We start from the raw sequence: 72,089 nt of genomic DNA, 5'->3' as shown, positions 1-72,089 counted from the left end.
GTGTGGGTAAAAAAAATTCAGTTGTATGGGACTATTTTGATAAAATTAAAGGCCTTCCGGTTGGTAAAGAGAAAGCTAAGTGTCGATTATGTCGTGTAACAATTGGATGTTATTCACGAAACGGGACATCTACAATGTTGAGTCATTTGAAAACCGTATGTCCTAAATCACCACTTAGGAACAATCTTGATAAATTACAAAAGTCATTGCAATTTGAAAAGATAACAAAGGAACTAAGCACCGTTAAAACTCACTCCTTCAATCAAGAGAGGTTAAGGAAAAAAGTAGCCTTAATGTGTATAAAAGACAATCAACCTTTTAGGATTGTAGAACACGAAGGGTTTAGGGAGTTATTAAATGAAGCGGAACCAAGATTTAAGATTCCAAGTAGATGGACCGTTGCTAGGGATTGTCTTAAAATATATGGGGAAGAGTTAGTAAACTTAATAAAGAGTTTGGCTTTTCAAAGAGTTTCTTTCACAACGGATACTTGGACATCCGTACAAAACATTAATTATATGTGCCTTACGGCTCATTGGATTAATGATGATTGGAAGATGTGTAAAAGAATTCTAAACTTTCCTCAAATTGGAAGTCATAAAGGGGTTGCAATCGGGAAGATGTTACTTGATTTATTTGCACAATGGGGGATAGATCGTATATTCACCATCACTTTAGATAATGCATCTTCCAACGATAAAGCAATCTCACATTTAAAGAAATTTCTTAGAGGACCGGAGGCTATATTAGAGAATAAATTTCTCCATATGCGATGTTGTGCTCACATTTTGAATTTAATAGTCAAGGATGGTTTGAAAGAACAACACGTTTTAATTGCTAGAATTCGAAATGCAACTAGAAATGTTAGGTCTTCTCCGGCAAGGCTTGAAAAGTTTAGAAAATGTGTAGAAAGAGAGAAGATAAAATGTGATAAGATGGTGTGCCTTGATGTTGATACTAGGTGGAATTCAACTTACACAATGTTGGAGGTTGCAGTAAAATATGAGGGAGCTTTTATAAGAATGGTTGTTGAAGACAACGACTATGAAGATTTCTTTAAGGGGAATGATCTTGAGGTTGTCGGTGAAAGTTCAAAGAAGAAGAAGAAAAAAGTTGTAAAAGGTGCTCCCCTTCATGATGATTTTGGTAATGTCAATCGTTTCATCAAATTCTTATAAATTTTTTATGATGTTACCTTAAAATTATCGGGTTCCAAGTATTGCACTTCCAATCTCTTTTTTATTGAGCTTGTAAAGGTTCAAGAGGCCATTATAAGATTATGTTCAAGTGAAGATATATTGATGAGAGATATGGCTAAAAGAATGAAGGATAAATACGACAAGTATTGGGACAATATGGATTTACAAATTTCTTATTGTATGTGGCGGTTGTGTTAGATCCGAGATATAAAATGAGTTACATAGATTTTTGCTTTGCCAAAATTTATGGGAAAGGATCTACTAAAAATGTTCTAATGCGTGAAAAAGTATTGAAGTCATTGCAAGAACTTTTTGACTATTACATGAACTCGAAAGGCCATGCAAATTCTTCATCTACGCCAAAAACAAATCAACCGGATTTCTCATGGTAAGATGATTTTGAAAAGTATATGGAAGATTACGACGAAGGAGGGATGGGAAAATCGGAACTTGATGTTTACTTGGTTGATGCAAGGGAAAGAAAAGGTGAGGACTTTGACATATTAACATGGTGGAAGATGAATTCCACGAGATTCCCGATACTTTCGGAAATAGCTAAGCATGTGTTGGGTATGCCGGTTTCTTCCGTTGCCTCGGAAGCCGCTTTTAGCACCGGTGGAAGAACTATCGATGCCTATCGAAGTTCCCTTTCACCAAAGACGGCTGAAGCGTTAGTTTGTAGTCAAGACTGGCTAAGAAGTTCTGAGCGTGTCACTGACCTTAGAGCAGAACCGGAGGAGTATTTGCAACATGAGAAACTGGAAAATGGTACTTCTGTCTTTAGTCTGTTTCTATTTCTTTGGCATGCAATTTTCTGTTTCTGTCCAGTACTTCAGTCTGTTTTTGACTTTCTGTTCCAGTCTGTTACTTCTTTGCTTCTTTATTTTACTATTTTATTTCCTGTTGACATGATGTCTGTTATCTGCAATCTGTTCTACCTAGAATAATTATTTTACTCTGCAATCTTTATTTTACTATGGTATTTCCTGTGCAAAGAAAAAAAGACAGAATGTTTGCTTGACTGTGTTCATAATTAATCCGCTGTTCATTTTTTTGGTCTGCTGTTTTTTGCACATTGTCCTCTATTTTCTATTTTCTGATCTCTATTTTCTAATTTACAGAAGAGATAAAAGTTGTTGCACACTCGTTTAACTACCTGGACGTCAATGACTAGATCAGGTAAATTTCTGCATATTTTTCTACTATAGTTTTAGCCTTTCAGATATCTTTTGTTCTGGTGAAATTAAGCATGTTGCTCCCTAGCCAAACTAGGGTGTCTCAAACATATATGATGATACTTGTAGATTACAGCGTAAGACAACTGAAAATGTGTCTGATAATTGAACTAAGTGGCGTATCTTGTAAAAATTAATTGTGTGGAAGTTTTCTTTTGTAGAGTTTAAGTCTAACACACCTGAAACGATTTTGAGTTTTTATTTTAACTCTCAGTTTTATAAACTATGTTGATCTTTAACTGTTTTCCTCATGGCATGTGTAAGAATAATTAGTTTATCATGGGTCATATAAGGTCATGGTCTGAAACCAAGTTTCTATAACCAGAAATTGATTTACGAAAGAAACCATCTGATAGTGAGAACTGAGAACTGCAGGATGTCAATGGTACGATTATTTATTTATTTATTTTTGTATAAATATGATACAGGTGGACAAACTAGAATCAGCCATCTCAGATACCTCAGAGCACTACTACACCATCTCAAACTTTCCAGATAATTGCATTCCTATTACTTTTGGACTTTGGTCACTGGTTCAGTGGTTTTGCATGCAGCACTTCAATCTTCTTCTGTCAAGAACCCATTTAAAGTTTATGTTTAATTTTCTTTAATCACGGATTAACGTAGGATTATTGTAATTTGTTATGACTTTATGTTCTTATTTTCAAATAAATGTACTTTCTACTTTGTATTTAATTTGTCAATTTGTACTTCATATTTAATTTGTCAATTTTATTAGAGGCGGTTTATAACCAAAACCGATCCGATAAAATCCGAACCCAGATTTTTAAAACCGAAACCGAACCGATGACTTGGTTGCGGTTTTAAATTTCAAAAACCGAGGGTATGAGGTTTCGGTTTCGGTTTTATCCAAAACCCGCCTCGATCCGACCCGCGCTCCCCCTAGTTGTAGGCGCAAAGCTGATCTACTACTGTAAACATAGCGATCTGGGTGGCCACATAAGGCTCTTCTCCTATGGTCACCGGGAGCCAAATTATCCCTTTCACCCCGATCGAGTTTCCCGTGAACCCGTACAGGTGTCCCCCTGTTGAGGTTAACTCTCTATCCAGCAATCCTAACTTCTTGTAGGCATCATAAGTTAAAACGTCAGCTGAGCTCCCGGTATCCACCATTGCCCGGTGAACATTCACTGTCCCAATCTTCATTTTTATGACCAGGGCATCTGTATGAGGGTAATGCACCCACTTGGCATCAGCCTTTCTTTCGAAGAGCTCGGGGGACCTCTGGCTCAGATGGTTGACGTTTGTGAGGGGCTTGTCCTTTGCTTCTCGGGCATACCTCTCCATCGCCTTCCGGCTGTCTCCGCCAATGTGAGACCCGCCTAGAATGATATGAATGCTTCCGGCTCGAGGTATCCTCTCTCTATCTTTTGGGGGTGGAGGAGGGACGGTATGATAATCAGTTTTGTGCCTTCGAACCTCCTTTACGACCCATTCCGTCAGCTTCCCTTGCCTTATCAGCGTCTCGATTTCATCCTTCAATTGTCTATAATCGGCTGTATCGTGCCCCGTGGCCTCATGGAATGCGCAATACTTCGAAGTATCCCTCTTGTTATAGTCTGTGAGAGGGGTTGCCTTTCTGAATACCCCCTTCCCAGCATAGGTATCATATATGTGGTCAATAGAGGCTACTAGAGGGGTGTGTGTCTGCCATTTGCTTGTATAAGGTCTCCCTAAATCTTTGTTTATCTCCTTACCTCGGGCAGACTTTTTGGGGCTTAAACTACGCCGATACGTCTTTCTCCTCTCGTCAGGGCTCGAAGACCGGTCTCTTTTATCTCGATAATTCTCGCTGATTTTTAGCTCTCTCATCGACTTCTATACCCTCTCAAAGGGTTCAGCTTGCTCATAGAACTCGGCCAAGGTTCTCGGTTCACTCGCTTGGAGGCTCTTCCAGAATTTCGACCCTTCTTTCAATCCTGCAATCAAGAAATTCTTGATAGTCTCCTCACTGGATCCCCTCACCTTGGGACTTCGACGTTGAACCGGCGAAAGTATTCTGCCAGGGGCTCCCCCTTCCTTTGCTTGATGTTGGCTAACGTGGCCACATGAGGTGAGTAGTGGAGGGTGGATTGAAATTGTCTGACGAATAAGTCCTCCAATTGCCGCCACGTCCTTATGCTAGCCGGTCCCAACTTGGAGAACCATTGTTGGGCACTACCTCTGCGTGATGCCGCGAAGAGTCTGCAGCGGGTCATCTCTGGTACCTGATAGACTTCCATCTCAGTGTTAAATTGTATAAGGTATTCCGTCGGGTCGGCTTCGCCGTTGAATAGAAGGTCGGGGTTGTGCCTAATACCCGAGGTAAGGGAGATGATCGGATAACAGCCGTAAACGGAGAGGGGGCAGCTGAGGCCGGGGGCCCTCTCTTCTCTCGCTCCATCTCATCTAAGATCCTTCTCAGGTCCCTTACTCTAACAACTTCTCCTTCTCTGTCACCTCCCACGTTACTCGAATGGTGTGAGCCCTGAGGCCACTCGTGGCGTCCCCCTCCTCCGTCTCGCACTTGCGACACCTCTTCACGATTGTCTCTGTGCCTATGTCGCTCCTCCCTCCTGGGCGAGATGTGTTAACGTCTTTCCGAAGGGGTCGCTGCCTGCTCTCTTTTCGAGCCTTTCTGATCTACGGGCTCTTTTTCTTCTCGCTCTTTCTTGAAATTCTCTAACTTAAGCCTAAGGTCGTGCTCGCTTAGCTTTTTACCCACACGGTCTACCACGCTAGTCGACCTTGCCTCAGATGAAGCTGTCTTCTGCCCCGATCTCTTAAAGATCTGGCTGCCCCGCTCATCATGACCTTGGGGTATATCTTCCTCTTCATGCGATGCTTCTTTCTTCTGCTTGGTCTCAGTTGCCGCGTCATCAAAATCGTGGATCAACCTCTTTTGAAGACCTTTACCCTTCCAGCTATGCTGAGAGACCTTGAGGCGGAGAGCCTTACGCTTGGCGTTCTGGACCGAGCTTCTCTCTACCCTTGACATCCGGGCATTGATCTGATTCATCTGATCAGCTAGCCCTTCGAGATACGTCATGACCGCCTTCCCATCCACGGTTGCAATTGGTGGAGGTGGCGCATGATTCTCTGGGGGCGTGTGCTCGCCCTCGTTCTAGTCCTTCTTCTTGCCCTCGCTTCCTGGTGTCGCCGCTTGTTTGCCCTCTTTGGTCATCTCTTCTCCCTAAGATAAAATCCCCCTCCTTCTAGCGCCAATTGTTATAGGAAGAATTTCGTATAACAGAGTTGTGGAGGTTGATAGGCGGAATAAGGATAGAAGACGGTGTTTGAATGCGGAGGAAGGTTATGTATGGTGGTGGCTGAGCTTGTATGTTGACTCCTTAAGAAAGAATAGGGTTTATTATTCTCTATCAAGTATCGACTCATATCTCATACAAGTGCCTACGTACCATATTTATAGGGATCAAGCCTCACGTAGTTCTTGGGGAACAAGTCACATAGGCTAGGGTTATGACTCTTTAGTCCGTGCAGCCCAAGCCCATGATAGAGTTAGGCCTTCAGCCAATTAGTCACGTAAATCTCAACCGACCTCACACGCTTCCTACAATCTCGCGGCATCTCCGCAATCCTTCCCGTGATTGTAGGAATTCCCGTGTCGGCCCCGAAATATACGAGCAACTCAGTCATCTATGAGTTACTTTCCATGTCGAACACAAAGTCCTCTAATGCGGGCTGGCCTAGCGGCCTCGGCCCACACCGCCTTCCTTTTTAATCAATAAATACAATATTATCTTCGATTTCATAAGATGTGGCCTCATGGGCCCAGCCCGCGTGTGGGCAACCGAGCCCAACTCGAGTAATGTCACCTGAGCCCATCTCTTGTGAAATCACCTGAGCCCACCTCGCGTGTAGACACCATATGACAAGTGTGAGCCCAACTCGCATATCATGAGCCCAACTCGCATATCACGAGCCCAGCCCGCATGTGCTGGCCCAGGTCATATTATTCCATGATTCTAGCCCACATATAAGAGTCCAGCTATTCAATGCACCCATGGGGACCTGTTTAGGGCCCATGACCGAAAGCGGGCATAACAATCATCAACGGATTTCGTAGGAATATTAACACCGTCTTTGATAGTCATTCAAAATTTGACATATTGGGATTTAGCATAAATTATGAATCGTGTTTTTAAAGTAACAAAGTTGGTGTCGTCGAATTGGGGAAGTCTCGAATTAGAGAGACCTTCACCACATCCAACAGTACTCAAATACGCCATCAAAGATCTACTTTTTGTTGCATAAATTGGCTCAAAATAGCTAGAGGGGGGGGGTTTGATAGCTTATAACCTTTTTAAATTTTAGAACTTGGCGTATTCAAATTTTCTTTACCGTTTAAAATTTCGTTACTTGTAAACAAGTAACTCGAGTGAAAGATAAAACAGTAAAGTTATAGAGTGCTAGACAATCGATTTTATTCTGGTTCGGGGTGGCTGACTACACAAACGGAGTTCACTCACCCCTACTCCAGTCCCCGAGCTCCTCCCCGGACTCGAGATTTTCTCTACTATAAAGAAACTCCTTTATAGAAGGCGGAGAAACCTTTACAACACTGTGTATTTATCTTGGATCTTAACTACCTGCTAATTTCTCAAAATATAATAGCAAAAATTACTAGAATAATCTTGGAACGTAACTCCCCGTTACTTCCTCACAATCTAATTAGAACCCTTGCAAACTTGTATTGGAGCGTAACTTTCCGCTACCTCCTCAAAACTATGCAACCATTTGCGTAGACTTCGTATCTACACCCTTTGCCAGTCTTGGTTCTTAGATCGGGTCTTGGATCTTTCTTCTTCTTCACGGTGAGTAGACACCCAACTCCCCATCGACGTGTTTAAAACTTGGGACTTAGAGCGAGAATCACCTCACTTCTCTTTACCTCATGCCAAAAGATATAATACAAGTACTACGACTCTATAAAATCCCTTAGATTGCGTTTGCAAACGCGAATTTCATTTCAAATAGTGGAATTTAGTTCTAGGAATTGAATTCAGGAATTTCAAATTCAAATATTACGTTTTGTAAGTATAATAATTTCAAATTCTGGATTTTAAATTTCAATGGTGTTTGATAATGACTAGAATTTCATTTGAAAATTTAATTTAATAATTCATCAAAAATTACTTAAAATAAATTTTAAATACATAATATGGTCTTCATAACATTCATCTATGCTATCGTTGGCCAACTTCAGAAGATCAAGAATCAACGGAATATTACGAGATAATAAATTATTATTATTAATACATAGTTTGCTACTTTTTCTCCTCTAGACATTGAATCCAACCTATTTACATGGATCATTATAATTCCTTAAGATTACATGATTCGGAGGACACTAAATTTCATCTTGTAATCTCATTTTTATAACCATTGTAGGAGCTGGCACATGAGTAAGAGCAACCATCAACTATCATAATCAAAATGCCTAAGTCCATATGCTAGTAATCAATGTCGGCTCGTTAACTTCTGCATCCAGACCCTTGAAATTTTGAGCCGCATCACCAATACCACAATTTACGACAATCTTCTTAACTTTAGGAACCAATGTTAAATCAGATTTCAGAATTCATAAGATAATCAATAAAAGCAAGTATATTCTCATCTATAAAAAGAAAATAAACTGACAGAGAATCATATTTCACACGACCGACAATTAATAAGATAATTATCATTCTAATATATTTCTTTTAACTATGATTCAGGTTCCAAATGATTTTGGATGTGCATTGGGCATAGTTCGGCTGATCGTGTATGGAGTCTATTGCTGAAACAAGGGCCGAAGCATGAAAATTATAGATGAATCACCTTTGGCATTGTTAAGGAAAGAACCAAGATTATTAGCAGGGTGTGACATAATAGCATTTAAAAATAAGTGTAATCATATTCACTAAATATAAGTCTCTTGGGAGACTGCTTGTTTTTAATTTAATGAGGTTTGGTGTCTTCCATTCAAGTTCATTTGTCAATTTGCATGATTAAAAATTGTATAGCCAGAGCATTTCAATTATCACAAAACACCATGTTAACTTAAATCACTAATACGTAATAAACTTAATTACAATGAAGGAACATTTAATCAAATCAACACAAATATAAGTCACAAACAGGTCAGGATACGTATTTTATAATTACAACGACGGATGCACCCAGACTAAAGTTACTACATCACTGCAAATTCAAATAATTCGTTCAATTTAATTTTCTCGTAATACCCACATACCATTGTGTATAATAAACCACGTCAAAACTATCAACCACGTCGGAATTATGTCCTATTTTTTAACCAGAAAATAATGAGACACTTATTAAATCTATTTCAATACGACCACGGTAAAAACCATAGCATCTTTTGATATATATATATATATATATATCAATACATTAGAAGCCGGACTAATTCAAATACAACAATGCAGCTCAACATAGGCATATATAAACTATACATAAAACTCAACCTCTCTGATCTTACTCGACCTCTGCGATCTAACTAACACAATATACACTCAATTTTGGATAACTTAAAATCCTAATCAAAGCAGCTCAAAACAAACATATAGTTATCGATTTCAACTATTTTCTAACGAAATCCTAAAATTCAATCAGAAGTTCAGATCTTTATATCAATATCAGCAAATTAACAAAGAGAAAATCAAAGATTAATTAATGAAAACTAAATAAACACAGTACAAATCAACAAATTAATCAAATAATGACAGATCTAATAATCAAAAATTAACATAGCTAAGTCGCTAAAGATTGTACCTTTAGAAGGAAGATATGAATATAGCCCAGGGTGATGAGATAAAAGAGAGAGACGAAAACTCCGGGGGGGCGAGAGAGAGAGAGAGAGAGAGCGCTCGGTACGAAAGCTAGGTTAAGAATTGGGTAAATGTAATTTGATTTAAAATGACAATTATAAATTTGTAATTTGAAATTCTCATATCTGGGCTTATGTTTAAGTGGTTGGGATTTGACCCAAATCCAAATTCAAATTATTTATCTATCCAAACAAGATATTTGAATCAAATCCAAAATTTCAAATGAAATGCTTACAAATCAACTTCAACTCAGAAACAAAAGGAACCGTTTAGTAAATATTCAACATGGAAGCTTTCATTTATATCTCTATATGAGATTTATACAAAGTGCTTCTAACTCGGAATATAAACTTTTTAATTACTTTAACTCAACAAGGAGGTTATTTTTTTTATGTCGTATATCGACTTATACAAAATTGCCTCAACTTGAAATTTAAGTAAATCGGAGTTGTATTTTATTCCAAATAAAGATCTACGGAACACTAATAACTAATTTAGGAGAGAGTAGATGATGTAGAAACTCTCCTAAATATGTTTACAAATTATGTGTACTAATAAGATTTAATTAGTTTAGCACAAATACATAAAATTGTAAATTAACAGAATATTTGTGCAAAATATCAAACAATTAAGCACTAACACAAATATTAACTACCTTATGACTCTTGACCTTCCAAAGACTCAAACCCCTCTTATATTAAAAAGTAGGTTACAAGAGATACGAGTTAGGATCGAAGCCGAAAACACACCAAAACGAACCCGAAAAGTGACCAGAAAGTGGACGAAAAATTGGTCGGAGTAAGGACTATAATAACAAACTTTTGGAGGGTTCTTGGGACAAGTGGTATTTAAGTTGTCTAAGTCAGTGTTACAAGTGTTACAAGCTTGCTTTCTACAACTTTAGAGAGGTTTGCTACTGCAAAAGAGAGAGTTTAGAATCGTAAAAACTCCAGAATTTTTCTTGCTCAAGATGGCTTGGTGAATGCATGTGAGGAGGGGTGTATATATAGGCTAAAAATGTGAGTAAAAATGAAAACAAACTTTTTTAAATCAAGAAAAATTATTTGTTGACCTTTGACACATCCAAGAGCTGATATACCACTGATTTTGTCATATAAAAATGTTCCCACTTATTCCATATTTAAACATCTCAAATTAAAGCGAATAAATACGCAAAAGACAAATAAAAATTTATTTACCCATTAAATTGAAAAATTGCTTAAAAAATTATGAAACTTGGGGATCCTCTTGAAATATTCCCAGAGGATCACGGTAAAAATTTCACCTTGAAATCATTTCGCCATCTATGACTTTTAAGCGACCGATAAATTAGTTACGTACGAATTTTAGGGGTCCCGAAAAAATGTCATGAAAAATTACGAAATTCCTACAAATGTTATACAAATATTAGATGTAACTATATTTATATCAAATCCCAGGTTTCAAGTCAAAAAGATATTTGGAAGTATTGTTCAGATTTTTCGAATTTTCAAACAAAAGTTTTGACTTGATATATAGATCCAAACATATTATTTTTTTAATAATAAAGAATACGAGGTCCAAGTAATAATTACGTTCAAATTTATATTGATTTTATCTGGATGAGTAATCATATTAGAGTTTTTCGGAATAAAACATGCATTTAATTTGTTGGCACGACTTTTAACAAAATAATTTGATATTTATATTCAAATAAATATATTAAATAAAACTTGTAAAAGCGGTGTTTTGAAAAATTCTCAATTTTCGTGCGTTTAGTCGTTGCCTTTTTCTTTCTTTGACATATTCAACTTAGTTTACAATATATCATCAAGTTGCTATATCTATCACAAATTATGTCAGTTAAGTTTCGTCGAAAAATATTTTAGGGATACAAATTCGGATAGACTGACATTGACTTGATTTTCGAAAAATGCCACAAATATAAACCCATGAGAGGATTATCATAGGTTTTAGTAAACATCCTAGATTAACTAATTTAATTTCACACTTAATTGCTTTATACAAAATAATCAACACCTACGCAAAAGATTTCATCTCACATGTTGGTAGGTATAATGGCCTCGGGATAAAAAAATAATATACATTATTCATCCGAATTTAAACAAAATTATACTACTGATACGGGTTAAAAGAAAAACTAAATATAATTAGTTGGATATGCGTTATCGGGGTAAAACAAAATTATAAATACTACTAACGTGGTTAAAAGAATTATACGATTAAACTCGACTAAAATAAAATTAGATTTGAAAGATAATTTATTAGTCGATATAATGACATCGTGCAAAAGGGAAATGATGTAAATAAACATTCATGCTAAAACAAAATAATATCCCACCTGAAGTAAAATAATACTATAAAGAAACTATATATAAATAATTAAATTTGTTTAATATAATGAGTTTATTTAATTATGGGTTTTTAATATCAACAATATATATGCTATTTAAAATAAATTAAAAAATAATTATTTAAAATAAGTGTGCATGATATATATAATAAAGTTAAATCGAAATCCTACCTTCACGGACCCTTCAACCGTGCACTCATATTAAACCATCTAAAACTTAACAACACAGAACAACATGTATTTTTATCCGGGCTTACACAAATTTTTTTTATAATTAATTCAGATTTAAATATTTTAAATTAAAATAAATTTGAATATAATTACAATTGAAGCAAACTAAACAAGACAATAAAAAAATTAAAATAATCAGTATAACTTTTAATTAAAATATAATTTTTTTTATAAATAATCAATAAATATCAATAAAATTATATTTTTCAATCATTAATATTACTTTTCTAAACACCACTTATTGCAAAAATATTACTAACTTATACATGTGTGTGTATATTTATAAATATTATCAAATTATATATATTTGAAATTTTATATAAATAAATTTTATTTTAAATTAAATTCAAAAAATTATATATAATAGAAAACAATTCGTGCATCGCATAAATTTTAAAATATTGTTAACAATAAACACGCATAACTCGTTTTTTTTTTAATTTTTTTTTTTATCGCACATATTATTGGTTAGTAAACTTTGGTGTCTTAGAAAAAAAGAAGTAAACTTTGGTGTTAATAGTTTAAGCCAACTCCCTTTCTTAATGGACATATTTAGCCAGTGAGTTTGGTAGGTACACAGAGATTCAGTGGGTCAAAGAATGATTAGTCTGCTCATTTTACTTGGCACTAGGCTTTCTTTTATATCCCTCACTTATGCGCGCACTCCACATGTTATGTGAGTAATTCACACTACATTCTCGGAAACAAACTAAACTGGTATTACCAAACATCGAGGCATAGCAGTTGTTTCAAGTCCGATGAGTCTCCTAAAACCACTCCTCCAGATCTACTTCTTCTTCATTATCATCTGCCTCTTCATCTTTCATCTTCTCCCTACAACTCAAGGTATCAACATTTCACACACACAGATCACTTGTGTTTCTTATATTTAATACTTCACTAATTCACTGTGCATGGATGTGGACGTGGACCAGGTGCCAAACATTCATCAGCCCAAAACGGACTCATACATAAACATGGCCCAAAACCAAAGCTGTTTGTGTTCGGAGACTCCTATGCAGATACAGGTAACATAAGAAAATCATTGTCTAGTTCTTGGAAGCAGCCATATGGTCTCACTTTTCCAGGCAAACCCGCCGGAAGATTCTCCGACGGCCGCGTACTCACCGATTACATTGGTAAGTTATACAAGTCTTTTATTTGTATTATTAATCAAGTGCAGTACATACACTTTACCTTTATAAAAAAATAAAACCAATTATGATGCAAAAGTTGTTGATGTGGGTCATTCACTTGGTTTGGACACATTTCGATACTATCATTATTCACTTTGCTTTTTTGGCATTCCCCAGCATGCATTGTCAGCCTTTTCTTTTTCTTGTTTAACACATTCACACCCTGTATGATACAAGTATCTTTCTCTTCATCATCTCTTAGTTTTGTTTAGTTTTAAGATTAGGCATCCTTAAACTAATCTAATGTTTCAGTGCCAGCTTGCTTCTCTGTTTAGTTCTACTTTACTACTTTCTACTTTGAACTGATAAAATGTGTCTTTAGATTATTTTGCGGCACCGGTCCACCACAATTAGATTCCATGATTATAATATTAATGCCCTCCATTACTACCGATTTTCTAAAAAATGGTAGGCGGAAAGCGTAGCTTATAGTGATTAATCGGAAGGGTGAACGCACCTTCTTCTAAGTGATTAATGGGATAATATGGATTAGTTTACTGTTGGAGTCATATGTCAGAAACTGTACGTTATGCATTGACCATTAATCTTTTGGTCAGAATATTTACTACATTTTCTAGGCCTTTGAAAGATGAAACAATACGTTATACATATTAATAGTACTGACATAGAGCAGTTGGGTTCATTTATGTCAACACTGGTCACTCCGGAGGTTTTCAAATAATAACTGTTTTAAACAATTGAGTACAAAACAATTTATAGTAAGCATACTCTCCAGTTTCTTTTTCTTGTTTTACCTTAATTCTATCTCTTTCTTTTGAATATTTAGAGCACTGGCTTCTCTATTCCTTTCCCCAACCCTATATTTTGAGAAAGTGATGAATTTTAGGTGAAAAACAAGGCTCCATCCGGTTCCCTATTTGATGGAAAGTTTTGCAGACTGTGAAATGAGTCCCCGAATTTGATGACTTATTGTTGAATCCACATTTCTTATTTTAATGACATCTATGTGTAGATGAGGAGGGAAAAATGATAAAATAATATTTCTAGTAGTTAGAGCAACTCCAAGTGCTACTCTATCCTCCCTCCTAAGTCATATTTTAACAAAACTAACACAAAAATCATCTTCAACACTCTCCTTGTGCCGCCCTACAAATTTAAGATCTTCAAAACCTTCCTCTTTATTGTGGAGCATATAATACTTCCTCAATCAATTTTATATTAATATGTAGTACTTTCCCTCTAAAATCTGATCAGCCCTTTCATTACTTGTAGCATAGCTTAGTGTACATATAACTACTTTTAAAACAATTAGAGCTTAACTGAGGAGGATTGTTGGAGTTGGGTCATGATAAATGACTTAGGAGTCGATATAATAGTAGTTTATTTAGGAGTTTGTTAAGCAACTCTCGGAGTTGCTCTTAAGATTTTAAAGGAAGCGAGAGAAAGAAGTAATAAAATAATATATGGAGACAAAAATGGGGTTTGGGATGTAGTACATTTTTAAATGATAAATAAATTATTGGGAGAAACTCACAAACTTACTATTTTTAGTAAGATTATGAGGATGAGGATGGGGGGAGTCACTTCATTTGTGCTAGCTATGTAGAATCGTATAGAGAGGATAGAAATTCCTAATAGTAAATGTCATGTTAATAAACTAATGAGTTTTGTTAAATATGGTATCCCAATTCCCAACCTTTAACTAGTTTAGAATTAGGGCTATCATATAAGTGAAACTGCAACATATTTTTTCTACTTCATTGCAGGATAAGTGAAAACCAAAAGTGTTTTAAAGCTGTTTTATAGTAGCAAATATATTGACCAAAATTTTTCTCCCGATTATCACTAACTTTTGGAAGCTGAATTTTCTATTGATTTATAAATTATACTTCCTTCGTTCCTATTTATATGTTTTTTTACTATGACTCGGTCAGATTGATCGAAGTTTGGCCGTAATTTTTTTAGAATTTTGTAATCGTTAAGCAATAACCATACATTATCATGTCCAAGTTTCTAAAATATCGAAACATCAATTATTTGTAAATTACAGGCATAATTCAGTCAATTACACCCCTAGTCAAAAAGGGCATTTATATAGGAACCAATGAAGTAACAGAGTCACAGTTTGAAACTTATAGATGTACCACAAAATATTAGATATTCTTAAAAAGTTTACCACATCTTATGATAGCCAAGTCTATGGGAATCAAGTCTCCTACACCTTACCAGTGGAAAGATTTTGCAAAAAAACGTCTGCACTATGGGATGAACTTTGCGTATGGAGGGACAGGTGTGTTTGACACGAACGTTTTGTTGCCAAACATGACCACCCAAATTGATTTTATGGAGAAACTTATGCTCGGTGATTCAGTCTATGTCAAGGCTGATCTTCAATCATCCTTGGTTCTAGTCACCCTCTCTGGGAATGACTATAGTCGTTTCTATACTACAGGTGGTACTGCTCAGGTAATTTTTTTTTTTACATTTTCATTGTTCTTCTGTATATAGTCTTTTTTAGAGAAAATCCAATGGTTGGCATCCTCGAAGGGATTCCAACTTTGCCACATCGAGAAAAATTAATGTTTTTATCCAATGAGTTGCTCTTAGATTGCTTTTTTCTTTTTATTATCTTTTAATAAATAGTACACAACTACTTCTAGTTCCAATAATAGTGTAAAACCTTGATAAATGATTGTTCAAATTGAGGATCAAAATGTTACACAGTTTTATTGGAATATCCCGCAATCCAGTTCTTATAAAAAAAGATCATAGAAATCCTTAAATCTGAATTCACAAATCCTTTGGGATACAAGGACGTTATGTAATCTATAGAATTTCTGGAATAGCATGTAGTACAGTTATTTAATGTATAACCAGGATATTCTTATTAAGTGTATTTCATGGTACTTTGATATATAGGGATTGCAGTCCTTTATTACTCAAGTGGTTAACCAACTAGCACTGAACTTGAAACGTATTGAAACAATGGGTGCGAGGAGAATAGCGGTGACAGGTCTACAACCATTGGGATGTCTCCCTCGTGCCACGGCAGTGTCTGCATTTCAACAATGCAATAAGACTGAGAATACGGCTGTGAATTTCCACAACCTATTGTTGCAACAAGCAGTGGCAAAGTTGAACAATGAAAGTAACAGCAGGAAGCCAGTTTTCACCATTCTTGATCTTTATACATCGTTCACCACAGCACTCAAGAACCAAGGAAATCATCCAGGTGCACATGTTTAAATGATCAATTGCCTAGGCTCAGTTTTCCCCAGCATATTACTGAAATTTGAACACATTTCCAATTCTTTGAAAAATGTCATGAACTTGATAAAGGGAACATAAACAATGCAGGGGATGTGACGTTCCAGACCCCGCTAAAGCCATGTTGTATGGGAACGAGCAGTGAAAATTTCTGTGGAAGCTTGGATGAGAAGGGAGTTAAACTGTACAGTGTGTGTGAGAATCCAGAATCGGCATTCTTCTGGGACACAGCTCATCCGACACAGGCGGGATGGCATGCAGTCTATTATTCGTCCTTGAAAGCCACTCTTGAACAGAGTTTTTAGTTCCTTCTTCGTTCTAAATTTGTGTAATAGTTTACGTTATGATCCGCCAGTATACTATGTGTTAAGCTATTACCTATTCGCAAAACTTTGAGGTGTTAGGAGAAACTTAATTTTGTGTTTTGTATATCGTGATTAAGTGTAAATTGTTATAACATCCCAGCACCCTCTAATTGGAAAGCTCATTTCTGGGACAAAATAAAAAATTATTGGGAACACAAATTTCAGATGCTTAACTTATTTAAGCATTCCCGAAATATTTTACGTGCAATTTATGCTAGCAAGGAATTATTTTAAGTATTCTTTATGATTCGAAATTGTTGGAATACGTATTTTTCTCTAGTGTTTAGAATTTTAACTTAAAAGCATGAATACTGGAAGTGTAAGAAAGTTTAGGCTCGTCGATCAGAAATACTGTCAGCTGAAACACGCAGAGAGGCTGCATAAATGATCAATTAATGACCCATTAACAAAATACTCATAAAATATCCGGGGATATAGGTTCATCTGTTGCTTTCATCTTTTCTTGCATGTTCCTCAATTCTTTACGTTTCAAAATCTTTATCAAAAAATTTATAATATAAAATTTATTTACATCCAATATTTTTTTCAATACATTCAATTTATATATAATATATATATAAAATAGTCTAAAATCCGTGTTATGCACGAATTGTTTTTAATATTATACTTTTTTTTAAATTTAATTTGAAGTAAAAATTTTAAACTCTAAAATTTATTTATTAGAAATTTTTGATAATATGATTTCATAATTATTTTAAATATACATGTGTATAATTTAGTAAAATTTTAGTTTTTAAAGAAATATCACTCATCACAAGATTTATTTTTTTTGAAATTCATATTTGTGTTTACAAAACATAATTATGTTTTAATTAAAAGATAAATTTTAGCTCACATCAATAATAAAAGAATTATCTTTAATTTGGTATACCGAACAAATCTTACTAATTATATTGAAACTTATTTTTGTTTAATCTGTTTAAACCCGAATCAATGATAAAAAGTTTATGTATCAATAATAAAAAATTTATGTTAACCCGAATAAAAGTACATATTATTTTATTTTATCTCGTATAATTATTTTCTTATTTTAACTTGATTTATCATGAATTAATTGTATAATTTTTTTAGCCCGAATGAATAACATGTATTGATTTATATTAGTTTGACTCAATTATACTGACTAAGGAATATTATCTATTTTTATTTTATTAAAATAGTTTTGAATATAACAAAAATTAAAAAAAACATGTAATTATATAAACCCAAACATTTTACAGAAAGAAATCTACAATCAAACTCTTAATATTTTGGCTATTAGAGTCGGATAACGAATTCGGTTGACTTTAATTTTATTTTAACACTAATCAATAATATAAAAAATATCTTTAGTTTGAATTTAATTTTTGTTTTAGCGTAGATCAATAATATATACTTATTTTGTTTAAGACTAGGCCCTTTATATCAACCATCTAATAACATTTAGTTTGTTTTTAGTTTTATTTTAGCTCCGGTTAGATATTATTTAGTTTTAAACCGAATAGATAACATATTTTATTTTATTGTGATGATATTATAGCAACCAACACATTATATTGTCGCCCGGTTTGATAATATTATTTTTAGATAGATCAGTAGTATTTATTATATTATTTTACCCTAAGGTAGCAAATCTTGATTTTAGTCTCAGACCCATTATATCAACCAAATTCAACTAATTGTATCTAGTTTTTTGTTTAATTTCATTTTAGCCCGAAATGAATATTATTATGTTTTAGATCAAATTGATAATCTGTATAATTTTATTTTATTATGATGACATTATATCTGCCAAACGAATTTACTTTCAATTTATTTTATTTTAGCCCGTTTATTTTTTTTAGCCTGATGACATTATATCGACCAAACGAATTTATTTTTAAATTTTAATGAGTCTTTATTATTTTATTTTAATCTGAGACTGCAAATCCAACTAATTGTACGTAACTTATTTTTTTTATTTAGGATTTGATCAATAGTATAATTTTATTTAGTAATATATATTATTTTGTTTAAATGAAAACCATTAGATAGATTACAATTCTATTTGTATTTATATAATTATATTGTGAATAGTAATTTATTACGAGAGTGTTTTATTTTAAACATTACTATAATTACGGTGACCAGACCGACTAACAACCAAACTTTTATTATTTTTAATTTTATTTTAGTTCTGTTTGAATATTATTTTGTTTTAAGCAGAATATATAACATGTTTTGTTTTATTCGGATGACATTATATCGACCAACGTATTATGTTGTAGCCCAGTTTGATAAATTATTTTTTAGATAGACAGGTAGTATTTATTATATTGTTTTATCCTCAGATAGCAAATGTTAGTTTTAGTCTCAACCCGTTATGTCAACCAAATGCAGCTAATTATATTTAGTTTTTTGTTTAATTTTATTTTAGTCCGGAATGAATATTATTATGTTTTAGACCGAATTGATAATATGTATAATTTTATTTTAGTCTGATGACAGTATATCTGCTAAACGAATTTACTTTCAATTTATTTTTTTTTAACTCGTTTATTTCTTGTTTTAGCCTGATGACATTATATCGACCAAACAAATTCGCTTTCAAATTTTTAAGAGTCTTTATTATTTTATTTTAATCCGAGGCTGCAAATTCAACTAATTGTAAGTAATTTATTTTTATTTTTTATTTATGATTGGATCAATAGTATAATTTTATTTAATATTATATATTATTTTATTTAAATTAAAACCATTAGACATATTACATTTCTATTTATATTTATATAATTATAATGTGAATAGTACTCTATTTATGAGAGTGTTTTATTTTAAATATTACTATAATTACGGTCCCTAGACCGACTACTCACCAAACTTTCATCGTTTCGTTTTTAATATAATTGCATAAATAGTATAAAACATAGATAGACTGATTGATAGATAGATATTCAACATATATTAAAAAGAATTGTCCATAATATTATTAGAGAAAGATTTGTTTTATTTGGGAAAAATAAAAAAGACAACATGTTTTACTTAAAAAAGGCAGAGATTAAAAAGAATTGTCTAAAATATTTGTAGAGATGAGTTGTTTTAGTTAGTGAAAATAAAAAAGGCAACGTATTTTTACCTATAAAGGTAATTGTTATGGGTAAAAACTAGATTATAATTATTACGATACCTATTGCTAGGGTTCGAGAGCTCAAGGTCTTTAATGACTGCACTTGTGTTTCGTAGATTAAATCCGCATTCACAAGATGCCTATGTATCTCTGTAAATTTAGATAATGCAGCCAAAAACGTAATTCTGAATGGATGGGTGAGAGCCTTTATATACATATTGGATGTCCTTGAATTGAACCAGGGTTAGGAGACTTGATGAATAAGTCTCCGTTTTAGAGTACATTTTGGAGTCCTAATAGATGGGAATCAGATTCCTTATTGGCTTGGGGTGCCTTGGAGACTACTCAATGAATAATTCTATCCTCTATGGGATATACTTAATGAGGATTTTACCCTATTTATTAATTATGAAATTAATAAATAATCAATATTTTGGGCCTCATTAATCGGCTTCGTTACTGGACCATATCGAGTTTAATTAATTCAACATTAATTATGTTTCTAGGCTAATTTCAGGCCAAATCATTTGCCCCCGAACTTTTGCGAAATTCAGTAAAGATTTTGTAGAAATTAAAGTTTATACCTTTTTGGCTTATCGTTTTTATCGTAAAGTGTGGAGCGACCTACACATTTACAACGATTCTCCCCTTGGGATTCATCCATACGGTCTTCCCTAATTTTCAAGGATTTTTTTTGTTACCTTTTGGCATTTTCCTTGAGTTTTCAGGAATTTTCCAATACTCAGAGGTATTTTCCTTAATTTTCAGGAATTTTCCAATACTCATAGGTATTTTCCTTAATTTTCAGGATTTTCCAATAATCACAAGTATTTTCCTTAATTTTCAGGAATATTTTGTTCAAAAATAATTTTTGAAAATTATTTTCTAATTTTTCTGATTTTTTGGGATTTTTTCCTCTATTTCCCCTATTTTTTGGGATTTTTAAAGCTATTTTTCTCATTTTTGACCATTATCTGATTAATTAAATAATCATAAAATGGGTTGCAGGGTACCAAGCATCCTAGACGTGGATCACCCCCACCAAGGAGACACTTTTTGAACAACGCCTAAGATTCATGTCTCCTAGGCGCTGTTGATTTTCATGCATACATGCATCCTAGGTGTGGGTCACCCCGCCTAGGAGATATTTTGTGTATAACGCCTAGGATTTATGTCTCCTAGGCGTTGTTGGCTCCCATGCACACATGCATCCTAGGCGTGGGTCACCCCGCCTAGGAGACAACCTGTGAACCACGCCTAGGAATCATGCCTCTCTGGCGTGGTTGGTATTCATAGCTTCAATATATCCTAGGCATGGGTCACCCTCGCCTAAGAGATATGGTTTGAACCACGCCTAGGAATTGTGTCTCCTAGACGTGGTTTAACCCCTTCATTCTTTAATAGATCCTAGGTGTTGGTCATCCCCACCTAGGAGACATGGTTTGAACCATGCCTAGGAATAGTGTCTCCTAGACGTGGTTTGATTCCTTCATTCTTCAATAGATCCCAGGAGTTGGTCATCCCCGCCTAAGAGACATGGTTTGAACTACGCCTAGGAATTGTGTCTTTTAGACGTGATTTGACCCCTTCTTTCTTCAATAGATCCTAGGTGTAGGTCCTCCCTGCCTAGGAGACATGGTTTGAACCACGCCTAGGAATTGTGTCTCCTAGACGTGGTTTGGAACCTTGATTTTCCTTGTGAATTTTCACAAATTCCGAGTATATAATTTTTTTCCATTGCTTTTTTTTTGGTAAAGAACATTCTAGATTGTTCTCGAATTTGGTAGCGTATTTCAAATTTTTGAATTTTTTGGGCTTCCCGCCCTTGATGACTAGCATGCCCATTTTTTCAGGCCCAAAGATGGTTGAACTACTGCATGTAGATGACTATATAAAGAGCAAGGTGTGAGTTCATTTCTCACACTTCATTTCAACAAAAAATTCGCTCTATACTTTCTTTTCTCTGCAACTTTTCTCTCATCCTTTTCCGTAGCAAGGCGATTTCCGGTAACCTACACCGCCGTTGTCTTCCACCACTTTCTGGGTTTACTTGAAGATTCTGTTTAAATCTTCATATTCTTCCCCATCTTCAAGGCTTTTCTGAGTTTTCAAGCATTCTTCGCAAGAATTTTTATGGTAGATTCCCACTCCTCCCTTTCTCAACTTCCTCAGGTCGCTCCTCGTCCTTCTAGGGCTAGTCGAGGTAAAAAATCCTCAGTTCATGCTTCCGTAATTTTTCTTAGGGATCTTTTAACAGAATTTGGTCAAGCCTTTCCTAACATGCTACAATTAGATGCATATAACTATCCTTCTAAGTATGATTCTGACAAAATAGGTATTGTAGCTCATTTATTTGGAATTTCTGCTCCGTATAAGGCTGAGGCCCCAGGCCCAAATGATAGGGCTTGTTACCCAAAACCTGGGGCCATTCGTGTATATAAAGAAACTTTTTATGCTGGTTTTAGTCTCCCCCCACACCCCTTCATTTTTCGTATTCTAGCTGAGGCCCGTGTCTGTCCAACTCAACTCACGCCTAATTCTTGGCGCTTTATTCATTGATATATGGCCAAACCTCATAAACATGGTTTTGAGCCCAATGTTTGTGTCTTTCGCTATTTGTTTAAATTTTTAAACGCTCCTGACGCCCAAGGATGAGTCAAAATAGTCCATAGGTCCCTTGCTCGTTCTTGCTTTGTTTCTGGTACCAACCCTGACTCGTATCCTACTTGGAAGAGCGAGTGGTTTTATGTATATCTGGATGTCGAGGAGGGTTGGGACCATTTTTTCAGGCCCAACTTCTCTAAAAGAATAGACGGTTCTTTAAGAGATTTAAAATTGGGGATAGACGAAGATGCGGCCATCAAGACCATAACAGCTGATAACTTGCATCAATGTGCTCTCATCCTTTCATATGGCAATTTGCAAAATTTGGGTCTATGCGACCTGGGTCTTAAGGGTATTTCTTTCCTCTTTTTGACTTTGTTGTTTATTTTCATGCATTATCATTTTTCTAATGTTTTTTGTATTTTTGCAGCTAAGGCAGCTCTGGACTCCATTTTCAAGAAAAAGGAGTCTCGCGCCTCTCGGGGCTCCGCAGTTGAAACTCACCGCGAGAAATGGGTGAGGATTGGTGACGGCCCTTCGATCACCGTTACAGAGGCCATTGCCACCTTTATATCCGAGAGGCTTCTCAGCCTTGATGAGGATACATTCCCTTTCACTGTGACCTGGGGCCTACAGAGAAGGGACACAGTTGTAGAAAGTTCTGAGACGGCTGTTGTATGGTTCGAGAGTGTGGTTACACCTCGTGACCAGGCTAATATCGTGGAGTCTTATGATGATATTCAGATTGAGCGCCTTGGTTCCCAGGCAGTAGCTTCCGTAAGCTCCTACTTCCCTCTTTTAGCATTTTTTTATTTTTCCTTTACACATATAGCTTATTGTGCTAAAACATGTTTTTGACAGATGAACACCTATCTTCAGGTTGCCCTTCATAACCTGACAGAGGTAAGAGCTAGCTTGACTATCACCGAGGGGGATAGTGATAGGTACCTCAAGGCTTCAGAGGCCAATTGCACTTGCTTCCGGGAGGTGGAGAGAGAGTTAGCTGAGGAGAAGGAGAAAGTTCGCAGGCTAGAGTTGGATGTTCAGAGGGGTCGAGCTAAGTTGATAGCAAAATATAAGGCATTACAGGACTTTCATGAGGTCCTGAATGTTGAGTATGATGATAACTTCCCCGATACTTTTGCCACCTGCTGGGAGTAGATTGTGGGAGAGATTGGGAAGAAGGTTCCGGAGGTGACTCTTGCGGCGTACCCACTGCCTCCTGTTCCTGGGCAAGGGTCTCCATTTGAGGATCTTCCACCTTCTTCCCTTCCTACTACTTCTGCTGAGGCCACAACTTCTCCTTCCCGGGATGCTACTCCTATGGAAGATGACCCCGTTCCCCCTCCTCCTACTACTATTGATGGGGGGAACGATGATGATTTGTTTAAGAATTTAGATTAGTTTCCTGTTCTTGTTGGCCCATCATGGCTTTCTTGGATTAACTTATTATAATTTGGCCTTGTTACCCTTCGGGGTTTTATTTATTTTATTTTCCTTGCTTTATTTGCTTGCTTTACATAACTTTCCCTTTAAGTTTTCAAATACTTTTATATTTTTAGGGAGATTGATTAGCAACCTGGACCACACAGTTCTAAGAGTCATGCATTGAATAATGAAAACAAGACTGAAAAACAGACTAATATGACAGACTTGTAAATGCTGCCCAAAGCATTCCTAGAATAGAAGAATTTCTGAATTTCTCTTGCGTTTGTTATTTATTACTTTGTCCATCAAAGCATGAATTTTGCTAAGCAAATAAAGCATTAACATAACTTGGTTCTTCAAAGTTTAAAATAACTTCAACTCAAGAATATAACTTGGTTTTTCAAAACCATATATAAGATGGGTTCGACCTTGATAGACACAAGCTAAGATGCAAATCCTATTAAAACTGAGATATAAAACCCTAAACAAGCAAAACTTCATGGTGCTTTTGAACCTCGTTGCTACTTTAATAAGTAAGTACGAACTATATATAATAAATCTTCAGGTTTTGAGCATGCCAAGTCCTAGGTACTTCTTCTCCGTCCATAGTCTCCAACTTGTAAGATCCTCTTCCTTGAACGCTCTTAACCTTGTACGACCCTTCCCAATTTGGGGAGAGCTTTCCTTTCTGCCCTACTCCATAGGCGTCCACCTTCCTTAGGACCACATCTCCTTTCTTAAAGAATCTCTCTTTCACCCTCAGGTTGATGTAAAAAGAAGCTTTCTTTTGATATTCCATAATCCTTGCATGTGCTTCATCCCGCACTTCATATATTAAATCCAAGGCTAATATTTGGCCTTCCTCATTGTCTTCAGCATTGTATGCTTGGATCCTTAGGGATGAATGTGATATCTCTACTGGAACAACTTCTTATACCCCGTATGCTAACATAAATGGTGTTGCTCCTGTCGTGACTCTACATGTGGTCATGTAAGCCCAAAGTATTGGAAGTATTTCATCCACCCAACTACTCCTTGACTTCTCAATCCTCTTCTTCAATCCATCTAAAATAACCCGATTTGTAACCTCTGCCTGCCCATTGGCTTGAGGGTGAGCGACCGAAGTGAACCGCAGCTCGATTTCATTCTCTACATAATACTTTTTGAATTCCTCGTTATTGAACTGTGTTCCATTATCGGTCACCAAGATTCGGGGAATCGCATATCTGCACATGATATTTTCCCACATGAATTAGGCAACTTGTTTAGTTGTAATCTTGGCGAAAGGCTTGGCTTCGATCCACTTAGTAAAGTAATCAATTGCTACAATCAAGAACTTCCTTTGAGCAGTAGCCATCGGGAAAGGCCCAAGAATATCCATTCCCCACATAGTAAATGGGATTGGGGAGTTTATGGAAGTAAGTATTTCGGGAGGCTGCCTTACTACAGGGGCATGTGTCTTGACAACGATCACATTTCTTCACATATTCTTTGGCGTCATCCATAATTTCTGGCCAATAGAAGCCTGAGCGGGTAATTTTGTTGGCTAAGGCCCTGCCCCCAAGTGTTGGTCACATATACCCTCATGTACTTCCTCCAAAGCAAGTCGAGCCTCATCCGGCATGCGACACCTTAAATAAGAAACTACGCAAGACCTTTTATAAAGAATCTCATCAATCAAAGAATATCTTAGGGCTCATACATACAACTTTCTTGCTTCCATAACATCACTAGGAAGCCATCCGATTTGTAGATGATCCTTAAGAGGATCTATCCATGACCCTTCAAGCCCTATGGGGGCAACTAGCTTGACATCTATGCTCCGTGTTTTTAAAACATGAAAGTACACACTCTCAGAGCTTTCTTCTATTTTTGATGAGGCAAATTTGGATAATGCATCGGCCTTAACATTTTCTTCCCTTATAATATGCTCAACATGACATTCGTTGAACTGAGTCATCACGTCTCTCGCTAGGAGTACATACTTCGCCATGGTTTTATCCCTTGTTTCGAACTCTCCCTTGACCTGGGATACCACAAGTTTCAAGTCCCCACAAACTTTCAATTTTTTGACTCTCAACGTCCCTGCTAGGCCAAGGCCAGCTATCAGAGCTTCATACTCAGCTTCATTATTTGTAGTTGGAAAATCTAACTCCATAGCATATTCAATCAAGAATTCATCGGGGCTTTGTAAAACTAGCCCTGCTCCGCTCGAATTTTTTTTGATGCTCCATCAAAATAGAGAACCCAGAATTCCTTATCTGTATTCTGTTCTCCTTCATTATGCTATTTTCCCTCCATGCCATGAGGTTCAGTATCTTCCTGCCCCGACTTCTTGGTTAGAGATGGTACATTCAACCACGAAGTCAGCCAAGGCCTGGGCTTTTATCGCCGTTCGTGGATTATACTTTATGTCAAATTCTCCCAACTTTATTTCTCATTTAATCAGCCTCCCACTGGATTTAGGATTGTGAATCATATTTCTTAAATGCTGATTTTTTAGTACCTCAATCTTATGAGCTTGGAAATAAGGACGCAACTTCCTTGAGGCCATCACCAAGGCTAAAGCGAACTTTTCGATGGTCGGATAATTCAACTCAGCTCCATGTAGGATCTTACTAAAATAATATATAGGTTTCCGGATTTTAAGTTCCTCCTTAACCAACACGGCACTCAAGGCATTTTTTGAAACAACCAAATATAAGTACAAAGTTTCATCAAGAATTGGTTTGGCCAATAGCGGTGCATGAACCATGTATTTCTTTAGTTCCTTAAATGCTACCTGGATTTCTTCTATCCATGTAAAATCTTTCACCTTCTTTAAAGCCTTGAAGTAGGGAAAATACTTGTCCTCAGACTTGGATATCAACCGTCCCTAAGCTACAACTCTTCCAGTGAGTTTCTGCACATCCTTTACGGAATGTGGGGGTTCCATGTATAAGATGGCCTTTATCTTGTCTGGATTGGCCTCAATTCCCCTTTTGGAGACCATCAATCTAAATTTTTTCCAGATCCCACTCCGAAGGCATACTTTGCAGGATTTAACATCATTTTGTGGTATCTCAGGACCTCAAAAGCTTCCCTCAAGTGGGTTATGTGATTAGTCTTTACAAGACTCGTGACTAACATATCATCTACATATACTTCCATAATTTTCCCAATAAGATCTTTAGAAATCTTATTTACCAACCTTTGATAGGTATCTCCTGCATTCTTGAGACCAAATGCCATAACAAGGTAATAAAAAAATACCAAAGTCAATGATGAATGATACCTTTGGGATGTCATCCTTATGCATCTTGATCTGATTATAGCCGCTGAACCCATCCATAAAGCTTAACATCTCATGACCTACAGTCACGTCTATTAGAGTATCTATTCTTGGCAACAGGAAACAATCATTTGGGCATGCATCATTCAGATTAGTGAAATCTACACACATTCTCCACTTTTCATTAGCCTTTTTTACCATTACAGGATTTGCTAACCATTCCAGAAATTGTATCTCTTCAATAAAACCAGCCTCTAAGAGTTTCTATACTTCTTCCTTGATTGCTTCCTGCCTTTCAGGGGAAAAACTCCTTTTCTTTTGCTTCACAGTCTTTCGATTAAGATCCACGTTCAACCTGTGGGTGAACAATTTCGGGTCTATGCCAGGCATATCTACCGCCAACCATAAAAACACATCATTATTCTCTTGCAAGAAACTCACTAACTTCCCTCCAAGGGGCTCCTCCAACGATGCTCCAATGAAAGTTACTTTTTCGGGGTCTTTAGAAGATAACGGAACATGAATCAAGTCTTCCGCAGGCTTTCCTCGCTTCTCATCATTCTCACAGATATTCAGGTCTTCAATAGGCAAGACCTGCCCCCTACGCCATCTGCCCTCAATGAGGCTACGTAACAGCTTCTGGCCATCTTCTAGTCTCCCCTTTCTTCTCCTATTCCGTTTCTGCTTGGAAACTTGATCACGAAATGAAAGGACGGGGGGACTGCCTTAAAGGCATGCATACTTGTCATTCCTATGATTTCATTATAGGTTGATCCAACCTTCACTACCACAAAATTCAACATTTGCGTGGCCTGTCTTGGCTCCTAACCCATTGTTAGAGGTAGCTTAATTGTTCCTTCCATGGGGCACTCGACTCTAGAGAAACCATATATCGGCATATTAGTTGGGGTTAATTGAGAATCATTTTAACCCCTCCTTATAAAAGTATCATTGAGTAAGATATCCACCGATGCTCCATTGTCTACAAGGACTCTTTTTACCGGACTGTTCCCTATTATGGGTGTTATGACTAGGGGATCATCATGGGAAAACTTGACCCATTCCAAATTGAAATCATCAAATACCATTGCTACTCCTGTCCTGGACCTTTTCGGAACTTCCCCAACTATGTGCATGACTTCTCTAACATAAGCTTTCCTTGAGTTTTTAGACTATCCAGCAGCAGTTGGTCCTCCAAAGATCATGTTTATCACTGGCCCTCGGGGTTGAGGGTTTCCCCCCTGATCATCTTGATCTCTCCTACGATCATCAAAGTTCCTTATTACATTATTGTGTTTCTCTCCATCCCCGGTATACTTACCTAATCTCCCTTTTCGGATTAGGAATTCAATTTCATCCTTCAGTTGTCGGCACTTATCAGTGTTATGACCAGCGTCCTTGTGGAATCTACAATATTTTCTTTTATCTAGCTTTGCGGGATCATCCTTCAGGGGTTTAGGCCAACGAACATCCCTATCTTTCTCGATTTCCATCAAGACCTGGCTCCTGGGAGCATTCAGCCTAGCATATTCGGTAAAATTTTGTCCAGGCCCTCCCTTCTTTAGGGTTGAGTCAACGTCTTTCTCAATTCTAGTATATTCTTGATCAGCCTTTCGCTTCTTACCACTAGCGGGCTCGTTGTTCACTACCGTCTTCTTCTTACTTTCCTCCATTTTGATATACTTCCCGGTCCTATCTTGAAGCTGTAACATGCTTTCAGGAGGGCGCTTAGCTAAGAACATCTTGAAGAACTCATCTCTAGTTCCCTGCTATAGTGCTATCATAGCTACTTTGTCATCAAGATCTGGGACCTTCAAGGATTCCTTCGTGAAATGATTCAGATAGTCTCTCAAGGACTCCTTTTCTCCTTACACAATGCTCATGAGAGATGCCGAACTTTTCTCATATACACTACCACTGATAAATTTCTTGATGAAAGCTTGACTCAAATCCTTAAAAGATCCAATCGAATTTGGCGGTAGACGGTTGTACCACCTTTGAGCCATACCCGACAGGGTTTGAGGAAAGGCCCGACACTTAATAGCGTCATTCACGTGATGTAGCAACAGGGCGTTAGAGAATGTCCTGACATGATTAACAGGGTCGACAGTACCATCGTATGCTTTGATGCTGGGCATCTTGAACTTCCTTGAGATGCAGACATTCATTATCTCGACAGTGAATGGTGGGTTTGGATCATCAGGATCTCCTAGAGGCATAAGATCACTTGGATCAGCCATTGGGGCAATATCCCTTCTTGGTATTGGACCATCCAGGTCTATGATTGGAGGAAGAGCTTTCCGCCTCAGAGCAAGTGGGGGTCTTGGGGTCAGGTGCGTCTCCAGGTCGCGCTTCAACCTTTGGATCTCAGCTTCATGAGCCCTGATTCTAAACAACTTGGGGATTCGTCCCTTGAGTGCTCATGGGGCGCTGGTTAGTATCAGGCATCAGCTTTTTACCAGCACGCCTCCTTCTCAGAGCAACATCGTCATCCGATGATTCAGAGTCTCTATCAGTATAAGGTCCAGAGAATTCTTGATCCTCCGGAATAGGAGCCAAACCACGTATGTATTGGGGCGTCCGCCCTTGTACTTCACTCCGATTAGAATGTCCACTTCCTCAAACCTCGGGGTATTGGGGCATCCCGTAAAAGGGGTTAGTGTCCATGATCGTTGAGTACTCATACTTAACGGGTCGAGAATTCACAGGTGCATGTAGCTATTGAAATTGGGGATTCGTCCCTTGAGGAGCCCGGGGATTCGTCCCTTGTGGATGAGCCTCAATTGCTCCTACCAGGGTTCCTCCTTGGGTGGAGGCATAGGTTGTGTGCAGGGGTATCTCCATCACTGATGAGATTGTTTGGGTCGTCCCAACTCCCAGCCGGTGTTCCTTCAGGGGCGTTGTTTCTGCTCTATATGTTCACCATGGTTATTATGCTTTTCCACATACGGCGCCAAATGTTATGGGTAAAAAACTAAGTTATAATTGATTCCTTGTTGGCTTGGGTGCCTCAGAGATTACTCAATGAATAATCAATGCTTTGGATCTCTATGGGATATACTTAATGAGCTATTAATTTACCCTATTTATTAATTATGAAATTAATAAATAATCAATGATTTGGGCCTCATTAACCGGGTTTCGTTACTGGACCATATCGGGTTTAATTAATTCAACATTAATTATGCTTCTAGGCTAATTTCAGGCCCATATCAGTAATTGGTTAAATATTAATTAAGTAAGGGCAATTGAGTAAAATATTAATTTTTTTAAGAAAGGGTAATTATGTAATTGAAGGAAGTACAATAAAGTTTCGTATGTAATATAATAATATAGATAGATAAATAATTTGACTTCAAAAATCAAATAATATTTTTATTTTGTTTATGTAATTAAATTATAAGATAATGTTTACTTTAAGTATATTTGTCTTTACATTAATAGTAAAAATTATATAAAACAAATATTTTTATTTAGTGATTATTATATTTTATTAAATAAACTTGTATGTGATATTTAGAAAAGTTGTTTTAATTGAGAGAAATAAAAAAGGTAACGTGTTATAGTTGAAAACGATTTTTATTTCTTTTTCTATTATAATTCGATTACTAAGGTTAATAAAACTTTTAAGTAAAATAAGGGTAATTCGGTAAATTCAACGTGTACCAAAAAACAGGTACCGTACCAAATTTTTTAATATTTCATCTTTTATATAATAATAATAGATGATAGATAAATATTGATTAATTCTATTAGGGTGGTTTGAGACGTCCATCTCATTTTTTTACATTTCAAAATTTTTCTAAGATAGTAAATTTTTATAATACAAAAATTAACCCCACCCATTACTTTCCTCCATCATATCTAGTTTATACATTTTAATATTAATTAGTTTCACTACTTTATTCACTTCCTTACTTTTTTATTATTACACACTCCTTAGTCTTTTTCATTTCTTTACACTTTCCTTTTTGGGATGTTCCATCCATTTCTTTACATTTCAAAACTTACCAAAAATAGATAATGGGTCCCTCCATTTCCTCACTTTTCCTCCCTTTTCACACTACTTTTATCCCCATTATCACCCTTTTATACATTAAAAATCAATAAATCCCACCACTTCACTCACTTTTCTTTCTCTTTTTCATTACTTTATACATATTTCTTAATTTTCGTGCCCAATCCTTTTGATAACAAATCAAAATGACGGAGGAAAGTAATATTTTTTCTTAATAATCATGTCCTAACCCAATATAAAAAAATGGTGGGACGGAAGGAGCATTCAGGTTCGGTTTATGTGTATATTTAATACTATCAATAAATACTTCATATTACTCCATTCGTTCTACTAGATTTTTTACATATTTTTTTTCATATATGATACACATTTTAAGCTTATTATAAATTCTAATTCTATAATATTTTTTTTAAAAAAAAATCTGTATAAAAATTTAAACATTATATTTTTATTTAAAAAAATATTTAAAATTATTTAAAAAATCATATTTTAGAGAAGTTTTAAAAATACATACAAATCCCCGTTCCCCAGAAGAATCCAGAGAACCGGTGGACCCATATATGATATCTATCCTTGGGAAGTCACAAGTTTGCTTCACATATGCTGACCGTGTCCATAAATGGCAACATGAATCGTACGTAAGCACTGACGAGAAGAGATCAAGTGGACAAGTCATTGTGTTGGGGGGCACTTCCCAGTGCGTGTCACTGGCCAACTGGCCTACATCTTACATGCCTGCCCTGTGTTGATGGCTTCTTTTGCCAGCATAAACCCCCCTCGTGACAGGACCTTATCTTAAAACCAGTCAGAGGCTCAAACTTCACCTAAGGTTTCATGGAACTGAGTTGAAGTCTTGAAGATACTTTAGATATTGTTGGAATTATTGCATTGGAGCCAGGGTTTTTGGATTTGTGACCTTGTTCACTTGTTTTAGAGTCACTTACCCAGTTTACCCTCCCTCCATGCTACAACTGTGTAGTCTCTTTTGACGTAAATAGGGAATTGATGTGTAAAATCTTAATGAAACGTTTAACATTATTGCATGGAGGTTCACTGTGGTTAACTATAACATTTTGAGCAAGTTATATATAGTTACAGCTTACAGGAGTAGCTATTTTTGCAGATTTCTTAATTCTTTTGCATGTTCTTTTTGTCACAGATATTTTTCTAATTATAGTGTTTCCTAAATTAACACAAATTTCCAGTTTCTGTAAGTTTGAATTATTGCGGGTATTTTGTTGTGGGGATAACTTGTCCTATCAACATCTCCACGTACATGGATCTCACAGGGTGTAAGATGGTGAACAGAGATATCCACATGCCCACATTTCTCTACTTAGTGTATAACAAGTTTATGTTGCATCTCACGGGGCATGGTATGTCAAGATGGGTATGCCATCAAGTCAATTAGCCAGATATGTTTCTTCATGATTCGGCAATAGGCAAGCCTTTTTATTATATTCTTTTAATTTTTTAATAAATATTTTAATATTAGAAATATCCAGAAATAATAAATCTAATTTTAAAATATGTACATATATTTTAATATCTAAAAAGTTAATAATATAAATGAGTATTGTGATGGTATTTGGTTATTACTGTCAACTAATTTTAATTTTATATTCAAGTTCACTGTATATTAATATAATAATTATTTATTAAATTTTATTATATTTAATTGATAAATGACGTGTCATTTGAACATGTCTTTTGATAAAAATCATGCCTATAAACATGTCTTTGGGAGTCTCGTCACATGTACCTATATATGATTGCACATATATATCACAAAGAATATTAGTGAAACGATATATATATGCATGATATTGACCCACTTTCATTATTCATAAATTTGATGAGTTCAATACTTATGGGTGGAGCATGTGATAGTTGTAGTAGACTCTATAACAGATCATGTAAAATAAAGACGTTGTAACGAATAAATAATGTATGTTCATGAAAAATTTCCGTCAATAAGTTTTTGGCATCTATACTTTTTATTAATAAGTGAAACTATATATAATTTGGTGTTAAAAGTATTAAAATATCAAAAGTACCAAATTTTGGTACTTATATGACATAAGTTGACTTTTATTCTATATAAACTTTGTTTTTAACACAAATCGACTTTCATTCTTTGTAAAATTTATTTTCTTTGCAAACTATAAAGTAAATTACTAATACGAATTGACTTATATTCTCGATAAACATTATTTATTTATAAATTATATTAAAAATTTATTAAGTTACGTTAAATTAAGTAAAGTAACATATATTTACATTTATTATGAAAAACTACTACCTGCAAAGCAAACTATTAACAAGAATTAACTTCTATTATCTGTAAACTTTATTTTCTATTAGTTAGTGTCAATCCTAGTGTCAGTTTACTTTTAAATTGGATAATATCATTTTAAAAATAATTAAGTAATAGCAAATGAATTTAGTGATATTTATTAACATTTAAACTAAAAATTATTGATTTAACGATCATATTTGTTACTGTCCATCACAATATTTATTTACTAAAAAATAAAAAATATATTTTAACAATAACAAATTTATGGGCATTATTTAGATTATATTAAGTAATATTAAATTAAGTTTAATAACATCTATTTACTTTTAATTTGTAAATTAATTTTTATCGATAATTAGGTAATATTAAATAAACTATATTGAAAAGACTAATTATAAGATAATTATCAAATAATATTAATTAATATTAAATTATCTAAAGAACAGATATTTGGTTCGCAAGATAGAAATACAATTTGTTTCACAAAAATAAAACTAATATATTAGATTTTTATATCAAGTAAAACAATGCAAAACTAGAATTTATAGTAGAAAATTTCAGAACTGATTCGATTCTTTTTAACCACATAACTATTTTTTACAAGTATCAATTTAATATTTAATATTAATATATTAATTTTAATTCGTGTTTCGCACGAATTATGAATAATTTTCTACAAATATTAATTCGATATTTTTAGTTTCGGGCCCGTATTTTGGGTTATCAACTATATATTATACAACTATTTTTAAAATTTTTTGTAATAAAATCTCAACTGACAAAAATTAACTTATCCTCTCTCTGTAAATTTTATTTTCCTTCAATTTTTATGTGTTGCGGAACATCCAAGCGTCGGTTTACTTTAAAATAATCGTATTAGTAAGTTAACATGTCATATTTGTATAAATAAATAATTAGGTGCATGCATAACTAGAACTATACGGTGAAATTTTAGAGTTACACTTAACTTCAATTTTTTTAACTACATATTTTAACAACATTTTATCTATTATATTTAGATTTGTATTTTGCACGAATTATAATTTCAGTTTTATGTAAATAATAAAGTGATATTATTATTTTTAATTTCCGGGTATGTGCTTCGCGGTTACTAACTGGTTTTAATTAATAGCACGTACGCATTTTAAACTGTGGAAGGTCTGTGGCTTGACATTTATCGATCACAGAACAAACTCAAATTATTACTTTCTCAGTCCCATAATAAATTTTTTATATTAACTTTTGACATTATTTATTATAAGCGATTAAATATTATTTTACGTCTAATTTATAAGATCAAATATAATGATGAATGATTTTGTTAAATTCATATTTATGAGTATTTTAATACAATAAAATTTTTATATTTAATATTAATATGAAATTAAAGATATTAACAAATCAAAAATGTGAATTAACAAACGTGTCCAATACAAATAGAAAATATTTTTATTATATTTTTGAGATGATTAGAAGTTCCGTGTCAGGCAGTCGATTTCAGCTCTCTAGCTTCTTTAACTTTGGCAATTTATTAGGCGGCATTGCTTGCTAAAATGAACAGCTAAGCTAGAGTTTAAATCATGTGGTACCATACTACCATTTATAGAATATCCACGTGGTTGTATATTTTTTTATAATTCTAGCTCCCGCACAGATGATCAATTTAAAAACACATACTATCTGTAGAGTATTAGTTACAGTAACAGTTTAAAACAGGCATTGCCTCGTATCTCTGGCATATTTTCCTCTAATTTATCAATTCAATGGAATTCAACAAGACTCATTGGTTGTTGCAGTCTCTTCATGAGCCAATCACATTTTTTCTCATTCTTGTCATCATCTTTTGCTTCTACTTATTCTTGAAACCAAGGTTTTGCTGCAACTGCAACACTTGCAAAACTTATCTCGACTCTACTTGGAGGCATGAATTCCTTAACTTATGTGATTGGTATACTCATCTTCTCCGAAAATCGCCTACTCACACCATACACTTACATGCTCTTGGAAACATTGTCACAGCTAACCTCGAAAACATCGAGTACATTCTCAAAACAAGATTTGATAATTACCCGAAAGGAAAACCTTTTTCGGTGATATTAGGTGATCTTTTGGGGAGAGGAATTTTTAACGTTGATGGCGATTTGTGGAGGTTCCAAAGAAAAATGGCTAGCATTGAGCTTTGCAGGAGCTCAATAAGAGCTTATACTTTTGATGTTGTTAATTTTGAGATTGAAAATCGCCTAATGCCACTATTATCGTCTTTTGCTGACAGAAAAACCAGCGTTTTGGATTTGCAAGATGTTTTTCGTCGATTTACATTTGATAGTATTTGTAAAATTTCATTCGGGTTGGATCCCAAGTGTCTTGAGTTGTGCCTTCCAATATCTGAATTCGCAGACTCGTTCGACTTGGCCTCAAAGTTGTCCGCTGAGAGAGCTATGACAACGGTTCCTGTAATTTGGAAGATAAAAAGATTGTTCAATATTGGTAGTGAAAGAAGACTAAAGAAGGCAATAGAGATGATCAATGTACTAGCTAAAGAAGTGATTCGACAAAGGCGAAAAAAGGACTTATCAAATGATCATGATCTTCTTTCCAAGTTCATGGACAGTTGCATAACCGACGATGACACATTACTCAGAGACATTGTCATTAGTTTTGTGTTAGCCGGGCGTGACTCTGTTGCATCAGCCCTTACTAGCCTGTTTTGGGTACTGGCTAATCACCCATTGGTCAGTGAAGCAGTCCGGGATGAGGCGAATCGAGTCATTGGTACCAACTTACAAATCACTAGTATAGGACAATTGCAAAAACTACATTACTTGCAAGCTGTAATATATGAAGGTATGAGATTGTATCCTCCTGTACAATTTGATTCCAAATTTTGTTTAGAGGACGATATTTTACCTGACGGTACATTTGTGAAGAGGGGAACAAGGGTTACGTATCATACGTACGCAATGGGTCGAATGAAAGAATACTGGGGAAAGGATTGTTTAGAGTTTAAGCCTGAAAGATGGTTAAAAGATGGTGTATTTTTCCAGGAGAATCCTTTCAAGTATCCTGTGTTTCAAGCTGGAGTGAGGGTCTGTTTAGGAAAAGAAATGGCTCTGTTAGAGCTGAAATGTGTTATACTCTGCCTATTACGACGCTTTGATATTCAGTTGTCTTCTCCAACTCACATTCCCCGATTCTCTCCGGGGCTCACCGCAACATTTAGCGGCGGATTACCGGTACTGGTTCGTGAAAGAATACCCTAAATATACACTGTTACATTGGAATGAACCCTGTGTTCTGAACTACATCAGTAAAAAAATCATGATCTGTCCCATCTTCACATATCTCATTCTTTTGACTTTCAATTTCTAGTGAATTCGTTTTTTGCTCATTTTTTTTTACAAAAACGTGTTCCAAGCCTCGTTATAGTATGGTAGCTTGAAAAGTGTCATGTGAACATGTTACAGCTCCTCTTTTCCAGCATTTTCCCCCACTGAATATGAACATGATCAACCGAAGATTAAGGACTCCTCAATTCCACACTGTGTTATTTCTACACTATCTTGTTTTACCTAATTTAATTTTATAGGTCTATCACATATATTGATTTATTACTAGAAATGGCTATTGCCAAATGCATGGCAGAAGCTATTCATTAAAATGACAGATTTGGAATTAGTTGTTTGAAAATTGAAAGTGACATATGTATTTATTCTACTTGTTTTATTTTGTTTCATAATACTGTTGAGCTAAATGAGTTTCAACTTATTATGTTAAAAAAATTATATCTTAGTTATTTGAGACCATATTACTTGTCTCTACAAACTTTCTTATTTGTGTATCCTAAATAATATTTTATTATTAACTTTATTATATTAGGGTGTAATGATACCGTTAATAAATTATTCGAGTTCTACTCGTAAATTTTCGAATCTGATTTCGTGTTAATTGGGGTGGGCTCGAGCTAAAATTATTTAAATGATTTATCCAGCCAAATTCTAATTTCAAATTAATCGGTTCATATAGATCGAGAGAATAATGGAGCTTTCATTATATTTAGCTTTTTTATAATATAATTATAAAGTCTGGCGGCGTTGGACTCTGATTCGATGGCACCCTGTGTCCACTAAATTAATATTTGTCGAGCATGAATATTGATGCAGCGTGGCGCACTCTTGGCTCTGGAACGTAGGTCCATGATTCCCTGGTTCTGCAAGGATGTGAAAATACCCCCATAAATTATGATTTTGCTAAATTAATTTGATGTATATATAAGAAACCCATCTAGTAGCTTAAACATAAAAAAATAAAATAAATTTAAAATCCTTAACTTAATTACCTACAGTAATGAGAAAGAAGCCCTGATATTTTTCAGATACTTTTTTTGGGAATATTACCGATAACCTATCGCGGATACATTGTTTGCCGATACTAACTAGCAGTCTAAAGTTTGTATATATGTGTTGACCTCGTGTAAATTACATAAAATTACTGGATAATAATGTAACACCTCTCTTAATAAGCAAATTTTTTTAAGTGATACTTGGTTTCACTATTTTTTGTTTTCACTCTATTTGATTTCTTTTATAATTATAAGTATATTATTTTTAATTTTTTAAATTACTATATAACCTATAATTCTAAATGTATATAGGTGATTTTATAAACCAACCCAATTAGATCGGTTTAAATTTTTTTAACTCAATCCGTAAAATATAAGTTCGTAACTCAACCCTACCTGTTGTACATCGGTTTGGGTCGGTTTGTATGGGTTGAATGATTCGATAACAAAAGTTTTTATACTATTTATTATAGCTCATTTTGAAAATTTAAATAAAAATGAAATGTGTATAACTTTTAATTATAGTACTAATATTTAAATTTGATTAACATCATAATTTTAGTAATATATATCATATCGTAAATCATATGTATACCAAATAAAGTAACCATACATCTATAAACGAAAATGAATATGCAAATATAAATAGAACAGATAAAATTCTATTAGATTTATTAAGAATCTTTATATAATATTGAATATGGAAAAAAGAATACACAGCCCATTTAAGATTATTGCAGTAGTTATGTGAAAACGTATGAGAGATGGAAAAAAGAATACACAACCCATTTAAGATATCTCTTCTATATATAATAAGAGAAGATGAAGATAATATTCATAAGATTAAAAAGTCTCATTGAAATGACTAATTTACCCCTGATAGATGGAAAAAAGAATACACAACCCATTTAAGATATATCTTCTATATAATAAGAGAACATGAGGATAATATTCATGAGATTAAAAAGTCTCATTGAAATGACTAATTTCTATATATAATAAGAGAACACGAGGATAATATTCATGAGATTAAAAAGTCTCATTGAAATGACTAATTTACCCCTGAGAGATGGAAAAAAGAATACACAACTCATTTAAGATATCTCTTCTATATATAATAAGAGAATATGATGATAATATTCATGAGATTAAAAAGTCTCATTGAAATGACTAGTTTCTATATATAATAAGAGAACATGAGGATAATATTCATGAGATTAAAAACTCTCATTGAAATGACTAATTTACCCCTGAGAGATGGAAAAAAGAATACACAACCTATTTAAGATATCTCTTCTATATATAATAAGAGAACATGAGGATAATATTCATGAGATTAAAAAATCTCATTGAAATGACTAATTTACCCCTAAACTTTAAATTTATATAAAAGAGGTTGTTTCAAAGAATTGAACCCGAGTCTTTATATTCAAGAGCACATCACCTTATCACTACTCCACACTGTTATTTAAGTTTTTTATTATACACATAATATGTGAGTGTCGTAAATAACGACAATTTATTTAACTTTAAACATGATTACTAAAATATTTGTAGAGTTAATTTTGAACAATTGAATTTGAAATATAAAGTTATGCATAATACATAAACGGATCATTCCCTTATTTATTAAACAATTTTTAATTTGAAAAGTATGTCTCATACATTTTTAATATACATTTTTAAATAAAAAATAAATTGTACATATAATTAATTTTTTTATATGTTGAAAAGAGATACACTTATATAAATAATAAATAATAGATGTGTACTACATATTTAGATAAGTTATAATTAGCGTATTTCGATTTATTTCGAATTCAAAATTAGAACTTGACCTATTTTCAAAAAATACTCGAAATTTGACTAAATGATCTGCTCGTAAATACAACGTCACTACCTAGGTTTAATTTAAATTACGACTTCGACTAGAAAATCTTACCAACAAAAAAAAGTTTTGTGATATCATATGTTGGTAAAAATTAATACAATAATAAATTTACAAAAAAAAATATTTAGTGTTGGAAAATATTATACAACTATTATGAATTATTTGGAAAAAGGTTAAACTTATAATGTATTGTACTATTTGATTTAATCTATGTTATGCTATCTAAAACAAATTAATATTAATCGATATTTTGAAAGGATTAACAAGTTCAACTAATATTTAAAAAAATTCATCAAATTGAAAATATTTAATTTTAGAAAACTAATATACAATGTTATCAAATTACAATAAAAAGAAATATTAGAATATAATGAAAGTAACTTAAAAAATGATTTGAATGATGATATTAGTACCAATTTATCTTCAGATTCTTGGAAAAAAATTTCTAAATATTAGTAGTTAGTCTTTACAATATATGAATTATTTTTATGTTACATCCATGACTGATGCTCTGTTGAGTAAAAATAGATATTGTTTGGTTGTCAGTGTTACTATGATTACGTTATATAAATAATTTTAATTTATTTATTTGATAATTATAATTTTTTGAATAATCATAAATACATGTTATTTGAGTAATTTACTGAATAACAATTAGATATATACATGATCACGATATATAACATATAAATAAACGAGACCAACATAATTTACTCGAAAATATAATAAATAATAATTTACATACATACACACACATGTGACTTTATTTTTACCAATATTAAAAGATTCAATTTTAATGGTGTATTTTAGAGTTATTGATATATATACTAGAAGAAAATAACAAAAGTCTTTTATATTCAGAAAATAAGAATGATCAATTAAATTTAAGTTTTTTTCAATGTGTTAAAAACTAAATAAATAATATCAATTTAATTTATAAATTGACAATTATCTGACATCTTATAAAATTAATTTTGTATAATAGCGAGGATTAAAATTTAAGTACACAACCAAGATCAACTTTAGTTAATAAATTAAGACATTAGCAATGATATTAAATTAACATAAACGTTGAATTAAAAAGATAACATTTTTCTTAAAAAAATAAACTTATATTAATTGTAGTGTAAATTCTACTTTGTTAAATATTACGATTGCACGTGTTGACCACTTTAATTATGCATTAGTAATAATTTTAAATCAAGCAAGCTAATTGTAAATTAGAATTGACTTTAATAATAAAACATCTCGTTACTCCGGATTTATTTGACCAAAACTCAAAAAAAATTATGCTACTCTACAACATACATATATGTTAATTTTTATTTCTTTTATAAACATATTGATAATATTTGATGGATTAACTTAAATTTGTTTTCTTTTACACGATCCTGCTTGTATTCATTTAGTAAATACAAATTACACGACACAAACAAGAAAATATCTATTATAATTAATGAGATATATTAAAAACGTTATGAACGTTATTAATGTTTTACATGAAAATTATACACATTAATATATACTCAACTTGTATTAGATATGTTTTAGACGTTATACAATATTTATAAATAAGAAAACGGTCAAGAATTTTACTAATATAATTGTATAGTGTACAAAAAAAATCTAGAAAATGACTGTTGTAGTAGTTATGTGAAAACGTACGAGAACAGGTGTAAATATATATATCAAACTTAAAAAAATATATAAAATTATGGGTGATATATTAATGAATCGGGCTGAGTTGAGTTGGGTTAGGATAAAAATATTTGTAACCCGTACCCAACCCATTTACGTGGGGTTGACCAAAAAACAACTCATTTATAATTCAGTTTACGTGGGGTTAGATTTTTCGAGTTAAAAAAGGGTGGGATTGGGTCGGTTTGCTCAACCCATGTGCAGCCCTGATATTTTTATTGTTTTTATAGATTGTACCTATTTTTAATTATGTTTTAAAATAAATAGTTTCATAAATTGGCCCAACAAAATAGGTTCCGAAAAATATAAATCACGACCAAGTAAATAAGTCATATGTTTAAATTGCAATATTTTAATTTAGATTTTTTTTAAGTTGTTGGTGAAATTTCATTTTAATAAAATAATATGAATATTATAGACACCGTATTTTGGTTTCACCTATAAATAACAATAAAATTGTTCAAACCGTATTATAATTACAATTACAATTTTATTTCTCGTAGAGCTCTAAGTTATTTTTCAATAGGGTACTTTGTTTCATCTTAGTAGTATATTTACGTCGTATTTTGGTTTCACCTCTAGATGCCTATTTCATGTAGAGTTCTATGTTACTTTTAAATGAAATATAAATTGTTGGAAACATATTATATTTACGATATTTTTATTTCCCTTAGATTATTTTTTATTAAAATAATAAAAATGTTAAAATCATATTATGATTAAAATACTTCTATTTCCCCTGAAGTTTTATATTATTTTTTAACGATACGGTGTCTGATTTCACCGTATTTTCGTTTCGATCTGACTCCTTTTAGTGGTACTTGATTTGATTGTCTTTTGATTTATCATTTTTTGGTTCCACCCCTAAAATCCTATTTTACGGTAGTAATAAATTTTGTTGAAATCGTAGTACAATTACAATACTTCTAATTCCTGTGTAATTCTAAATTATTTTTTGTTGAAATAATAAATTTGTTCGGATTGTGTTATATTTACAATACATCTATTTCTCTTAGAATTCTGTACCTCTTTTTTAACGATACATTAATTGATTTTACCGTATTTTGATTATATAATAACATCAATATATTACGTTTATTATATTATTAAAATAAATTTAATCTTCTAAATTTTTTAATTAATAAAACTTTGGGTAATCACAGTTATACACTCATGCATTTATACAGAAAATTTTATGTAGTTACGCGAGTACAATCTAGCTAGGATCATGAAACCCTTACTAATTAATACTATAATAATATGGAATATATAATATTTTTAAAACAAAACACACAAAAAATGGATGAATAAATTCAGACAAAAGTGGTAGTAACCAGCAAGGCTAGGAGACAGAGATATGTACAAGAAAAAATAAAATGAAAGATCCATGTTTGGAGCCACAAAACTCTGTACTTGGTCCTCAGTCAAATGTAGAGGAGAGACATTGGAGGTCAGCCTAGTATCATTTTCATACAATCCTTTTTTTAATTTCCCCCTCACTCTACACGAATTACACTGATCCGTACTCAAGTGAAGACTCTAGTTACAAAACATACTACACCTACATATACCCTTTTGCCTGATTATCTCAGCTACTGCACAGTTAATTTTAGTGTGTCATTATATTTATAGTGAGAGTGAGAGTGAGAGTGATAGAGTATAACGAGTATGAAGAATTATATAAAGATAACAGCGTTGTTCATGTTCTTTAACCTGGCATTGTTGATCAGTGCGTCGTTCGACACCAGTGACAATGAAAGAAAGGTTGTTCAGTTTTCTGGTTGCTTTCTCGTAATTAACTTAGACTAATTATACTCCTTTCTAGCGGCTCTCCAGGATCTAGGATGATGATTATTAATCATTGATTAAGATCTTATATTATATAATAACACTCGAACATCCTCACTCTCAAAATTCTTTTGTGTCGAGGGTGGATGATTTGGAACAAGATTTGTCCTAGTCGAACAATGATGTAATAATGTTGTTGTTTTTGATGAACAGCCTTACATAGTATACATGGGAGAGCTACCAGAATGGAGTGGCAAAACCATGGAGGATCACCACCATGACATTCTTTCGGATGCAATTGGGGAGTATGTTGATTTTATTATCCCTCTCTTTACATATATGTTGTGACAAAGAAACACGCTGCATGTTATTGTACGTGCATGCGAAGTTAAAATAGCCCTTTTTTATATCCAAAAATGTCAACATTTCTCATGGATGCTTTGATGATTTGTTCAGTGAGAAGATTGCGCGCGAATCCAAGATTTACAGCTACAGCAGAAGCTTCAATGGGTTTGTAGCACGGTTGTTGCCTCATGAAGCAACATATCTATCAAGTATGCATAATAACTAAAACACTGCCTCTCTGTTTTTAGTAATAGTGAGGCTCTCCTACATGTATTACATGTTAAAAACTGCATGCAGAAAAAGAGGGAGTTGTATCAGTATTTCCCAACACTATACAAAAACTGCAAACTACAAGGTCATGGGATTTTCTGGGATTGACGGATGATATAGAAAAAACTAAGAGAAATCCCAAGGGTGAGAGCAACCTTATTATCGGCGTTCTAGATACAGGTACCTTAATCAACTGCAGCTTTGGGTCATGAGTTCATAGTAATATAGGACATATAACTTATCTCTTTTTACATCAGGAATCTATGTACAGTCACCCAGCTTCGATGATAAAGGCTTTGGACCTCCTCCGCCCAAATGGAAAGGCAAATGTGCCAAGGCTTCCAATTTCACTGGATGCAACAAGTTAATTTTCGTTTGCTTGCATACAAGTTTCCCAAGTCATTGTATTTCATAAGTTAATCTTCTATGCGCATGACACACCTTGTAGTTGTGTTGTACAGTAATAAAATGATCATGGAAACTGATCACTATGACTTGCATCCGGTGCAGCAAAGTAATAGGAGCACAATATTTCAATCTTGCCGGCAGCCTCGACGAACAATTAAGTCCAGTGGACACCGAGGGGCATGGGACGCACACCGCCTCTACAGCAGCGGGTAACGTAGTCAAGGGTGCAAGCTTGTACGGCTTAGCCCAAGGCACAGCTAAAGGCGCGGTGCCATCAGCCCGAATAGCAGCATATAAAGTGTGTTGGAGCGTAGGCTGCCAAGATATGGACATGTTGGCTGCATTTGATGCAGCCATAGCTGACGGGGTTGATGTTATTTCAGTATCCATAGGAGGCCCGGCCCGAGTCTACTTTGAAGATTCAATGGCCATTGGGGCTTTTCATGCTATGAAGAAGGGAATTATGACAGTATGTGCAGCAGGAAATTTAGGGCCTGATACATCTACTATCCAAAATGTTGCCCCCTGGATTTTTACTGCTGCTGCTAGCAGTATTGATAGGCAATTTGAGACTGATGTTACATTGGGCAATGGCATGACAGTAAAGGTAATCAAGGACATTGCTAGTTTATATACCTCATGTTGATTTAAACTAGAGTACTTAATGTATACATACTTAAATTTTGTTTGTCGGTAGGGAATTTCTATCAACACATATTCACCCACAAAACAGATGTTTTCTTTAACAAGTGGAACATTAGCAGCCAATTCCAGTACCGGAGGAGCTTCCTATTTAAATGCCAGGTTCGGAACTATCAACCCTTCTTTTTTGGTATATTTCAAAATCTTAATTTTCAAGAATACGAGAAGGGGAGGAAGAAAATAGACGATATCACCTCGTTTCATGAGGAAGGGACAGTAGGCGCTATCACTCGGCTATCAGTGAACACTACTATATCATTTGCAAGACTTCTGTTTGATAGTGGTAGTAATCTGTCAGTTGCTGCTCTTATTAAAAGGATGTTGTATTATCGTTACAGTGAGTGTGAAGAAGATAGTCTAAGCGCGATGAAGGTGAAGGGGAAAATAGTGTACTGTCTTGGATCAAATGGCCAGGATACCACAATAAGTGAAAACAAGGGAGCTGGAATCATTATGTCCGGTGACGATAGTTATTCCGACGAAGTGGCATTTTCTTATCTCATACCTGCAACGGTTGTCAATCAAAAGGACGGTCAAAACATAGATCTCTATATCAACTCCACCAGGTTTGTCATCCCTTGTTTTTTACATTCACCGACAATGTATATCTCTTCTTCTTCGAACACTCAAAAATAACATATGTTCTGCATATTTCACGTGTCAATTTCTAGGGTGGCGAAAGGTATAATACACAAGTCCAGAAGCACTAACATGACTAATGCTCCCTTTATTGCATCATTCTCATCCAGAGGTCCCCAATCAATCTCCATGAACATCCTCAAGGTCTAATAAGTTACCTGATCTATTCAAATTAACTCGAAAAATGGATGCAGATCATCACAGTATTGATTTAAGTGTCTAAATAATGAATTTGTCAACATGCAGCCAGACATTGCTGCTCCAGGACTAAGCATCTTAGCTGCCTATTCACCATTAGTAACTTTGACCGGAGGCAAAACCGATGATCGATTTTCAATATATAACATAATATCAGGGACATCAATGTCTACTCCTCATGTTGCTGGTGCTATTGCTTATGTCAAGTCCTTTCATCCCGCCTGGTCACCTTCTGCTGTTAAATCCGCTCTCATGACCACGGGTGAGAAACGATATTTTTCTGAGAAAATTGAAATATAAAAATATCGATGGCATGTAACTTTGACTATTCTGCAGCTACACCAATGAAGGTGAAGCCAATGGAGGCTGAACTGGCCACAGGAGCAGGCCAAATAAACCCGACAAAAGCATTGGACCCTGGCCTCATATACGAAATGAACCCAGGCTCCTATATTCGTTTTCTCTGCAAAGAAGGATATAACAGCACAACAATTCGCACAATAACTGGTGGCAAACACCTACATGATTGTTCAACTTTACGTGGTAGAGGATTCGACGGCCTCAATTATCCTTCAATGCAGATACAGCTTTCCCCAAACTCTACGAAGTTTTCAGCTTCTTTCTTTCGGACTGTCACCAATGTTGGGTCCGGAAGATCAGAATATGAAGCCAAAGTGATGTCACCCCAGGGTGTCTCTGTGAACGTTGTACCAAAAAAGTTGGTATTCGAAAGGCCACACCAGAAAAGGGCTTTCAAAGTTGTGGTAACAGGTAAATTTGGTGAAGACAAAAGTCAGGTGTTGTCAGGATCACTAGAGTGGAGTGATTCCATTCATAATGTGAAAAGTCCTATATTGATTTGTAAAACATTTTATCAACAGTAATTAATTCCAGTTATTCATAAGATTGTGTCAGGACGATTCTCGCCTTACGGTGATCATTTGTAAGAAGTTGAATTCAAAAGAACAAACTCATGAAGAAAAAAGGACTTGTTTACCTCTCCCTCGCAACAGGGCGCCTATGCCCTCTTGGTAAGAACACGTTAACTGGATACCCTGCTTGAAGTGCACATCATCAATAATGAAATCCCTGAATCATCAAACTTATGATATAAATGATAAAAATATGAACAATTTACAAACATCAAATAAAAATAATTCCGTAACCGAAAGACAAAGAAACACAGCCACTGATATTGAAACATTAAGTAATTTACAAACATTCAAGAGGAGCGACTTCAAAGTCTTGGGATGACCTGGGTCCATCCCAGAACGTTTAGATACCTCAGAATCTTCACATTACACTACCGTTCCAACAGCACAACAAGGAAAATGAACATTATCTTGAAACAACTACCGCATCCTCAAAATCCGAATACTCGTTGCCTTATTTATATTCACAAGTATTCGTAAGTTGAAGAAAACCTTGCTAACTTGAAAACAGGATTCAACAAGATACCTAAGTCAGAGTGTTATTGCAGTATACTTGAAAAGAAAAACTGATCTCCAAAGTAAGTTATTTAACCTCAAACGAGGTTAAATGTCATTCTTTACAAATCAGTTTATCTTGTCAAGCTTACTGCAACAACACTCAGTTCAAACCACATCACATCTGAGGAGAAGAGTAAACTCTCCACCTAAATGTCAAATCTTAACATGAGATCGACGAGCATAGTGAAAGTTCTTCGTTTTAATGACTTCCTTCCTCCTCTTCCTGGCCTCTGCTGCTGTAAAAGCATCCATTTGCCCCTGAAGCAGACTACCATCAGTTGTGTCCTCATTTTTTTGTGATGAACTACCGGTAGCAGCTGCAGAAGTTATGAATTTACTACTACTCTTTATGGTATCCATCTGCCTCGCACTTGAACCAATAACAGTTTCCTTGTTTCCTTCTGATCTCACTTTATGCTTATGAGCATGTTTTTTCCCCGAAGCCTTTCCAGAGTACACTTCTACTGAAGGTCCAATTTTTTTTGTTGAGGCAGAAGCTTCACCTCTTACAGTTTTGAGCGGGAATCTTTGATCGTCCTTCACATCAGCTACAGTCCTCTGAAATGAACTGGTACTGGACTCTTTACTTATATAACGTTTACTAGCAAAGTCCAATGACTGAACTCCATTAGCATAATATGGTAGAGGAAACAACCAAGGGTGGGGGAGTATATATGGAGTCCCTGGTACATTTATCCCTACGGGATTTTTATGCTCAGATAGAAAAGAAGTCTTGCCATGTGTTGTCGTGTAAATTTGTGACGTATTTAGAATACCATTTTGAGGTGCAGACTGGACAAAAACTGAACCTGGAATAATAAATGGCACGACATATGGCAAACTGGATGGCTGGTTAGATAGATAAAGTTCTGGAGTACTTTTACATGTTGGAGTTGGTTTGCGAGCATTTTTAAACTTCAAAGCTTCTTGAGTTTCTGCGACTTCAACATTTACTGTCACCTTTTTCAATTTCAGCTGCAGTATGTGAAATCATTTAACCGACTGCAAGTGTTATGACAAAGGCGGATATCTTTAAATCAGAAATTCATTTACCTGAGCTTTTAAGATCTCATTAGTGCTCCTTAAAGATTGATACTTTTTCAGGGCCAGCTCTTTTTCCTTCTCACAGACATATCATCAGAGTGAGTATTGACTGCCCTATGACTAGATATAACAGGGTAAATATAAAACTAGAACATAAACAATACTTACGATGACTACTGTTTATTGCTCCAATCTTTATAAACCTAAACATTTTTGAGTGGGATTAAACTTTGAGAAAAAATGCAGTTTACCTTCTTTAGATTGTTATTTTCGCATTCTAGTTCAGCAGCTCTTCTTGCTAGCTCCTGAAGATGAGCCTTTGCAATATATTATTAAAAAAAGGAAGAGTTAGTTGCTGATTTAAAAAAAACAGTGTTGCTGATTAAAAATCATTGAATTGAGAGAGAGAACAACCAAGTACATTCCTGCAACACCATATATCTAAATGCAATCTAGGAGCAAATGCTAGCTCCATATTTATAATTCTTGGATTATTTATTAAAGGATGGGCATTTATTGATAATAATTAATACACATGTATACATATATGTGTAAATGTGTGTGTGGGTATATACATATGGAGTAAGTTCTTATATTGGCATGGTCATGCAGTATAAGAGAACTATGAACTTACTCATCAGTCATCACCATCTATGAGCTAAACATATATACTGGAAATAATTGATGAATAACCTAGAAATGTATTTATTCATGCTTTCATCGAGAAAAAAGAGACGAGTAAGCTAAATTTGAAGTCCACATTAGGTGCCTAACAAAACAATAGAGGGCACGGTCACACGACTTATACCTGCCTCCTAAGAATTGCCTGTCTGGCTGACTCTCTGTTCGCTAACACCCGACGGATTCTCCGTTCCTCCTCATCCTGAGTCGTAGAAGGTAGACTAATAAAATTCACAAACTAAATCTTAATGTGAGATACATATATTTAAAGATAGATTAAATTGTTACCTCATTTAGCAAGTTTAATCTCCTTCTAGCCTTCCAGCCAAGATGCGGTGCAGAACTTCTCCCACAATTGTAATTTAGATGAAATTTGGTACCTTCCTCTGCCTGTTTTGGTTTTGTAACCATCATATCACATTCATTTACAGAATGTCGCTGACTTTCAACTGCAAAATCCTGCTACGACATAAAAAAAGATTTCAACTTCTACAGAAGTAGCACTCTCTGGTGACAGTATCACGATACATCATCAGCTAAGTAATGCATTAAGATATCTTTCAATAAAATCTTCAAATCCAACTCAAACTTCCAACAGGACTGAGTAGTCTACTAAATTACAGTAACAGATAAAGCTTACAAGCCACTAATCGTAGGTGATAGAATCTTACAGGTTTAGCAGCAACTGTGGACTAAGTGACTAGTCAAAACTTAGAGGAGTAAGGTTCATGCTTACTACAAGCATAAATTACATAGCTATGTGTTCGTTATATTTGCTAAGTTCCATTTTCTACTTTGTTTATAAAAAATCTGTATTGCATCATTCCACTTCTGGTAATCAGATATCCTCAATAAGTTAAACATCAGCAGCTAAACGTCAATCCCTGGTTAGGCCAATTGGCTTTGGGCTCCAGCCTCAAGCCTCCAGCCATTACAAAATTGTTGATGTAATGTAAATCAAGTATTAGGTTGCGTTTAAAAATGTTGAAACTGAATCAATTGATTCCTGCAAAACATGTTGTGTATGTTTCAGTTGAGCACCAACTGTAATGCATAGACAAGATGAACTGAAAAGGATGTTTGAATCATCAAGAGAAAGCTTTGAATTTATATGCGTGTGGATCACTTAGGACCGGAAATAAACGTTTTGAGTTAATAAAATAAAAGACAACTATATTTTTCAACGATATGGATGATCTACTATGAGGTTTAACCTTTCTCGCTCTATGTTCGATATATAGTTTACAGTACGCATGGAGGAGGCTGCTTTTTCTCCTTAAAGCCTTTAAAATAGTGAGATGCAACCACCAGCTTCTAGTTGCAGTGTTTTAATGTATTTCTTGCTGTATGTGACAACCTTTTTTCTTCATAGGTCTTGGAAATCGTTGCACACAATCCTCAATCTGAAACTATCAGGCCGGATACCTTACAGTCATGTCTTGAACACTGATTTTTGGTAACGTTTGTGAAGCCTTGAAACATAAATAAGTTCTCAAAGTCAATTCCAGATTTTGTTAATTGACTCGTAAATTTGAGCAAATCATATGCCTTTGCAATTTGCATACATAGAATAGTATTCTGGCGCATAAATATTCTTATTAAAGACTCCATCCTATATGAGCTTATTATTAAGGACTCGATCCTAAACAATCATGCAGAAGCGTCCTAATCGAATGATGTCCTCAAATCATAAAGACAAACAAACAAATATGTGCAATAGAGGAAGGAATATGTAACAGATGTTATAGTTAAAGTGGAACCTTTGGGATAATGTTCAAATCTTGTATTGTCTTGGTGCCAACATATGTAGAACAACTTTTGCTGCTACAAGGATTTGGTTGAAGTTCAGTTTTTTTGTCAGCCTGTATCAGCTTTCTCGCCATCATATTACTTTCCTTTTCACCATTTAGCTGAACTAAATGTAAATTATTCTGCAAATAGAATAACAGAACAAAAGAATGTCAATTAACAATACATATTCAGCAGCCTTGAAGCATTAAGGCCATATTTCATTTATAAGATTATAATCCCCGGACTACAACACTATTTAGTCTAATTTTCTACTCATTAAATCATCTCATGCAATAAATATCAATCACTTTTTAGTTCATTTCCTGGCATTAAATAGTCTCACTATATAAATTATAAACTTATCAAAACTAGTCCATATGATTATTTCAAAGATTAAGTATGATAAAATAAATACAAACATTTAGCAAAAAAAAAAGAGAAGACGAACTACAAAGAGTCCCAAATTGTAGTCCTTGAAAACAAACATAGCATTTAGAAACATATTTCTTATTTCAAGTTCACAAGAGTCTCCTCAGAAAGCATATAGAGACACTGTTTAATCTACTGAAATATGTATGCAATAAGAAATCAAACTAATATAACAAAACACAGGCGCACATATACATCATATGAAAAGCAGTTCTAACATATAGAGAAATTGCTAAAAATATCAACAACATGCAGAAAAGTTACAAGTGAGAATCCAGTAGATGATATCAAATAACAATCAAAAAATGATTGTAAGTAACGAGAAGCTATAGTTGCACACATGAAAACAAACTTGCATTTACCATTGTGAAACTAAGAACACTACTGCTTCTTCTTGATTGTTGTTTTTTGCAAATATCTTTCCCCAAGTCCACCGCCTCATATGAAGCCTTGAAGCTTTCAAGTTTGTTCCAGACTCTTGTGGATTGTAATAGAAACTTGTGGATTCTCCATATTTAATAATCAAAGCAAACAAAAGGAAATCATATTATAATCATCTTTAACTACAAGCCTCGAGATATATCAATGTGACATGGTAAGAAGTTTGGTCATATTTACTGATGTTTGTTTTTTATTTGGTGCACACAAGTAAGAATAGAGTTGTTTGTCTTCTAAAAAAATATTTTTCATTCAAGAGTTCTTTAAACGAAATCATAAATTTCTGATGCATTAGTATGATGCTCTCAGTCCATAACTCTGACTTAACGACTCAGTGCACATCAGGTTCAAAGTGCTAGCAACTTAGTTATTTAATAGTTTTAGACCTGTTTTCAGAGAGCTATTTACAAGCTGAATTTAATCCTTACGGTATGTTACAGATATTTCATCCTCTCTGAGACATCGAATCCACAAACAAACTAACAGCTCCCGAATGGTGGTGCTAATATATTTCTGATATAATTTGTAAGTTTTACAATTTAAGAAACCATATTCAACAACCCATCACACATTTTTCTAAACGTCTGGAACATAAATTTATTAGTAATAATAACCTATAAAATAATTTAATAGCAATGAAGTATCACAAGCCATTTTTAAAAAAAAATATTACTTTATTTCTGTGAATTTGAATTACAAGAATCAACAATAAATGATCATAATATTAACGGATTTTATAGTATTTAACTTATAACCCACTTACAAGTCAATTATTAGGCAAGTAAGATAGAAAAGAGCTAGATATTTATTTTAAAAGATTTGAACTTTTCAAAAATAGTTGGAGAAGTGTGTGACGTTTACAAATTGTTATGAATTTATGTGATTAAAGAACACGACATGGATAAGGATGTGGAAGAAACAAAAAAAAATCGATGTATATAGAGATCAGGAATATGATTACCTACATGTTGAAAACATGCATAATTTATTGTTGGATACTTATAAATTATAAATTGGCGAATGATTTACGACATCAAAACTTAATTTATTTTTTATATAAGGTGAGTTCTCAAAATTCTACGATCGTGGTAGATTGTGATTATCCCGATAACTTTAATTTTAGGGAAATGGTAATAAAAATCAATCTTCATTAATTTAAGTAAAAATTATGTGTTTGACATTACTAGTTTAATGTATAATTATTCTCCGATTTTTGATGATTTTGATTCGAATTCATTGGAGTTAGTAGTGGGTAGACCATAAAAGTTGGGTGAGACAATTGATTTCAAAAATGATAACATGGATTATGTCTTGTATCTCTTAAAGGATAAAGGTATTTTCAAGCATCATCCCTTACACAACAAATGAGTTTTCTGATGTTGATTCCAAATTTATTCTCACAAAGGTTTATCATGGTTGGTTAGAGCTAGTTTTAGTACTACCTTTATACTTAAAATTTATTGTGGAAGATGATGTGAAGACAAAATTCCAATAAAGACTTTTCCTTTAAAAGTACCATTATGGCGAGATAAACGGCAGATAGATACAATTGTTATTCAAGAAGAGAACTCGAGGTCAAGTTCTTTCGAAGTGTAAGAGAATGATATAGGGGGATTTTCGGTACATATCGAGAGTGTAATGAAATACGAGAAGATCAAAGACATGGTCACGCTGAGGACTGCGTGATCACGCTACTGAGGATGCATGATGACATGATCATGCTGCTAGATTGCATGATCAGGCAAAAATGGGATTTTTGAACAGTAACTTTTATGGAGAATGTGGAGATTGTGCATGCTCATGCTAAATATTGTATGGTCACACTACTTTTAATTATTATTTCTTATTATTTAAGATTTATTTTTATTTTATTTTAGGGTATATGAACAATATCATGATATAATGAATGATAATCACCCTAAGAGTTTTACAATCTTTGTGGATTCAAGAAATCCTTGTGAATTAAAGATTTGCCTTGAGGATTCATGGTATTGTAGAATTTCTTGTTTAAGAGTCCTTGCGAGTAATAGCGCTTACTTTTTATACGCTTCCGTGACGCGTCAGTTGGCGCCAGAGCACAAAAATGGACAAAAATATCACCATTTCATTAAAAAATGCCCAAAATGTCACTACTGAAAATTAAGGCCCAAAATGTCACTACTGAAAATTAAGGCCCAAAATGTCATCTCAAGATGCTACATCGTGTACCGTTTTGAAAACAAGTCAAAATGCTACACCATATAGCGCTTTACTTCTTCTTTTTTATATTTTTTAATACCACAACGTTACTTCATGTAGCGTTGTGGTTCATTTTTATTTTTTCATATTTTGAGCTTCATATGGTCTATCATTTAGGAGGCCAGAAACACCACTTAATTTTACGTTTTTGACATTCCTTTTTTATTTAATATTTTAAAATTTAAGAGCATACCCTAATTTAACATATTTTATTTTTTTAGGGTTCAACAATCCCTTTTAGGGTTTCAGAAATATTAAAATTTGAATAAAAAATTTACCGATTTTTTTTTACCGTAGAAAAGCTGCAACCGCTAGGTTTTAGGATTTAGGGTTTAGGGCCACAAACCCTAGAGCCTAAACCCTTTTGAGTTTTTGAAATATTTAAAATTAAATAATTTAAGAATGAATTCTAAATTAAAAAATTTATTATTTTAGGATTCAACATTTTTTAATTGGGTTTAAAAATATTTTTATAAAATAAATAATATGCACAAAACGCTAAATAAAGTAGTGTTTCGGGGCCAAAACACTACATGATGTAGCGTTTAGTGCTAAAACTCTACTATATGTCACGTGTTACACATTTAAAAAAATAAAAAAAAATAAAAGAAAAAGTGTTGGGTTTGTGGAGTCTATTAATTAAGCCATGGAAATAGATTATTCAGATTCAGATTAGTTTATGGATTAGTCTACTTTTCAGATTTGGACTATAATTTTAATTTAGGCCTAGTTTGTTCTCTTATAAATACTCATGTAATTGTAAAATCATAACACAATAAATTGTGAGAGACCAATATAAAATTAGTGTAGCTTGTGGAGTAGGAATTCCGAACCACATAAATCTTTGTCTTGTGTGATTGTCGTTTATTTTCTTGTTCTTATTTATTCGCTTTGGGTTTTGCTTTCGTTGTTGTATACTCAACAACTGGTATCAAGAGCCTAGGTTTTCAGGCGGGGGGAGCGATGACAGAAGACGGGAAGGTAAAGATCGATAAATTTGATGGCAAAGATTATGAGTTTTGGAAGATGCAAATTGAGGATTATTTATATCAGAAAAAACTACACGAACCGCTGGAAGAGAAGAAACCAACTTCAATGAAGGAGGAAGACTGGAAGCTATTGGACAGGCAGGCTCTAGGGATTATCAGGTTGACTTTGGCGAAGAACGTTGCTTACAATATCGTCAAGTAAACGACAACTTATGGTTTGATCAAGGCTTTGTCAAACATGTATGAGAAGCCATCTGCTTCAAATAAGGTGTATTTGATTCGTTTGTTAGTTGCCACGAGATTGAATGAAGGAGATTGTGTTGCTGATCATGTGAACGAATTTAATTCGATCTTAGCAAGATTGGCATCGGTGGATATTAAATTCGATGATGAAGTACAGGCCTTGCTATTGGCATCCTAATTACCAGACAGTTGGTCGGGATTTGTCAATGTTATGAGTAATTTATCTGGGAGCGGTAAGATGACTTTTGATGGAGATTTTGGCTGATGATGAGATTTTGGATATTGCGGGCATAAGAGATATTAATCTCAGAACCTCTTTGGGAACTAGCTGGACGTTGAAAGATGTAAGGTACATTCCTGGACTGAAGAAGATGTTGTTATCTGTGGGTCAGTTAGATAAGGAAGGGTATCGAGTTACTTTCGGAGACGGACATTGGAAGGTTATAAAGGGGAATCTAGTTATTGCTCGTGGAGAGAAAAAGGGGATTTTGTACATTGTTGAACAATCTAGCTATGAAGCAAATGCAGTTGCTGATGAGATTGAGTCCTCAACTTTGTGGCACCAAAGGCTTGGTCATATGAGTGAAAAAGGTATGAAGTTGTTAACTTCGAACGGGAAGATTCCACATTTGAAGAATGTAGAAGTTAAATTATATGAGCCATGTGTTCTTGGAAAGCAGAAATGTGTTACTTTTGCAAAATCAAGGAGGACCCTCAAGACTAAGAAGTTAGAGCTAGTTCATACAGATGTATATGGTCCAACAACAGTTGCGTCATTGGGCGGATCTCGCTTGTCACTTTCATTGATGATTCCACTAGAAAGGTATGGGTTTATTTTTTAAAAAAATAAATCAGATGTGTTTTCTACTTTCAAGAAGTGGAAGACTGAAGTTAAAAATCAGACCGGTTTAAAGGCGAAGAGTTTGATGTCTAGATAATGGCGGTGAATACAGTAGTGATGAGTTTAAAAGCTATTGCGCGGAATTTGGGATTAGAATGATTAAAATTATTCCAGAGACACCACAACAGAATGGTGTTGCAGAGCGCATGAATAGAACCTTGAATGAAAAGGCCAAGAGTATGAGATTACATGCAGGGTTGCCAAAAATATTTTGGGCAGATGTAGTTAGCACAACAGCGTATCTCATAAATAGAGGACCTTCAAGTCCTTTGGGGTTCAAGATTCCTGAAGAAGAGTGGCAAGAAAAAGAGGTAAATCTTTCACACTTGCGAGTTTTTGGTTATGTTTCTTATGTGCGTGTTAAAGATTATGATAGGGACAAGCTTGATCCGAAAGCAAAGAAGTGTATCTTCATTGGTTATGGCTCAGATGATATGGGTTACCGTTTCTGGGATGAACTAACTAAGAAGGTCGTTAGAAGTAAAGATGTTACTTTTAATGAGAATGCAGTGTATAAGGATAAGCTTGTAGTCGATTCTGAGTTTACAAAGGAACAACCTGAGAAAGAGGAAGCAGTGCTTAAAGATATTACGGAAACAGATCTTGCAGTAAATAGTGGAAGTTCGGAGAATGTTGATGACATGGTTCCAGTAACTCCACAGACTGAGGTAAGAAAATCTAGCAAAAGTGTGAGGCCACCACAAAGATATTCTCCTTCAGCATATTATATGTTATTGACCGAGGACGGGGAGCCTCAGTGTTATTCAGAGGCAGTACAAGTGGATGATTCAATTCAATAGAAATCAACCATGGTGAGGAGATGAGTTCTCTTGAGAAGAATGAGACTTGGTCTTTAACAGAGTTACCAGCAGGAAAGAATGCTTTATAGAATAAGTGGGTGTTCAGGATCAAAGAAGAACATGATGGCAGCAAGAGATACAAGGCAAGGTTTAGTAGTCAAGGGTTATCAACAGAAAAAGGGTATTGACTATATCGATATATTTTCTCCCGTTGTTAAGATGACTACAGTTAGAATTGTGCTAAGTATTGTGGCTGCAGAGGAGTTACATCTAGAGCAACTAGATGTTAAATCTGCGTTCTTACATGGTGATCTTGAGGAAGACATCTACATGATTTAGCCAGAGGGATTTCAGGTATCTGGGAAAGAAAATCTTGTTTGTAAGCTTATAAAAAACTTGTATGGTTTAAAGCAAGCACCAAGACAATGGTAATTGAAGTTTGACAGTTGTATGATGAAAAATGGATACACGAGGAGTGTTATGGATCATTGTTGTTACTTTAAACAGTTTGATTCATCTTATATCATATTATTGTTGTATGTTGATGACATGTCGATAGCAGGATCAAACATGAGGGAAATCAACAGGTTAAAGAGACAGATGTCTGAGGAGTTTGAGATGAAGGTTATGGGTGCAACAAAACAGATACTTGGTATGCGCATTATAAGGGATATAGCTGAAGGTACTTTAAAATTATCTCAAGAAAAGTATGTTGAGAAATTGTTGCAGAAATTCAGTGTACAGGATGCGAAGTCCAGAAGTACACCGTTGGCGAGTCACTTTAATCTCACAAAGAATCAATCACCTAAAACGGATGAAGGCAAGAAATATATGGCTAAAGTTCCTTATGCATCTTCAGTTGGCAGTTTAATGTATGTTATGGTGTGTACAAGGCCAGACATTGCTCATGCAGTGGGAGTTGTTAGCAGATTTATGTCTAATCCAGGAAGAGAGCATTGGGAAGCACTCAAGTGGTTGTTACGCTACTTGAAAGGCACATCCAAGGTTGCACTATATTTCAGTAAGAAAGATGTTATCTTGGAAGGGTTCTCTGATGCATATTTGGGTGGATGTTTGGATACAAGAAAAAGTACAACGGGTTATATTTTCACTTTGGGTGGCACCGCAGTTAGTTGGATGTCTCGACTTCAAAAGAGTGTTGCTCTTTCAACCACAGAAGCAGAATATATGGCTATCTCTGAAGCTAGCAAGGAGATGATTTGGTTGAAGAATTTTCATGAGGAGTTGGGCAAGAAACAGGCGGACAGTGCTTTGTATAGCGACAGTCAGAGTGCTATTCATCTGGCGAAAAATCCCGTGTTTTATGCTACGACGGAGCATATTCAGCTGAGATATCACTTTACAAGAGAGTTGATAAGCAATGGTACTTTGTCCTTGAAGAAAATCCTTGATTCAAAGAATCCTGCAGATATGTTGACTAAGGTGGTTACGAATGAAAAGTTGAAGCTTTGCGTAGCTTCAACTGGCCTTCAGAATTGATTGATGAGAAGGCGTTGCACTAGTTAGAGTTATTGATTGAAGAATTGATTTTACTAAACTTACAAGAGTGAAGCGAAGATTGGCCAGACTCCAAGTGGGATATTGTTGGGTTTGTGGAGTCTATTAATTAAACCCATGAAAATAGATTATTCAGATTCATATTAGTTTATGGATTAGTCTACTTTTCAGATTTGGACTATAATTTTGATTTAGGCCTAGTTTCTTCTCTTATAAATACTCATGTAATTATAGAATCATAACTCAACAAATTGTGAGAGATCAATACAAAATTATTGCGGCTTGTAGAGTAGGAATTTCCGAATCATGTAAATCTTTGTCTTGTGTGATTGTTGTTTATTTTCTTGTTCTTATTTATTCGCTTTGGGTTTTGATTTCGTTGTTGTATACTCAATAAAAAGTGCATAACGCTACACGATGTAGCATTTTGTGCTTTTTGTCTAAACACTACACAATGTAGCGTCTTGAGAAGACATTTTGGGCCATTATTACAGAAATGACATTTTGGATCATTTTTCACCCGAAAGTGATTTTTAGGGCTAACACCTTCAGAGAATGTCACATCCTGTCTTTTTGTAATCTGATTCATTATGGAAGAACTAATTACCAAAAAAAGATCTTGCAGTGGTCATTACGACTTTTACCACGACACTTAAGGCTTTGACAAACCTTACGACTACATTGACTAATAAAATGAATAACAATAACAAGCAACGTAGAGATGAAAAAGAATATCAGAATCAAGTTTCTCGAGGTAGGAAATATCATGTTAATAAGAATTTTGTCACAGAGTCAAATATGGGTAATCGACTTAATGAAAATAATATTATAAAGGCTAATATACCATTATTTTATTAGTCTCTAGGAGTTATGAGTTTTTAAATTGACATATTGTCGATAAATTATCGAACCGAGCCGAGTTTTAATTTTTTTTCTGACGAGCTGAGCCGAGCCGAGGTTTTTTAACGAACAAAAACCTGTGTTCGAGCTCGAGCTCGTTAACGAACGAGCCGAACACGAGCTTTTATCGAACAAAATTGAGCCAAGCCGAACACGAGCCGAACACGAGTTTTCTCCATCAAAACGAGCCGAGCCGAGCTGAATTAAAAAATTCTGGTCAAAACACCGGTTAACTGTAAAAATAACAAACCAAATACTTTTATTTTTTTCTAAAAATTTTGTCATATCACTAAAATATATTGATCTTAACATCCGTATGGTTGGATCATTCATAAATATTTTTAAAAAAATCAAAACATTAATACGATACTAAACACTAATTACAAGTACAAGTCAAAACACCGGTTGACTTTTAAAATAACAAATCAAATACATTAATTTTTTTCTAAATTTTTTTCGTATCACTAAGATCTTAACATCCGTACGGTTGGATCATCAATAAATATTTTTTAAAAAATCAAAACATGAATACGAGACTAAACACTAGTTACAAGTAGTGTTCAAACAAGTGGTTGATTGTCAAAATAACAAACAAAATAAATTTATTTTTTTCTAAAATTTTTATCATGTCACTAAAATATATAGATATTAACATCCGTGCAGTTGGATCATCTATAAATATTTTTTAAAAAATCAAAACATTAATACGAAACTAAACACTAGTTACAAGTAAAGGTCAAAACACCGGTTGACTGTTAAAATAACAAACCAAATACATTTATTTTTTTCTAAAACTTTTGTCATGTCACTAAAATATATAGATCTTAGCATCCATACGGTTGGATCATTCATAAATATTTTTAAAAAAATTTAAACATTAATATAAGACTAAACACTAGTTATAAGTATTGTTCAAACAATTGGTTGATTGTCAAAATAACAAACAAAATAAATTTATTTTTTTCTAAAATTTTTATCATGTCACTAGAATATATAGATATTAACATCCGTACGGTTGGATCATTCATAAATATATTTTAAAAATTGAAACATTAATATGTGACTAAACACTTGTTACAAGTAAAAGTCAAAACACATGTTGACTGTTAAAATAACAAATCAAATACATTTATTTTTTCTAAAAGTTTTGTCATATCACTAAAATATATAGATATTAACATCCGTACGGTTTGATCATTCATAAATATTTTTAAAAAAATCGAAACATTAATATGGGAGAAGTACTAGTCAAACTACTAGTTAACTGTTAAAATAACAAACCAAATATATTTATTTTTTCTAAATTTTTTATTATATCACTTAAATATATAGATCTTCACATCCGTACGGTTGGATCATTTATAAATAATTTCAAAAAATTGAAACATCGATCAGGAAATAAATACTAGTTATAAGTAGTAGTCAAATCACTTGTTAATTATTAAAATATCAAATTAAAAAATTAATTTTTAATATCTGAATTTTTTCAAATTACTAAATATATATTTTGACATTCATATAGTTCAATAATTTAAAAATATTTATAAAAAATCTGAATAAAATTCATAATAATTAAATATATAAAAAATAATTTTTTTTAATTTTTTTTTCGAGCCGAGCTCGAGCCGAACATGCCAAAAGCTCGGCTCGAGCTCATTTTCTTAACGAACACATTTTTGTGTTCGAGCTCGAGCTCAAGCCCTTAACGAACCGAGCCCTTAACGAGCCGAGCTCGACTAGTGGGATAAAGTTGTTATCCAAAGAGAGAAACAAATAAAAAACCCGTTGGAACATAAAAGAGGATGAAATAATTGATGATGATGAGGTTTTTATAGGAGGGATACGAGTCTAAGATGAGCGTAAACACGAGGATGATATTGTTCAACATTGTGAACCCGATCATGTTGACAACGTGTTCGATGAATGTACTCAACAAAAATTTAGTAGCTTGTTGGGTGAGTGAAAGAGAAAAGAATTTGGTTATGCGAGTGAATAGTGATGATAATTATATGGAAGATTTAGAAGGGTGTTAGATAGTGCGTGCTGAAAATGATGTAGATATAGATTTTTAATGTACTTGACAAGGTTAAACAAGAAGATAAGGACGAAAATGCCAAAGAACACATCAAAGAAAAACTTGATGATGCCTATAAAGATGACAACGATGACGAATACAAGGTTAAAGTTGTACTAAAATTGTGTTTTGACATATCTAAGTTAGTGGATGATTTATAACATCAAAACTTACCCCAAGCATTATGTGAATGATAAGACTATATGCCAAATAGTATTGTATAAGCCATATCAACTTAATTTGAACCTATGTCATAAAAGTAGGGAGAAAAGAATTGAATTCGTGAATGATGATGAGAAGTATGTTTCATATGTTTCATATCTGTTGGAAGATAAGGTTTTCTTGAAGTCATCAAAAGAAAGTGAGTGTGGTGTCACCTGGTAAATTATATGAATTTTCTGATGTTAATTCCAAATGTGTGCTTACAATAGTAAATCATGGTCAAGTCGATATATTTCTGATAATGCTTTTATGCTTAAAGATATTTTAAAAGAGGAAGTAAAGTTGAGAATTTCAATAACATGTTTTCCTTTAAAAGTACCACCATGGCGAGATAAACAGCGGGCATACGCAATTCTTATTTTAGACGAGAACTTGAGGTCGAGTTCTTTCGAACTGGAGAAGACGGATTACGTGAGTTTTCGGGGCGATTTGATACTCTAAAGAATGGTGAGAATTCAAAAGTAGAATGAAAACATGATCATATCGATGATCGCGTGATCATGCCAAAATCAAGAACCACAATAGTAGCAAAGTGAAATCTATATAGTGAAATCTATATACTAGTATTGCATGATCATGCTAATGGACTGTCTCGTCATGCCAAAATAAAGAACTATTGCATGCTCATGTTGATAGCCATGACCAAACTATTTTACTTAATATTTAATTTTCAAGGATATATTTTTTTATTTCGTTTTAGGTTTTGATCCCTATATAAACAATCTTATGATCTAAAGTATGAAATCTTTATTGAAATTAAATCCTATAAAATTTTCTCTTTTTAGTTGTGGATTCAAGAATTTTTCGTGTTTCGACTTAGTGGATTTCAAGTTTTTTAAGGATGTAAAAGTTATTAATAGTATTAATATTTTCTTTTCCAAATCTCTTTATTTATTTTTGGGGAGTGTACTCTTGATTTGATTTGATTCAATTCAATAATAAATTATACTTCCCATTTTATAGGAGAGATCAATATATGTGCGAGAATTTAATAGTACATATCATGTTATATATATATAAATCAAACATACCCAATATATCTGGCTTTCGCAAGGTCCGGAGAGATTAAGATGTACGCAGAATGAGGTGAAGGTTGTTTTTAGAGAGACCCCAAATTTTGTGTATATGTGCACAATATATAAAAGTGTAAAAAATTTAACTAAAAATATAAAATTTGATGACATAATTTAAAAAATTAGGTTCATACAAGCCTATGTCATTATCTCAACAAGCATTAAACAAATTAACATCTATGGCAAAAACTATGGAAGGATAATAAACCAAGAATTCCAAGCACTTCAAAACCTATAATAACAACTTTGTCGCAAACCGAAAGAGAATTGTTAGAAGTTTTGGTAAAGAACTTGATATTAAAACTTTGACTTGCTTTAATTGGCGTGGGTTGAGTGTGAGAAATGAGTAAATATGAAATTTGTAACATGCATATATAAAAATAAAATGTACTTCCATAATAACTAGCATTATATAAAATTTCAAACAATAAACAGATATACAAATTATGAAAAGTAAACTATCATCTTAAATTTTATACTAGTAAAATTATAAATTAATAGTATATAATTTGCTTTCAAAATGAAACTTGTTTGACTTTTGAAAATCATATACTACCACTTTTTGTGAAAAGCTGGTAGTAATAAATATATGTATTTATAATCGAAAATTATGTAAAGATTAAATTGATTGCAAATTACATATATAATTTTAGTTTTACATGAAAAAGATTAGCCCAAAAATTAACCAAAAATTAACCAAGAGTAGAGATGCTAGTAACATATTAAATCAAAACTAAAGTATTGAAATTTCTAAATACTTTTCTTTTTAGTCTCTTTCTTACTTTTGCTTAATAAACACTTTAAAATTTAGCAAATAAATAAAATCTTATTTATGCCTTATCACTATAAAGAAATTAAGCTAACACATCAATTATTTAGAACAAGTATATATATCTATTTAATAAAACATATTAGACTCAACTATACATATTAATCTAGTTTAAATATTTGTATTCATAGGTTATTAAGTTAATAGTTTAAATAATAATATGATAATTTTTGTGTATCGTATATGACTTCAATAATTTTCTATACATTTCAATTATAATTTACATAATTTTCGTGTATTATTTATAAATTGTTATCAAATTATTTTTAATTAATTATATTGTATCAAAATTATTGAAATAAACTCATATGTGATAATATATAGAAAATATAATTTTATATATTTAAAGTTTTTTTATAATTATAATAAATATTATGTATTATTTCTGGTAGTTATTATCATTGTGCCTATAACATTGAAAGACTAAGTATATTTTAAATAATCTTATTTTTTATAGTCTTCTTTTTAGAACACAAACACAATTTTGTGATTTTCTTTTTTCTTTGATCCAAATTTCTTTTTATGTTTTATAAGTATATTTCTAACTTTTTACATATTTATATACTAATTTATTATATATATATATATATTATTAAATAGTTACTTTCAGTATAACAATCACTAGCATATAAAAGCAATGTATTTGATCTGGTCACTTTATTGTTATTTAGAGCCCAAAGTAATCAACCATCTATTTAAGTTTTAAAATATAACCTCTTATTAATCAATAACAACTGTGTATTATTTATAAAAAAATAAATATGTATTGACATTTGCTAATATTTGAATATAATCTATTTTTTTGTAAATTTGTGCAAATTATTTTCAATGTTAAATTGTAACATTTTATATGTTGTACATGGTGACATGTTAAAACAATGAGCTATACAAAATTTGAAAAAAGATAATGAAATGATCAATGAATTCAAAATTGTAATTAAATTATATGTCAAAGTAACTAACCTCTCCTCATTTGCTAGCAAGGCTGGATTTTGAGAACACAATAATATTTTTCCTAGTTTGGAGTAGGACGATAAGACACTCATGATTTTCCTCATTCTGTAGATATTGAAAAATTTATCAACGTAATTGAAGATTTATCATAATGTAAGCCGTGATTTTGGAATAATTATTGAATAATTCTAATAAAACCATTAATGAGTAGATATGGAATATGAAGAACATGAATAAAAATAGTGAAGTAGATGGCAGACATAGTGAGATAGACGGAGAGTCCGACTGAAATGGAAGTATTGTTAATAAAAATGGTGAATGAACTTATTATGACTGAATTGAAAAAAGACCGAGAGTAAAGTGAAGACGAAGAGTAAGACCAGTCGATTCATTTCTTCTTTTTAACTCCTTTAAGTTTAAATTGTGGTCCTGCATAGTCGTGCTCCTTAATAAAATTAAGGGTACATTAATATAAATTTCATCTATTAACTGTAGATTTCATGATTTAGTGCAAGTAATTTCAACTAAATTAATAATATTTTAATATTACTCTATTTATTTTGAAATAAATAAACTATTTTTTATTTATATACAATAGGTGATGTTTTATTGTTTATGAAAAAATTAGATATTACATTTTTTATTTTCATTTGTGTAAAAATATTTATGATTCAAAGTGAAAGATATATTTTTTCCCCTGATGTAATCCCTAGAAACTTTAAAACCTACTTAAAATGGTTTAAAAAAGTTAATAGATCTTCTATTTTTATGAGTAATTTTTGACTTAATAAAATTTAAAATTATAAATTACATATGCAAATGATGATATTAATTCTTATCAAGTAAAATTAGGTCATTAAATTTTCTCCTTACAAGTACCCATTCTAAATTGGTTTTTGAAATTAAAATTAAAATTTATCAGACAGACACACATTTTCAAAAAAATTAAACAATATTCACTTCCGAGACCTTAGATTTAAGTTCACAAAAGCTCTTGAAACTATACAAGGCCCAGGGAGTACTATACATACCAGTATATTCTTACTTGATAGGATGAGTGTGATTACAAAAAGCAAATCAAAAATAGCATTTCTGCTGCGTAGATGAGTGACCAAATTTGCAGCGCCAAGAAGGATAAGTACTTAAGTAGTGTGGGCGGGTGATTTTCTTTTGATTTAGTATCATAACTATCACAGATTTCTTCAATGTAATGATGTTCTTTGTTTTTTGAAGTTGTCCTACAGTTTCTGCAGAAAAAATCATTAAAATGGAGGCTTTCTAGTTCAGCAAAAACATCTTTAGAAAGCAAGATTATGCAAAGTTTACATAAAAAGGAGGCATACAGAGTCATTGAACATAAACCCCAAATACATCTAGGAGCAAGATTTTGTGAAATACACTTAAATATCAGAAGTTGGAGTCGCTACTACTGATGCACGCCTAGCAAGATTTTGTGAAATACACTTAAATATCAGAAGTTGGAGTCGCTACTAGTGATGCACACCTAGCAAGATTTTGTGAAATACACTTAAATATCAGAAGTTGGAGTCACTACTACTGATGCACGAGGACTAGCCTTAGGTGACACAAGACCGCCTAGTTTCCTGTAGGACATTGGTGTTGGCGGAGTTCTCGGGGAGAGGCTGGTGAACTCCAATGCTTGTGCTCTCAATTCTGCAGGATAGTCGGCGATGCAACCAATTCTTGGACCTACACCAGTCGACCATTTGAGGGTGAGTTGATGGCCTAACTGGTATGATTTTGCAGCCTTCTTAGAGTTGATCCTTTGCAGTATTGCTGTCTTGGCCACTTCAGCTTTAGGACTCTGAAGACCACCAGAGAGAGTCCTTCTGTAACTCTGCCGGGCTTCATTTTGTGGAACCTCAAGTTTTTTATTCAATGCTATACTATCCTCTGAGTTGAGAATGTCAGGTGGGCAGAAATTTGAATCTTGCAAGACTTCGGCTGCATTCCCATCTTTAGTTGGTTTAATGTAATCATCATTATTATAATCTTCGTTTGACTTGCGTATCTGATAACCCAAATATGCCATAAATTAGAGTAAGGTAGATGTAATATCTTCGTTTGACTTGCTGTAATGCTTGACAGAGATGTAATATCTTTGTTTATAATCTTCTTTGCAATCTTCTAGATGTTAATCTCTGTCAAGCATTACAGCAAAGCAAAGCCAAGTAGCTCACTGTACTACTTCTGATATGATTTGGACAATTTCGTACAAGGAGTGTGGCACCAGAATGGTAATATATAGTCGAAGTACAACAATCTGCAAATAGACATCGACTTACTTCAACTTCATCAAGGATCACTCCATTATCCTTCAGAAATGATAGAAAGTTGTCAAGCCTTTCATCAGTTGGCCGGTAATGTCCACTGTATGCTGAGATTGACTACAAAAATATAAAGGAAATTACAAATATAAGCCAATGTTATAGAGTGCAGAATAGATGTTTCCGACATTAATGGTGTTAGCCATGTATCTACACTTCAGGATGAAATATATGCATCTTTTCCGTCCCAGATTCTTCTTGTCAGGAACTCAAGGGGTAAACTACTGTGCCAGTTGGTGTTAAGAGTTGACTACCAACCCTACTTTTTACAGAAATCATCTAAATTAATGTCAGAATTTCACACATTTTTCTTCCATCATATGATTGGATGTATATTATCATTGTTTTGCTCATTACAAAATGAAATTGAGTAAGAAAAGAGAGTTTCAGCGCCAAAGAAACATAAATTGATGCAATTGATAAGTATCTAGTATCTGAACCAGATCAGATATACCAATGCAGGAGAGGTGACTCAAAAACCAGAATATCCGAGATACCCCCTGATGGAAAGATGAAACTCCGCTAAATCTAATGGCAAAAAGTAGGGGGTGTAGATTGGTAGCAGGAGTGAGATATTTGTCACCAGAAATGGGTTTATTCGACTATTTTTCACATTGCCCACTGGTATAAAACTGCGACTGTTAAAATACCGAGTCAATGCAAAAAATTACCAATACTGATTGTAAAGTTTAAGAGATTTCGGTAAAATGGAAACAGTTATCTATTAGAAAATACAAGTACAAAGTTTTGTCAGTGTACCTTAAGTATGCCATTCTCTACCACAAGCCTTCCAGCAGCTAAAGCTGCCCCTCCAGCGAGGAAGGTTGAATGATGAAAAACTCCTTTCTTTTTCTGGACATGGTAACATACAGCTTTTTAAAAAAATATGCACGACCGAAAGATAATATTATTACAAACTAACAGCTGTCATAAAAGCTTTACTATTCTAACCTCCCCAGCATAGAGTTTTTTGGAGGTGCTCATGACAAATATCCATTTCGCCCCTGGCACTCCATTGGTATCTAGAAAATTTCCTGTCGTCTGATGAACTATTTTGCCTTCTACCACAACATATTCATATTGTTCTCTCTCTTGCTGAATGTTGGAAATATGATGAAAATGGCAACTGAGTTATGAATTTCAACATGGTAACTGACTTAATAATAAGTGGCTCTGGTATCATGTAATGAAACAAGTGATTCACATTTAAATTTCAGAACTGAATAAAGAGTGCACGTACAGGTCCAAGGTACTTAATACATTGTTGCCTAAGCTTTGATCTAGGACATTTTGGAAGATCAACCTCTTTACCGTCTCCAATATCCAACCTGCAAGACATAACTTGAGATAGTTCAGCATATTATTTTAACCCCCAACTGCGTGATTGATATTCAACATGCACTCTTAATCTAGGCACTCTGTATTACATAGTAGAAGAGAATGTAAAATAAGGAAAGTATGCTAATGCATGATCTTTCGTTGTAGTCGGGTTGTATAAATTACATGTGTGCATCCTACTACATAGTGGTTCAACATTATTAAATGTCAAATTGGAAGTATAGGCCAAAGGAATATGTTGTGTATCAAATTGTAGTCTAAGAAGTCTAGATTGCTGTCAAATAAATTTAAGCCATACACATATATATGTTGCAGTCGATAATATTTTAACAATATAGCCGAACCTAAAAACTTTAAAAAATATAACATGAAACATCAGAACACTAAATGCAAAGTGGTAGCTTATAAGTTACCATCAAATATTATTATGCGTCTATATGAAAGTGAGACATGAATACTAGTAATAGATGAGTATAATGGAAAAAGAGTATCTACAAAAAATACTGAGACACTCTAGAAACATACTGTGACCTGTACCATAAATTGAACATCCAGTTCTGACCAGAGATGGCAAACTTGCATTTATAACAGTTTACTTAAATCTTGCTAATTTAATATCCGTCATTTTACATTTAGGACTGGCACTTACAGATTTGACTCCTTGTACTAAAAACAACAAAAAAATTGACAAAGAAGACCGCAACTAACTTGCATAGTATGTGACTGCAACACTAAAGTAAAAACTCGAAATTAATTAACCAAGCTCCATCTTACCAGTAGAAAAAGGGTTGTCCAGCTTCAGTTTTGCACCACTCCTCATAATACAAATGCAAGCTATGTCCATAACGATGTCGTGGATCGATCTACAGTCAAAAAAGCAAATAACATTAATAAAAGGGGGACAAGTTATATTGCTAAGAGTGTGGAACCCATAAAAAATTAACAAAATGATATGGGGAACGTAAAAAGATTTACAGCTTCAATCCAGTGCTGAAAAGCCAATTTCTGTGCCTTGGCATCTTTCGACAAACCTTTCCCCACCTGCACAAACAGTCAAAATAACAACACCAAACACGCTGTAGCTGTCATTATCTGTTATAAGCACACCAGATTAGAGTAAACATATCATATGATTTAGTTTACTATATTCTTTGCCATATTGCATTAAATTATCATACCTTAGAGGCATTCAGCGTTACTCTAGTCCACCTCGAAGAAACTGTCTCTGGTTTTGAGAAATTAAAAAACGATATTGTACTGTGATTCAATCGAGCATAGTCGATTGCTTGCCACCTTCAAAATTATTATTATGTAATTAATTAGCTTCATTAATCAAAGTAATACAGTACAGTAACACATCATCACAATGAATAAAAATCAACCGGTACTACTAGTATTGTACAATATAAGACTCAATCATCAAATTAAATTAATGTTTATCCACATAACGAAAAGTAGTAAAGATATCAGAGCTCCTAATAACAATATATACAATCCAAGGTATGTTATAAGATTACTCGATTTGTCTCTACCACTATACTACGAGAAATCGAGAGTTCGAACCTCCGGTACAAATTATATATCTTAGTTCATGGAACATAGATTAAAATGATCAAATATAAAATACACATGCATACACAAAATATTTAAAATCACATACACATACATAATATGATGTTAGGTGTTGCTTATTCTAATGTTGATTTTTTTTTGGGGCGTGCTCTAAGGTGAATGAAAACATAGTTAAACATGTTACTTTTTTAATCTCTTCAAAAAATAAGTTAAATTTTTTGTTAGACTCGAAATGCGTGAAAAATAAAATGAACATATAAACGAAGTAACCCAAGAGGCAAGGGGGTTACCAGAGCTCCTCAGCAACAACAGCGGAATCAGCTAACAAGCGGCGAGTGCGATAACCTCTATAGAACTTCTGCACTTTCATGGCCGCTGAATAATCACTAGAGTCAAACTCTTCACATTTCACACCAGCCTGCTGCAACTCCTCATTTTCCGGGGATTTCAAAGCTGAAGCAACGCTTGTGCTGTCACCCGCACCGTAGCAAGAAGAGAATGGAGCCAGTCTAGTAGAATCATGATCATAAATTGAAGCAACCTCCATTCTGACGTACAAGTTCCCTGTTACAAGTTGAGAGAGAGAGAGAGAGAGAGAGAGAGATTTGAGATTTTCGGAGGAGGGAATGGATGAGAATGTGTTTTGCATATTGTGCGTCGGTATCGTGTATTTATTACTCCAATATTTTCCCTGGTAAACATAGCTGTCAATTCTTTGTGACGTTTAGTGGGAGTATAAAATTTAGAATTTGCAATTTTAATTTATACGCGCTCGAGTACGTGAGGTAGTGTACTCGCTCTGGTAGCTATATCTTTTTTTTGTTACAACTATTTTTAATCTCTTTTCTTCTTTTTGGAGTCCTCTGTATAGTCTTCGTCAATCGCCAGTGTGTAGTGTGCGTATTCCCACGTGTATCTTCTACTTTTACCCTCAATAATATATAATCCCCCTTCGCTTTATGGCTACCCTGTCCTTTTGGGTTGTGCGATTGGTGTCGAGCTCGAGGCTCACTAAAGACACTGCTCGCCAATTAGCCCTGGGTGGGTCGGGTCGGGTCGGGTTGACTGTATTAGAGCCGTTTTAGCAATTTGATTTAATTAAATTAGTTTGAAAATTTACAATCTGATTCATAAAAAATAAAAATACAACTCAACCCTACTTTTTATTCATCGATTTGACTCGGTTTGGATTAGGTTAAACGGTTTGTTAAAAGTTATTTAAAATATATTTATTATATGAGACTATTTGTGGAGACATACAAATTCGCAAACAAAATCATGTTATTCGTAGTAAATTGTGTATTATACACAAAAAAAGTACAAAATATCTTTAATGATATATGAAAAATAAATTATTTAATTGACTATAATTAATATGCAAAAAATTTAGTTTGAAATTGAACAACATATTGATAAAAAATTATTTTGAAATTGAACAACATATTAAATATAGAATAGAGATATACATAGAATATATTTATACGAATAAATTAAAAAATCGGATTGTGTTGGATTGGTTAAAAATAAATTATAACTCATACCTAACCCATAAGCCGGGTTGACATATTTTTAATCCAATCTAACATCCTATTGTAACGCTTCAGTTTAATCGACTGAAAATAAGATTGGGTTAAGTCGGTTTGATCGGTTTTATCAACTCATTTGCACCCCTACTTACAGCCTGTTAACCGTAACCATTTGAATTACTCATTTTGACTAACTGTTTAAAATAAAACTGTTGGCTAGTAAATTTTCGGTTAGTTTTTTTTGTATTATATATTTCGAAAAGCTCTTGCAACTAACTATTTTAAAATTAGTTTTGTTTTTTGAAATAAAAAAAAACTATTTTGAAAAATTAACTGTCAAATATTAAAATGAGAGATTTTATATGTTAAACCTCTAATTTAATTCAAAAAAAACTACTCTTTTGCCAATAAACTAACTTCCAAATAAGTCCAAAATCTTCTGATATTTTTTCAAGATTTCTAGAATTATAAACTTAAATATATTTATATTGGTTTTCTAATTATTTAATAATATCTAACGAGATTATCCTACTTTTTTTTAAAATTAAATTGCAAATTCTTTAGTAAATTTACGGATGATGAAATAATATCATATGAGATTTTTCTTAACTTCTAATTTTAATCCAAAATATTTATTTTATTCAATTAATTTTTTAATAGTAATTTCATAGACTTTTGATCAAATTCCAAATATTTTAAAAATCATTTTCAAACTTTTTGCCACTGGTCTAGTATAGAGATGCACAAAAAGCCCGGGCCCGAAAATCTGGCCCGACCCGATCCGGTCAAAACCCGGTCAAGCCCGACCCGGTCCCGGCCAGGGCTTCGGGTCTCGACGGGCCCTATATTTTTAGGCAAAGCCCGGCCCGGCCCGGTTAAAAACCCGAAAAAACCCGGTTATAATCTGATTATTCTAATATATTTTCTTATATATTTATAAATTCACATTTACTATAAATATAAATAATACTTTAAACACATATATATTTACATATTTGTGATTAATAATATTATTTATATACTTGG

The 72,089-nt window shown here is 33.7% G+C and overlaps 6 protein-coding genes across 7 annotated transcripts; 3 read left to right on the top strand and 3 right to left on the bottom strand.

The window, feature by feature from the left end:
* Positions 1-3,337: 3,337 nt before the first annotated feature.
* LOC141691756 (uncharacterized) lies at positions 3,338-4,267 on the bottom strand. Its single transcript, XM_074496514.1, has one exon. It carries the CDS (start codon positions 4,265-4,267, stop codon positions 3,338-3,340), a length of 930 nt encoding a protein of 309 aa, XP_074352615.1.
* An 8,198-nt stretch (positions 4,268-12,465) lies between these two features.
* On the top strand, positions 12,466-16,755 carry LOC141692399 (GDSL esterase/lipase At5g03610-like). Its single transcript, XM_074497220.1, has 5 exons — positions 12,466-12,718; positions 12,808-13,011; positions 15,221-15,495; positions 15,949-16,261; positions 16,387-16,755. Exons 1-5 carry the CDS (start codon positions 12,631-12,633, stop codon positions 16,599-16,601), a joined length of 1,095 nt encoding a protein of 364 aa, XP_074353321.1. The 5' UTR covers positions 12,466-12,630; the 3' UTR covers positions 16,602-16,755.
* An 18,281-nt stretch (positions 16,756-35,036) lies between these two features.
* LOC141693149 (cytochrome P450 94C1-like) lies at positions 35,037-36,940 on the top strand. Its single transcript, XM_074498164.1, has one exon. It carries the CDS (start codon positions 35,151-35,153, stop codon positions 36,645-36,647), a length of 1,497 nt encoding a protein of 498 aa, XP_074354265.1. The 5' UTR covers positions 35,037-35,150; the 3' UTR covers positions 36,648-36,940.
* Positions 36,941-42,923: 5,983 nt separating this feature from the next.
* Positions 42,924-46,640, top strand: LOC141693388 (subtilisin-like protease SBT4.15). Its single transcript, XM_074498485.1, has 11 exons — positions 42,924-43,079; positions 43,317-43,408; positions 43,560-43,657; positions 43,746-43,898; positions 43,976-44,081; positions 44,229-44,733; positions 44,824-44,930; positions 45,167-45,394; positions 45,500-45,611; positions 45,714-45,927; positions 46,002-46,640. Exons 1-11 carry the CDS (start codon positions 42,984-42,986, stop codon positions 46,547-46,549), a joined length of 2,259 nt encoding a protein of 752 aa, XP_074354586.1. The 5' UTR covers positions 42,924-42,983; the 3' UTR covers positions 46,550-46,640.
* Positions 46,641-46,836: 196 nt separating this feature from the next.
* Positions 46,837-64,671, bottom strand: LOC141693877 (uncharacterized). Of its 2 annotated transcripts, none has more exons than XM_074499065.1 (8): positions 64,289-64,671; positions 51,463-51,607; positions 50,641-50,811; positions 49,169-49,342; positions 49,008-49,082; positions 48,451-48,516; positions 48,209-48,274; positions 46,837-48,130 (listed from the first exon to the last, which is right to left on the bottom strand). In XM_074499065.1, exons 1-8 carry the CDS (start codon positions 64,381-64,383, stop codon positions 47,309-47,311), a joined length of 1,614 nt encoding a protein of 537 aa, XP_074355166.1. In that variant the 5' UTR covers positions 64,384-64,671; the 3' UTR covers positions 46,837-47,308. The 2 variants fall into 2 exon arrangements, with proteins under 2 accessions (XP_074355166.1, XP_074355167.1); XM_074499066.1 differs by having other exon boundaries at positions 49,169-49,339.
* An 883-nt stretch (positions 64,672-65,554) lies between these two features.
* Positions 65,555-70,192, bottom strand: LOC141692173 (IQ domain-containing protein IQM3-like). The gene is made up of 9 exons (XM_074496909.1): positions 69,828-70,192; positions 69,144-69,258; positions 68,941-69,006; positions 68,740-68,828; positions 67,868-67,955; positions 67,579-67,722; positions 67,387-67,479; positions 66,586-66,687; positions 65,555-66,311 (listed from the first exon to the last, which is right to left on the bottom strand). Exons 1-9 carry the CDS (start codon positions 70,184-70,186, stop codon positions 65,808-65,810), a joined length of 1,560 nt encoding a protein of 519 aa, XP_074353010.1. The 5' UTR covers positions 70,187-70,192; the 3' UTR covers positions 65,555-65,807.
* Between the last annotated feature and the right edge of the window lie 1,897 nt (positions 70,193-72,089).

The sequence above is a fragment of the Apium graveolens genome, chromosome 10 (genome assembly GCF_009905375.1).
Source record: "Apium graveolens cultivar Ventura chromosome 10, ASM990537v1, whole genome shotgun sequence".
In the NCBI taxonomy this organism is placed as follows: Eukaryota; Viridiplantae; Streptophyta; class Magnoliopsida; order Apiales; family Apiaceae; genus Apium; species Apium graveolens.
Note: the sequence above shows the minus strand (reverse complement) of the source record. Positions and strands in the feature narration are given on the sequence as shown.

What these genes read in the sequence shown, in the direction of transcription:
- LOC141691756 (XM_074496514.1), bottom strand. Translation starts at nt 4,267, where the DNA reads ATGAGAGAGCTAAAAATCAGCGAGAATTATCGAGATAAAAGAGACCGG.
- LOC141692399 (XM_074497220.1), top strand. Translation starts at nt 12,631, where the DNA reads ATGAGTCTCCTAAAACCACTCCTCCAGATCTACTTCTTCTTCATTATC. An exon ending in CGTACTCACCGATTACATTG is followed by an intron (nt 13,012 to 15,220) that starts GTAAGTTATACA and finishes ATCTTATGATAG; the next exon opens with CCAAGTCTATGGGAATCAAG. An exon ending in CTACAGGTGGTACTGCTCAG is followed by an intron (nt 15,496 to 15,948) that starts GTAATTTTTTTT and finishes TTTGATATATAG; the next exon opens with GGATTGCAGTCCTTTATTAC.
- LOC141693149 (XM_074498164.1), top strand. Translation starts at nt 35,151, where the DNA reads ATGGAATTCAACAAGACTCATTGGTTGTTGCAGTCTCTTCATGAGCCA.
- LOC141693388 (XM_074498485.1), top strand. Translation starts at nt 42,984, where the DNA reads ATGAAGAATTATATAAAGATAACAGCGTTGTTCATGTTCTTTAACCTG. An exon ending in CTTTCGGATGCAATTGGGGA is followed by an intron (nt 43,409 to 43,559) that starts GTATGTTGATTT and finishes TGATTTGTTCAG; the next exon opens with TGAGAAGATTGCGCGCGAAT. An exon ending in CTCTATATCAACTCCACCAG is followed by an intron (nt 45,395 to 45,499) that starts GTTTGTCATCCC and finishes GTCAATTTCTAG; the next exon opens with GGTGGCGAAAGGTATAATAC.
- LOC141693877 (XM_074499065.1), bottom strand. Translation starts at nt 64,383, where the DNA reads ATGAGGAAAATCATGAGTGTCTTATCGTCCTACTCCAAACTAGGAAAA. An exon ending in GTGTTCTTAGTTTCACAATG is followed by an intron (nt 50,812 to 51,462) that starts GTAAATGCAAGT and finishes TTCTATTTGCAG; the next exon opens with AATAATTTACATTTAGTTCA. An exon ending in AGGCAATTCTTAGGAGGCAG is followed by an intron (nt 48,517 to 49,007) that starts GTATAAGTCGTG and finishes TATATTGCAAAG; the next exon opens with GCTCATCTTCAGGAGCTAGC.
- LOC141692173 (XM_074496909.1), bottom strand. Translation starts at nt 70,186, where the DNA reads ATGCAAAACACATTCTCATCCATTCCCTCCTCCGAAAATCTCAAATCT. An exon ending in TAACGCTGAATGCCTCTAAG is followed by an intron (nt 69,007 to 69,143) that starts GTATGATAATTT and finishes CTGTTTGTGCAG; the next exon opens with GTGGGGAAAGGTTTGTCGAA. An exon ending in AAAAACTCTATGCTGGGGAG is followed by an intron (nt 67,480 to 67,578) that starts GTTAGAATAGTA and finishes TACCATGTCCAG; the next exon opens with AAAAAGAAAGGAGTTTTTCA.